Genomic DNA, 72089 nt, shown 5'->3' with positions numbered 1-72089 from the left:
CAACAATTAGGGTGTAAACTTCAGTTTACGGCCCAAGCACATGCTTGGACCGTAAACACCTATTCATGGGGAGTAAACTCATTTTAAGGTGTTAGTTTGCCTCTAAACACCTCCAACAAGCTTCCATGAGAGTATAGAACCTTATAATCCCTCAAGAAATGCACCAAATCTTACACAAATGGGACAAACTTGAGTTTACGGCCCAAGAACATTCTTGGACCGTAAACTCATCTCCTTAGACCTTAAACTCATCCAATGGGCCGTAAACTCCTAGTTTACTGCCGTAAACTCCATTAGATGGTCCATATGAGGGTTTAATCCATTCCTATACCCAAGATTTCATCCTAGCTAATTTTCCCAAGTGATATAAGGCCATTTAACACCATAGAACACCCTACCATGAGTTTACGGTCGTAAACTCATGGGGAGTGGGTCTTTAGGGCCGTAAACTCTCTTGGGAGTTTACTCTTGAAGAGTAAACTCCATTTCCAAGCCATATACGTCCTTAGATGTCACCCGGGTCAGTCCAAACACTTATTTTGAAGTGTTTTCGCGTCTTGGAGTGTATAATCTTATCTAATTAGTGATTTAAAGTCTAATTAGATACAATTATGTATCATTTCATATTACATAGGAACCCCACACGTTATCAAGCCCCGATCTGACACTTAGCATCCTAGACGACACGTTCCTCGATTGGTGAGTTCATACCCCTATGCCTTTTTCCGTGTTTTTCAATGTTTTCAGGGGGGGGAATACAAGCAAATTATAAATGTTTTCAAAACCTAAAACTGATGTATTCTATAAATATCTGGCTAACTTTTAGATATATTTACCTCTTATGTATTATGTTGAGCATAAAGGATGTTTTTATTGATTATAACTACATGGATTTCAGTAAAGGAAAAAAATCAAATCAATCAAATTATTATGGGAATAATTTGGGATCTTTAGTTCTTATTTAACAAGCACAGATTTATGTAAAGCTTTTAGATAAACTATGTCTGATTCAGTTTATCTCTATTTAATTTAGAGTATTTTGCCAGATAATTCCATTGTATTTAACTGTTTTCACTGTATTATGTTTCATAACGATTAGTATGTTTGATAACATCTGAAAACACCGTGAGTAATTTAATACTAGCTTGTGAGTTTCGTCATTACCCTTTAGGTTATCAGTAAATCCTCCCCGGAAGTGTAACCAGAGTCTCCAGGAGGGAGAGCGTGGAATTTGTGAATAGATCTATTCGGGACTGACAATCCCACACCTAAAATACTAGCTACAGTTAGGCGGGCACGCCTGGGGTGACAAATTCTGGAAATCGTCCGACGTCTGACGAACGTCAAGGAAATCTCGGTGTCGCATTAGCATGGTTACCCGACTCACAATACGTATTAATATAAGTTTATTCACGGATTTGATTTTATATCTATCTTCTAGCTATAGAATCTATATCTAGTACGGGATGGTAGTCCCATGTCTTTTAATCTATAGTTTTTATGTATTAAAACTATCTTATATCTAGTACGGGATGGTAATCCCATGGTTTTGAGTCTATATCTAGTACGGGATGGTAGTCCCATTTCTTTTAATCTATAGTTTTTGTGTATTAAAATTATCTTTATATCTAGTACGGGATGGTAATCCCATGATTTTGAATCTATATCTAGTACGGGATGGTAGACCCATGTCTTTTAAGAAGGTTTATAACTATCTTTATATCTAGTACGGGATGGTAATCCCATGACTTTGAATCTATATCTCACCCCTACCTCGGGCCTCGCCTGCTACAACGGCCCCGCCTGGCTTCGAGCCCCGCTCGGATATAGATATGTTTCACTTAGGCCACGCCTACCACAGGGCCTCGCCCGCTAACATATAATAGCACATAAACATTTCACAACACATAAGCTAAACACATACTAATGGATCCTGTCCAAAGGCCTCGCCTGTCATGGGCCTCGCCCTTGTCCTGCTACTGATGAGTCATGGAACCCCGTCCAAGCTCCTACTAATAGCGAGATACGGGCCCAACCCACACTCACTCTTTCCCTAACTTGGGCCTCGCCCCTGATCAGTTGCTAATGAGATGTGGAACACCATCCACACTCTGCTATTGGTGAGATACGAGACCTCGCCCACACTCACCTCCCTACCAGGCACATACAAGTATCACACAGACAACAAGTATAAACTATCACATAAGCCATTCCTTGGGTACCCGCCCGCTACCATTGGATCTCGTCCTGAATATCATACTAGCATACTGTGCCTAGGGCTAACCCCCGGGTCTTCTACTCATAACAACATGGGCCGACATTGTGGCCGTAGACCCATTCACACAAAAGGGAAACTCACCTGCACTGGCTAAACTCGCTGATGATCCCACTAGCTGCTGTTCGGCAACTCTATGAACTCCTGCTCCACTAGCTCCCCGAGCTACCAATATCACTGCAACACTTAGTTTAACTGACCCCCGAAAGACAACCAAGTCAACTCTGGTCAAAGTCAAAGTCCTGGTCAAAGTCAACCTCCCAGGTCAACCCTACTCGCCGAGTCTGCCTACCGACTCGCCGAGTTCATAAGCTCAGAGTCCTTCCACTCGCGACTCGACTCGCCGAGTCAGTCCATGACTCGCCGAGTCTTCCGATTTCCGAGTCCTGACCTGTCCAACTCACCGAGTCTCCACTCGACTCACTGATTCGAGTCTCAACTCGAAGGGTTTGGGGTTTCGCGACTTGACTCGCCGAGTCTAAGAACAGACTCGCCGAGTCCAAGTCAATCTTCAACAGACTCGCCGAGTTGTTCTTCCAACTCACCGAGTTCCTGCCCAACTTCATCCGACTCGACGAGTTGTTCATCCCACTCGTCGAGTTCCTCCTCATCTTCATGCTACTCGTCGAGTCCACTCAAAGGACTCGCCGAGTCCATTCAGATCTACATACATGCAGAGGACTTTTGAGTCATGCATGGACTCCAAACTGTAGATCTGCCCTTCCCAAGCCTGTTCCTCACGTAAAGTTGCAAACTTTATGTGTAGAGAAGGAGATCTAGGCTAAATACACCATAAACTAGGGTTTAAGGCAAAGAGGCTCCAAAATCAACTCAAGGGCTGATACTTTATGCTTCACAAGGCCAAAATATGCTTAGATCCGAAGTAGCAACTTCAGATCAGGCTTCTATCTCAAATAGATACCAATCATGGCCAAAAGCCCCAAAACTCACACATAGATCTAGGTGCAAAGGAGTCCAAGAACTAGTTTATTACCTCCAAATTTTCAAAAATATCTTCCCAATCCCATATCTATAGCCCCCTTCTTGCACCTTCAAGATCCTTCTTCATTCTCCATGCTTTAATGCACTCTTCAAGGCAATAATTGGCTCAACAATGGATATGGCGTCTAGGGTTTGGTATTCTGGGTTAGAGAGGCAGTAAAGGAACCCTAGGGAAGAGAATGGGGCGCTTAAATAGGCTCCAAGTCCCGAATTTAGGGTTTTCCTCGTACAGACCAGACTCGCCGAGTCTCCTTAGCCGACTCGCCGAGTCGGTCACTTACTCCTTGACCCGGATCCCGCTCGGACTCGCCGAGTTCCTCCTTGGACTCGCCGAGTCGTCTCTTAAACTTAGGGTTTCCTTTCCTTTCTTGGCCTTCCTGACCTTGGGTGTTACAACTCTCCCCCACTTAAAGTAAACTTCGTCCTCAAAGTTTTCTATGGCCAACCGCCTGCAATATGCTTCCAATACTCTACTAATCATTCCAACACCAGCTGCCTACCTTCGCTGGTCTTCCGCCCGGTCATTCTGACTAACGTCAATCCTTCTGGATAAAAATCCCGTGTCAACCCTGACCCTGAACAGTCTGAAAGCACAACTTACTCCACCGACAATCCTTTTGGTACTCTCCGAGTACTGCACTGAACCCATAGGGGTTCACCCTTCTTTCTTTGCGCGATTTCCTTGCCTTCCCAAGACGATGCTCCATAACCAACTATTTTCTCTGTCACTATGAAGATCCTATCTTCACCAAATCCATTACTCCCGCTACCTCCAGTACAGGTCATTATCGCCAGTATCCACTGGGCATTTCTCCCTACTATAATTTGGTGTCGAGCACTCCACGATCAACTAACTGAATCCCACCATGGATTGCTTACCTGCACTGCTACTGGCTGAAAATTCTGTTATTCCATATCCGCCCTCCAGATGAACTGAGACTACCCAGGTCCCTACCAACCCATCAATATCTGGATTACCGGCTCCCACCGGTAGTTAGTCCCAACACAACTCCTAGTCGCTCCCAGCGACTTTCGAAGAAACTTTGACCACCTATAACTGCTCAATCTATTCTGCCATTCAGGCACTTCAATCCTGGGATCCCCGATCCCCTATCTTGACACTAAGGTCCTTACCAGGTCCCACCTGTGCTACTAAAACTCACGGGTCTCGCCCACCTCTATCCTTCTAGTCCTACTTGTCTAACCACTCTCACTCGGGCCTCGCCCACGGGTCTCACCCGACCATACTACTGAGCAACCCTGCTCTCAGGTCTCACTTATACTGCTACTCTCATACGGGCCTTGCCCACGGGTCTCACCCAACTATATCCTGGAGCGGCCTCTCCCAAGGTCTCACCTCTCTAGGGCTATACAGGCAAACTCCCTATCATTCTCATCCACTACCCATTCTTGATCCCTGACAGATCACTAGGAGATAAGGGCCTCGCCCCAACTCCGCCAACGAAGCTACTATGGAATGTTACGGCTTACCCGTAGTCTCACATCACCTTCCACCATTGACGGCTAGTGAATACTACGGCTGCCCCGTAGTCTTACAACACTTCCCACCACTGACTGCTAGTGAATGCTACGACTGTCCCGTAGTCTTACAACACTTTCCACCACTGACTGCTAGTGAATGCTACGTCTGCCCCGTAGTCTTACAACACTTTACACCACTGACTGCTAGTCAATGCTACGGCTGCCCCGTAGTCTTACAACACTTTCCACCACTGACTGCTAGAACGAAAGCGCCCTATGCTATCAGTTCTCAAGATCCTCCTTTTGACGCACTCGAGTCCTACAGGCGATCCTCCAACCTGAATTCCCAACCACATACTAACCATCACCAATACACACACTAGCTGGGGGGGTTCTCAAACTCCCAACCCTGAACTCCTCGATCCATCGAATGCTGAACTACTTCTTTTCCTTCTCGGAGGTCGCACACTCATTCTGGGTCTACGTGCTCCTACCTTTACACACTCGGAGGATTCTCCCCCACTTCGATCCTGCTTACCCCTTGCTGCTCAATACTCAAAAGAAATCCCAATCCTTGCTACCATTCCATAATCAAGCTGCTGAGGACCCCAAGCTTACCGTAGCTAGAGATCTAACCAATCCATCTCTAAAACTACACCACTCCGAACTAACGAGACGTACCGAGTCTCTCCCAAGCATGCTACAGTTACTGCATCCTATGAAACCTTCCCCAATAGAGCATATCTCCTAACTACCATTCAAATATCCGAGGTATGCAGATGGCATATAATTCGATCACAATCAACCGCTCAAAAATAAAATACTCAAACCGATGATGACGCAAAACCATAACAATATAATCATGCACAAATAACAGAACTGAAAACGGAAATCGCATACCTACAACGTCCGGTGCTGATCGCGCCTCCAAGGTAGTCATCTGAAAAGCCATGCCTCCTACCGCATGCGCCTCTGCACGGCCCTGACGGCCGTCTCTGATCCTCAAAGTTGCAGGGGCAGGTGTCATCACCCGTCTTGCTGAAAACAAACTAGGGCATTGGGCCTTCTTGTGGCGCCGCTGATTGCAGTGAAAACATATCAAATCTGATCCCTGAGTGGTGGTAACAGTACAATCCTTGCTAAAATGACCAGTCCGTCAGCACTTGAAACAGCCAGACTCAACACCGCTACCACTCCTGCATGCGCCCCCGTGTGCCCTGTCACACTTCCCGCACCGGCTGCGGTCCTGATAATCCCTCGATCTCGAATCCGATCCCTTGGGCCATTTGCCCGAATCTGTGGCTACCTGAACCTCATCCGGCTTCCTCTTCCGAATCTACTCCAAATCAATTTCTCTCTCCCTGGCCTGAAAAATCATATCTTCCAGCGTCTTACAGCTGGATCTGCTCACGAACTCCCTGATGTCATCCCTCAACATCTCATGGTATCGGGCCTTCTTCATCTCCTCATCCGCGACATACTGCGGTACAAGAAGAGCCCTCTCCCTAAACTTGGCGGTGATCTCCGCCACAGTCTCAATGGTCTGCGTCAAATCCTGAAACTCCCGTGCCAACTGCTGCACCTCAATAATCGGTGAAAACTCAGCCCTGAACATGGCTGAGAAATCGCTCCATGTCATCGCGTCCAACGCGGCATCATCCCCCAAAGCGTGACCAACCTCTTCCCACTAATCATCGCTCTGTCCTTCAGAAGACAGGAAGCGCGTCTGACCTTGTCCCCCTCGGGACACCGGCTCGTACGGAATGCGTTGGCAACATCAGCCAACCATCTGCTGCTAGCGATGGGGTCCCTAGCCCCATGATAATCTGGTGCCCCGCAAGCCCTGAACTCTCGAAATGTCAAGGTATACGCTCCCATCAAATCCATCATCTCAGTACGGAAGGCTCCCAGCCTCTCATCCAAGATCTCTAGTATACCCTCCTTGACCATGCCAAAGATCACAGGAGTTTGGTCTAGCATATTGTGCGTAACCTCAGCTGATATCAACTCCCTCATTCTCTCCTCGAGCTGCTCGGCTCCTGAACCCGAGCCTGATCCCTCTCCGGCGCCTGATCCGCCCGCTGGTCTCTCTCTCAACGTCACCATGCTGAAAATATAATACATCCACTATCAGAATACACATCACTGCAACGAGACCAAACACACACCCTACCAGGTTCCTGGTTTTGTCTCATCCTTTCCCGAATCAAGTACGGATCCTCTGCTTTCAGTAGTACAGGCCCATACTACCTTCCACATCTATCCGTACTTTCCTCAGGAATTGCTTCGACTCCACCAGGTCCTTTATCCACTACTACCGCTCCCAGCACTATCTCATCCTAGGCTTACCCTAGGGAAACCTTTGACTCAACTCAAACTAGTCCTCAGCTGCTGAAGGTCTTCTGGTGATGCCAATTATCCATTACCTGGATACCATCACATGTGACGAGGCTCAGATAATCCTTCGAGTAAAAGACTCGTCCCTACAACGGTTGGACTCAAATGAGAGCTGCGAAATAGGGCCAAATTCAGCACTCTGAGATTATTCAACCCTGATCACATGTGATGTGACGTAGCCACCTAATGGCTAACTCCCATCACTCGGAATCCTATATTGCACAAAGAAAGCAGGATTCAGACAAGGGGAAAATCTAACCATAACATATACAAGCAATCATATCCACATAGCAAGAATCTGTACTAGCATGCAACACAAACTCATAAACTCAGGCATATCCTAAACAAGTTATCCCACTACTATCTAATCAGCACTATCATGCAGCTCAAAGCACATATAATAGGCACATAAGGCATCCTCCCTAGATCCTTAGTCCTAATCTAGCATGTTGTTCTATTAACTGATAATCATAACATAAACTTGTATGGGTATTTTGGGGTACTTACTTGAGCTCGGCTGATTGCATGCACCACACCATTTTTCTCTTTTCAAAGTTCTTTTCTTTCTGAATTCTTTTTGCTTTTCTAAAATTGTTTTCTTTCCCAAAACCCTCTTTTTACAAAACTGTCTTTTCATTTTGAAAACTTTTTATCCAACCTCTTAGTTTGAGTTCAGGCACACCCGAGAGTATGCCCGAATCCCTCAAACCAAGGCTCTGATACCAACTTGTAACGTCCCAAAATTCAAGCCTAAAAATTTCTTTTAATAAAACATTAGTTAAAGCAAAATTATCGATTCAAAACACAATCAGAGTATTAGTTTCCAAAACACATGTTCGTTATCAGAGTAAAACATTACCAGTCTGTCTAATCTATGGTTTGTGCCATGCGATCACCCCGAGCTCTTCCCTCTGCTACTGGAAGTACCTGAAACCAAAACTAAAAACCGTAAGCACGAAGCTTAGTGAGTTCCCCACCCTACCACATACCAAACATATCCACATACTGCACATATTGGGCCACGCCCGCTATCCTGGGCCTCGCCCCTACCTCGGGCCTCGCCCGCTACAACGACCTCGCTTGGCTTCGAGCCCCGCTTGGATACAGATCTGTTTCACTTAGGCCTCACCTGCCACAGGGTCTCGCCCGCTGACATATAATAGCACATAAACATTTCACAACACATAAGCTAAACACATACTAATGGATCATGTCCAAAGGCCTAGCTTGTCCTGGGCCTCGCTCTTGTCCTGCTACTGATGAGTCATGGAACCCTGTCTATGCTCCTACTAATAGTGAGATACGAGCCCAACCCACACTCACTCTTTCCCTAACATGGGCCTCACCCCTGATTAGCTGCTAATGAGATGTGGAACACCATCCACACTCTACTATTGGTGAGATACGGGACCTCGCCCACACTCACCTCCCTACCAGGCACATAAAAGTATCACACAGACAACAAGTATAAACTATCACATAAGCCATTCCTTGGGTACCCGCCCGCTATCATTGGACCTCGTCCTGAATATCATACTAGCATACTGTGCCTAGGGCTAACCCACGGGTCTTCTACTCATAACTACATGGGCCGACATTGTGGCCGTAGACCCATTCACACAAAAGGGAAACTCACCTGCCCTGGCTGAACTCGCTGATGATCCCACTAGCTGCTGTCCGGCAACTCTATGAACTCCTGCTCCACTAGCTCCCCAAGCTACTAATATCAATGCAACACTTAGTCTAACTGACCCCCGAAAGAGAATCAAGTCAACTCTAGTCAAAGTCAAAGTCCTGGTCAAAGTGAACCTCCCAGGTCAACCCTACTCGCCGAGTCTGCCTACCGACTCGCCGAGTTCATAAGCTTAGAGTCCTTCCACTCGCGACTCGACTCGCCGAGTCAGTCCATGACTCGCCGAGTCTACCGATTTCCGAGTCCTGACCTGTCCAACTCACCGAGTCTCCACTTGACTCACTGATTCGAGTCTCAACTCGAAGGGTTTGGGGTTTCACGACTTGACTCGCCGAGTCTAAGAACAGACTCGCCGAGTCCAAGGCAATCTTCAACATACTCGCCGAGTTGTTCTTCCAACTCGCCGAGTTCCTGCCCAACTTCATCCGACTCGACGAGTTGTTCATCCCACTCGTCGAGTTCCTCCTCATCTTCATGCTACTCGCCGAGTCCACTCAAAGGACTCGCCGAGTCCATTCAGATCTACATAAATCCAGAGGACTTTTGAGTCATGCATGGACTCCAAACTGTAGATCTACCCTTCCCATGCCTATTCCTCACATAAAGTTGCAAACTTCACATGTAGAGAAGGAGATCTAGGCTAAATACACCATAAACTAGGGTTTAAGGCAAAGAGGATCCAAAATCAACTCAAGGGCTGATACTTTATGCTTCACAAGGCCAAAATATGCTGAGATCCGAAGTAGCAACTACAGATCTGGCTTCTAACTCAAATGGATACCAATCATGGCCAAAAGCCCCAAAACTCACACATAGATCTAGGTGCAAAGGAGTCCAAGAACTAGTTTATTACCTCCAAATGTTCAGAAATATCTTCCCAATCCCATATCTATAGCCCCCTTCTTGCACCTTCAAGATCCTTCTTCCTTCTCCAAGCTTTAATGCACTCTTCAAGGCAATAATTGGCTCAACAATGGATATGGTGTCTAGGTTTTGGTATTCTGGGTTAGAGAGGCAGTAAAGGAACCCTAGGGAAGAGAATGAAGCGCTTAAATAGGCTTCATGTCCCGAATTTAGGGTTTTCCTCGTACAGACCAGACTCGCTGAGTCTCCTTGGCCAGCTCGCCGAGTCGGTCACTTACTCCTCGACCCGAATCCTGCTCGGACTCGCAGAGTTCCACCTTGGACTCGCCGAGTCGTCCCTTAAACTTAGGGTTTCCTTTCCTTTCTAGGCCTTCCTGATCTTGGGTGTTACATACATAGGAACCTCGCGCGTGTTCAAGCCTTAAACTGACACTTAGCATCCTAACCGGCACATTTCTAGTCTGGTGAGTTCATACCCCTACACCATTTTCCGTGTTTTTCATGTTTTCAGGGGAGGAATACAAGCAAAAGTACAAGGAAATTTGTACTCCAAACTTATTATTTCGTATGTTATAGTTACATGTTCAGTATGCTTTTAACACTGAAATCCGTATTAATCAACCGTTTAACTTGCAGAGTTAGTTTTCAAACTAATTGCGAGACTCATTATAAAATGTTATATTTTATATTTCACAAAGGATTTCATGTCATTCATAAAACATGATTTTCCGCTTTATTACTTGTAAATTCGTTATTCTTAAGATTGGAGACACATCCTCTGAAACACTCCACAGGGATACGCGAGTGGAGGACCGCCCCTGTAACTAGAATCTCTTATAAAGAGAGTGTGGCTTGAGTGTATAGATGTATACGGGGCTGACTACCCCGCACCTTGCTGCTAGCTACAGTGGGACCGGCAGGTCTATGGGTGACAAAAGTCATAAAATGATACTGGCCTTCTTCTTTCCATATCTAGTTTATCGTATGGCTATAGAACTCCCAACTTAGATAATGGAGATTTACTTTTAAGTAATAAAGAACTTAGTAAATTAATACCCTTAGGAAATTAGTTTATAACCTACTTATTAGTTTTATATACATGTTAAAACTAATGTACTTTTCAAGGATAACCAGGCTTTCACGATACTTCACTTAAACGCTACAAGTATGGTAGATACTTGTACACTTCATTCCGAATCGATAACCAACCACCAACTTTTAAGGAAAATAAGGGTTTTTCCTGGGATAACTTAACTTTTCTTAATCAGGCTATTTAACCGATGGATAACTAAACTACTCTTATAAGAAAATATAGGATTTTCTTGGATAGCAACTTTTTCATGAAACCAAAGGAAAACTTATTCTTTCACCAGAAACAAACCGCTTATGAACTCACCAGCTTTATGCTGATATTTTTAAAACTGCTTGTATTCTCAGGTTCTCGTTAGACAGGTATCCCGCATTCTTTTGGAGAAGACGGAGCGTTTAGAAGTCTCGTCTTTACTTTTGTTCGTACTAATGTATCTATAAAACATGTAATACTTTGCTTTCAAACAAATGTAAATATTCCTATGTAATGTAATGTTTTGTGTTTACTATGCTTACTATGTACATTGGTTGTGATACTTTACATGACGTCCTCCGCCGCGGAACGTTTCCGCCATCGGTTTCGGGGTGTGACAGATTGGTATCAGAGCCCTTGTTTATAGTGAACTAAGTATATCGAACCTTACATGGTATATAACTATAAACACTAAGGGGCCGAAGTGCTCTGAACTAAAAAGTATACTTTAAAAATATAAGTATTTTTACTCCAAGTATACAAGAATATCTAAACGCCAGAAACCGTTACCTCGAGTAGAACAAAACATAAGTAATTGGGTGTTGTACACTTCGGTTAAACCTGGGCAGTTATGTAGTCGTGTCTAGGATCAATATAGCCTGATCAACTATATTCATTCGAGACACAGCCAACATGTGCTTGGGAGTGACTGTGGTGTGCAGCAGGCCTAAAAACTTACCAAATATTCAAACAATGAGTCATCGTCGCAGCGAAACATAAAATACTATGGGAGTATTTTCTAGAGCCAACTTCGTTATAGAAATCCTCGTTCAAGTGTTTCTACTCATTCCCCTTAGCGATAAATTCCCTTGCTTTGGTAGCTTTTCTATATATTATCGCATAGTAGAACACTCTATCTGCCATAATAAGATATCTCTTGCTTCATATCTCTTGATTCTATCCAGAGGACTTACCATCCTCTCTTTCCTGATCATTTTAGATCAAGATGCCTCCAAGGAAAAGACCTAGCTCAAAGAACAACAATCCTCCGCCACCACATCCTTCTCAATTCGACCTTGTCATATTTCAGGCAGCTGTTACTGCCGCAGTGACGACTGCAATGTCACACTTGAACCCGTGCGGGTCTGGCGGACCAAGAAGTAACACACATCCCCAAGATCATGAAGGTGAGTGTAGTCAAAGTAAGAAGATATTTTGGAAAAAGCGAAAGGGTCAGAGTTCGCAAGGGCCCTCCAAGAAGCACAAAACTGTGGCAGTCCAAGCTGCTACTACTCCTGTCACTACTCCTACAGCTCAAGTACCTACCAATAGGTATGCTGGTAACCTCCCTCGGTGCGACAAGTGTAGTTACCACCATCGTATCCCTGGCCCATGCCGTGAGTTGATCTGCAACAGTTGTGGCAAAAAGGGCCACACTGCTCGAAACTGCAAAACACCAGCCCAACCAATCAATCCAGCTTCCGGAGCAGGTGTCGATCAGGCCTGCTACAGGTGCGGTGAAGTCGGGAATTTCAAGCGAAACTGCCCAAAAGCAACAACAATCAACAACACCGGGACAGTTCTAACTATAAAGCAGGAGGAGGCAGTCGCCGACCCCACCGTTGCCGCAGGTATGTTCCTTCTTGACAACTCTTATGCTTGTAATCCTTTTCGATTCTGGTGCTAAAAGAATATTTGTTAGCCATTCATTCAAACATCTTCTTAAACATAGTCCTCAATTATTAACCGAAACGTTTACCGTCGAGATGGCTAACGGTGAGAAAGAGAACGCTAACGATATATTCATAGGCTGTACCCTTACCGTTAACGATCATTCTTTTCCCAACGACCTTATGCCAGTTTCCATAAAGAGCTTTGATGTTATCATCGGCATGGATTGGTTGAGTCCCAATCATGCTGATATCCTTTGTTATGAAAAGGCCATCCGTCTCAATCTCCCCTCTGGCCAGACTGTTATGATCTACGACGATAAACTCAATTCTAACCTTCGCATCATTTCATGCATCAAAGCCCAAAAGCTTCTGCGAAAGGAGTGCCATGCATGCCTAGCCCATGTAATCAACGAGAAACAGGAAGTTAAAGACCTCGAGAGCATCCCCGAAGTCTGTAACTTTCCTAATGTCTTTCCCGAAGAGCTCCCTGGAATTCCACCAGAACGTCAAGTCGAGCTTCGCATTGACCTAATTCCCGGAGCAAATCTCGTGGCCAAATCTCCCTTTCGCTTAGCTCCAGCAGAAATGCAGGAGTTATCCAGTTAGCTCAATGAGCTACTTAGTAAAGGGTTCATCAGACCGAGTTCCTCACCATGAGGAGCCCCGATATTGTTTGTGAAGAAGAAAGATGGATCCTTTCGGATGTGTATAGACTACCGCGAGTTGAACAAATTGACTGTAAAAAACTGTTATTCTCTTCCTCAAATAGATGACCTCTTCGATCAACTTCAGGGAGCCAGTTACTTCTCAAAGATAGACCTTAGATCAGGGTACCATCAGCTACGAGTTCACGAGAATGATGTTTCCAAAACAGCATTCAGGACTCGATATGGTCACTACGAGTTCGTAGTGATGCCCTTCGGTCTAACCAACGCACCGACAGTGTTCATGGACCTGATGAACCGGGTGTGTCGCCCCTTTCTAGACAAGTTCGTCATCGTGTTCATTAACGACATACTTGTCTATTCCAGAAGCGAAGAAGATCACAAACAACACTTGAGGATAGTGTTGGAAACTCTTAGATCAGAAAAAGTTGTATGCGAAATTCTCCAAGTGCGAATTCTGGATTCGGAAGGTAGGTTTCCTTGGTTACGTGGTAAGTGAGGAGGGTATACATGTGGACCCATCTAAAATCAAGGCGATAGAGAATTGGTCGGCACCGAAGACACCCACATAAATCCGTCAATTCTTCGGTCTCGCCGGCTACTATCGCAAATTCATCCTGAATTTTTCTAGAATCGCCAAGCCCCTAACCACTCTGACGCAGAAAGGAGTACCCTTTTGTTGGAGTGAGAAGCAAGACACTGCTTTCCAAACGTTGAAACGATCCTTGTGCAGCGCACCTATCCTGTCCCTGCCCGAAGGGACAAAGGATTTCGTTATCTATTGCGATGCGTCAAATCAGGGCTTAGGTTGTGTGCTTATGTAGAGGTGAAAAGTTATTGCTTATGCCTCAAGGCAGCTAAAGGCACACGAAGTTAACTACACAACTCACGACCTGGAGTTAGGAGCAGTGGTCTTCGCACTGAAGATTTGGAGACATTATCTCTATGGAACCAAGTGCACGATCTTCACTGACCATAAGAACCTGGAACATATCTTCGATCAGAAAGACTTAAACATGAGACAACGGCGATGGGTGGAGGTGCTTAGTGATTATGAGTGTGAAATCCGCTACCATCCCAGCAAGGCCAATATGGTAGCAGATGCCCTTAGCCGAAAGGAGAGTTCAAGCCGCAAGGTAAAGACACTGACAATGAACATCCATTCCCACTTATCCGTACAAATCCGAGAACCCAATTAGAAGCCATAAAACTAGAGAACGTATTGAATGAAGCCTTGAGAGGGATGGATAAGAAACTTGAGATAAGAGGTGACGGAGTCTATTGTTTCATGGACCGAATCTGGACCCCAAAGTTCGGAGGTTTCAGGGAAGTTGTCATGAACGAAGCTCACAAGACCAGATACTCCGTTCACCCAGGTTCGGACAAGATGTGCTTGGATCTCAAGAAGCTATACTGGTGGCCAAACATGAAAGCTGAAATCGCTACCTTCGTGGGCAAGTGTCTGACTTGCGCCAAGGTAAAGGTCGAGTACCAGAAACCCTCGGGTCTGCTCCAGCAGCCCGAGATACCTGAGTGGAAATGAGAGATGATCACTATGGATTTCATCACAAAGTTACCCAAATCTCCGAGTGGGTACGATACCATTTGGGTAGTTGTCGACCGATTGAAAAAATCCGCTCACTTTCTCCCGATTAAGGAATCGTTCAAGATGGAAAGACTCACGCGAATCTACATCCAAGAGATAGTCCGACTGCACGGTGTACTTGTGTCCATTATCTCCGATCGAGATAGCAGGTTTACCTCAAGGTTTTGGCAGTCCCTTCAGAAAGCTCTTGGAACTAAGCTGGATATGAGTACAACTTATCATCCTCATACGGACGGACAGAGTGAGAGAACTATCCAAACCTTAGAAGACATGTTGAGATCATGTGTCATCGATTTCGGAAAGTCGTGGGACACTCATCTACTCTTGATCGAGTTCTCGTATAACAACAGCTACCACACCAGAATTAATGTTGCCCCATTCGAAGCCCTCTACGGTCGCAAGTGCATATCCCCTATGTGCTGGGCCGAGGTAGTGGACACGCAACTAGCTAAGAGTCGAGTCCCCGACAGTGCTCTCACTGGTTCTGAAATCATCCGCAAAACCACCAAGAAGATCATCCAGATCCGAGAACGACTGAAAGCTTCACGAGACACACAGAAGAGTTACGCCGATAAACGACGAGAACCCTTGGAATTCCAGGTTGGACATCGTGTCCTGTTAAAGGTCTCTCCCTGGAAAGGCATGATACGCTTTGGAAAGCGCGGAAAACTTAACCCGAGGTACATAGGACCTTTCGAGATCCTCGCTAGGATCGGTCCTGTAGCCTACAAACTCCGACTACCTCAAGAGCTTAGCAACATCCATCCTGTGTTCCACGTTTCTAACCTTAAGAAGTGTCTATCCGATGAAACCCTCGTGACCCCTCTTGATGAGATCGAGATCAACGAAAACCTGAGCTTCATAGAAGAACCAATTGAAATCATGGATAGAGAGATTAAACGTACGAAACAGAGTCGCATCCCGATAGTGAAGGTTCGCTGGAATGCCAAGCGGGGACCCGAATTCACTTGGGAGCGCGAAGACTCGATGAAACAGAAATATCCACATCTCTTTCCAATTCCATAAGTTGTATCTTAATTTTGAATTTCGGGACGAAATTCCCTCTAATGGGGGGATAATGTGACAATTCTAAATTTATTATGTCACTGTATCCCATTTCCGTTAATAAATTTTATTTTTATTAAAATTTTCCGTTAACTTTTGGATTAAGTTAATTAAATTGGGATTTTTATTTTGACTTCATAAGTGTCGGAACACATTAGAAACACCTTAAAACACCCTCAATATTCATTTGGAAAAGTTTTAGTTACAACTAAGTCGGGTTACGACAATTTAATCGGGTAAAATTGTAAACCCCCGTTTAACGTCGGTATTGGGTGGATTCCTACTTGGCCACAAACTCAAGCCTTATATAAAGGATGAGTGACTTCATTTGAGCTTTTTCTTACCTCCTCATAACTTTCTCTCTCTACTCTCTCTCTAAAACTCGAGTTTTGATCCAAAAACTCCCCTTCAAGCTCCAAAATCGTAAGTAATCTATCCTAACTTTTTGTTTAACTTGTTAAGCATGCAAATATAAGTTTAAATCATCCAAAACACTCAAGAACTTGTGTTTACGGTTTGGGAACACCTCCCAAAACCGTAAACTCCCTTAAAGGGGTTTTGAAGCCCCCAAATCCTTTCTAGTGCTTAGCTATGACTTAAGGACTTGCATATACGAGCTTAGAGCACCAAAATCATATTATTTGGGTAGCAAACATGATTTTACGGCCCAAGAACATTCTTGGACCGTAAACACACCTTCATAGACCATAAACACCTTTTAAAGTGTTAAATTGCCCCTTAAACACCTCCAAAAGCTTCCATGAGTGCCTAGAACCTTATATTCCTTCATGTGATGCACCAAACCATACACAAATGAGCAACACTTGAGTTTACGGTTTGGGAAGGTCTCCCAAAACCGTAAACACCTCCAAAGGGTGTTTAAGTGCCCTTAACACCTTGAATGGCTTATATTTGGGTCTAGAACTTTGTATGCTTAACCTACAACCACCAAAATACATGAATCATGGACAAACATGAGTTTACGGCTGTAAACTCATGTGTTTACAACCGTAAACTACCCAAGGGTCCTTCAAGAACCGTAAACCCCTTTTCCAAGGTCAATTCAAGTCCCGATCACTTCCTAAGCCCTTGATGCAACCTTAGAACCTTCCCTTGTGCATTGTAAGACCTTTAAACATCCAAGAACACACCACCCATGATTTTACGACCGTAAACTCATGGGGATATGGTCTTTTGGCCGTAAACACCCCTAAGGGTTCACACTTGAAGAGTAAACTCCTTATTTAGGCCCTACACATCCTTAGATGTAACCCATATCACTTCCAACACTTAAGATATAGTGTTTTCGCACCTCGGAGTGTATTTTCATACTTAATTAGTAGTTCAAAGTCTAATTATATACAATTATGTATCTCCTTATGTTACATAAGAACCTCGCGCGTGTTCAAGCCTTAAACTGACACTTAGCATCCTAACCGGCACATTTCTAGTCTGGTGAGTTCATACCCCTACACCATTTTCCGTGTTTTTCATGTTTTCAGGGGGGGAATACAAGCAAAAGTACAAGGAAACTTGTACTCCAAACTTATTATTTCGTATGTTATAGTTACATGTTCAGTATGCTCTAAACACTGAAATCCGTATTAATCAACCGTTTAACTTGCAGAGTTAGTTTTCAAACTAATTGCGAAACTCATTATAAAATGTTATATTTTATATTTCACAAAGGATTTCATGTCATTCATAAAACAGAATTTTCCGCATTATTACTTGTAAATTCATTATTCTGAAGATTGGAGACACGTCCTCTGAAACACTCCACAGAGATACGCGAGTGAAGGACCGCCCCTGTAACCAGAATCTCTTAGAAAGAGAGTGTGCCTTGAGTGTATAGATGTATACGGGGCTGACTACCCTGCACCTTGCTACTAGCTACAGTGGGACCAGCAGGTCTACGGGTGACAAAAGTCATAAAATGATACTAGCCTTCTTCTTTCCATATCTAGTTTATTGTATGGTTATAGAACTCGCAACTTAGATAATGGAGATTTACTTTTAAGTAATAAAGAACTTAGTAAATTAATACCCTTAGGAAATTAGTTTACAACCTACTTACTAGTTTTATATACATGTTAAAACTAATGTACTTTTCAAGGATAACCAGGCTTTCAGGATACTTCACTTAAACGCTACAAGTATGGTAGATACTTGTACACTTCATTCTGAATCGATAACCAAACATCAACTTTTAAGGAAAATAAGGGTTTTTCCTGGGATAACTTAACTTTTCTTAATCAAGCTGTTTAACCAATGGATAACTAAACTACTCTTATAAGAAAATATAGGATTTTCTTGGATAACAACTTTTTCATGAAACCAAAGGAAAGCTGATTCTTTCACCAGAAACAAACCGCTTATGAACTCACCAGCTTTATGCTAATATTTTTAAAACTGCTTGTATTCTCAGGTTCTCGTTAGACAGGTATCCCGCTTTCTTTTGGAGAGGACGGAGCGTTTAGAAGTCTTTTCTTTACTTTTGTTCATACTAATGTATCTATAAAACATGTAATACTTTGCTTTCAAACAAATGTAAATATTCTTATGTAATGTAATGTTTTGTGTTTACTATGCTTACTATGTACATTGGTTGTGATACTTTACATGACGTCCTCCGCCCCGGAACGTGTCCGCCATCGATTTCGGAGTGTGACAGTAAACACCCTTTTGATCTTGTTTTCTTGATGTTTTCTAGGTGTAAACTAGTTTATTCAAGTATAAAACAAGCTAAAACAAGAGTACTTACAATATAGAAGCTTGTAAGGGTGTTTAAGGCTCCAGAACACTAGTGTGTGTTCTTGGTGAAATGAAGAACACTTGAAGATCTATCAAATGAAGAGATTTCATGGATGAAATCATGTACAAACACTAGATATTGAAGTATATCAACTAATCAAGGAAAGAACCACTTACAAAGTTGAAGATCTAGTGAAGAATTCAGATGATACTTGAGAGAGAATGAGTTTCTAGGCTTGAAAGTGGTAAAAATGACTAAGTGTCATATTTATACCTTAGAGTTTGCTACCGTAAACTCCACTTTATGGTCGTAAACTCCAAACTCTTGGAGTTTTGAGACTTAAGTGTTGCACATTTAACTCTAGAGTATACTTCCTATAATTACCTTTAATGTATGTAAGATTAAAACACCCAAAATGACTCCAAAAGTGCTAAAAGTTAGCAGAAGTAAGTTTGACTTTGATTGAATGTAGGGTTTGTTATAAGATAGAAATTTCGAGTTGTCACAATACCTATTGGGTTTTATTCAAAAATCCAGTTTCTAAAACAACATTGACAATAAAAGCTTTATTTGCATATATAAAAGGATTAACACAATCATAGGAATAAAGAATAACAACCTTTGAAGTCTTTGATTCTTCAAGGGGAGGTTGGAAGTTGATGGAGGGATGACATGGGTGTGACAACCGTCAAAATTCGAGTCAGTTCTAGATTTGAATAAACTTAGTTGCACGTATAGGCACGACACATACTAGACATAGTAACTAGAAGCTAAGTTATAACCTACTAGAAACTTGGAAACAATTAGAATCAATGGATAGTGTGTATAGATTTCACATTGATAAGTGAATTCTATAACTACTTAACTGTAGAGACTATCCATATTCGGGTCACTCTTTGACTCGAACACCTTTTCACGAATCATATACACACATCATGCACATGACATAGAAGTAGAAATTAGGTCAAAGTCTCATAGAAACTTAAGTGAAAGTTGAAAACTAGGACTAGTATACTCGATTCCTCAATTTCGCTTGAATCTCGAAACCACTACTTAGAATGCCAATAAATCGATAAAAATAAATTACAAACATTATTTTTAACTAGAAAAGAGTTATGAAACTCTAACATAAATTGAAATCTCAAATAATTCAATTTATTTTGATATCCAAATATATATTAAATCTCAAGACCCTAAAAACCCTAAAATCTCAAATTTATAAACTTTAACACCTAAAAATCCATAAAATTGGTATGGACTTTATAATATCAATTTAAAGTAACTCAAATTAGTAAAATATAACCAAGGAGAAATAAAATTTAAGTCATTAGTATTTAACCTTATTTTCTAAGCAAAAAATCAAGGTTCTGTGAATGAAAATTAAGATAAGGTCCATATTTTATAAAAACTTGATATTTTTATAAAATAAAGTTATAATTTTATAAAATTTAAGAGAGGGAGACCCTCTCTCCATTCAAAATACGGATTCCACCTCCCAAGAAATCGCTTCCCAACAAACATTAATCATTCTTCTTCTCTCTCACACTCCATCTTCCATCATTCTCTCTCACACTCTCACACAAATTTTCTCTCTTCCTCCCACTATGAACCACAAAATTCTCCAGAAAACAAGTCCAAGAACACACTTCAAACACAAAATCTTCATCATGTAGTGGTGTTCATTAAGGTAGAACACGATTTCCTTTCATTTTCCTTCAAGTTTTTAAGGTTTTTCTTGCATTTCCTTCTTCTTCTACACCTTTCTATTAGAAAATATGTGTGCATGTTCAATCACTTCAGTTTTGATGATGATGGTGGTAGGATTTCACCCAAAAACAACATGCATGTTGTAAATGGTGAAATCCAAGGACCTAAACCTAAGTCAAAATCATGAAAATGCACTTTTCTACAAGTTTGGGTGGAAAATCACCACATGCACTCTAAGTTTCATTTCAAAAACGATTTTTGAACATTTCAAACTCATGAATGGTCTCCAAACAAACATGCATGTGATGATCTTCAATCTTAGATGCTAGACCATTAAAGTATGTTGTTAAAAGCTTTCAAATATGTTCATGAAAGATTTATTTCCAAATAAATATCTAAAACTCCTTGTCTGACCAAATCCGATTTTGCCCAGATTCCCATCAACAAAATAAGATGCTCTGTAAATTTCAAGAAAATAAGTCATTTTTCTCGAATTATTATAATTATTGCAACAAAATAGGGCAATAAATCATATAAAATACTTTATGAGGTCTATAAATCTTAGGTAAATTCGTGGATGACCCCTATGCTAAATAATGACTTCACATTAAATTTCATCAATTTTTGTTACTGTTTAACATGGTTTTGAATTTTCTTTATGTTTGGCTCCAATAAATCATAAAACCACTTTTGAGAAGGTTAAAGGGCTGCCTAGCAATTTTCTCAGCTTCATCCATATGTGAAAGACATAGAAAAATATTTTCAAAAATTTTCATAATGCATTCCTATTTTCCCCGATTTTTGTATTTATAATGGCCTAAAAACAAAAAAAATAGTTCTGTTCATCCAAAAATTATGAACATTTACCATAACACCTTGTAATACATTAGGAGACTACATAAAAGTTTTAATGATTTTTCTCTTCTGTATACTATTTTTCTCCTATTTTCTAAGATTAAATACACAAAATCGAATTTCATTATATAAAAACCACATTTGGTATTTTTCCCAGATTATTTACACAGTAAATGAACTTAATTTTTTTTTTGGTAATTTACTTTAACTGTTTAATAATTATTCTCCAATTAATGATTATTTAAGAGGATAAAACAAAGAAAAATAGAAAGACTAATTGAAAAATACCTTTTATATTTTTCACAGCTTCTACATGTATAATAAAAGTGTTACGAAAATTTTGGGAAATTTTGGAAACTGTTTCCTATTTATTTCAATTTTTATTAGAATAAATGCTCAAAAATCATAAAATTTGGTTAAACGGTTTAGAAATCAATTTTTATATTTTTCTCAAGTTAACAATGTTTAATAACAGTAATACAAAAAGTTTGGGTAATTTTGAAAACTGATTTCTATTTTTCATGAATTTGTATCTATTTAGAGAAATAAATATATGAAAAATGGTTATGCATATCCATAATCCATGAAAATTTATCTAGAAGTCTCTTAATACATATAGAACCAAAATCTGAAGTTTGGTAGTTTTTATTAACTGTTTAGTATTTTTCATGATTTTATGGTTATTCAAGAAACTAAAATGGTGAAAAATAGTTAGACAAATCAAAAGTTCAAGAAAATTTATCTTGAGGTCTTTGACTTCAATTAAAACTGAAATGCAAGGTTTGGGAAAGTTTAGAATTAAATTGATTTAGTTTTGAATATTTAATCATTGGAACACCTCTAAAATGTTAAATATTAACATTTCAATAATGGAAATTTTCCACTTAAATTGTTATATAAAAATTGATTCTTTGAAACTTAATTTCCACAGAAAAATGTTTGTAACTTATCAATATTAAATTTTGAAACAATATTGGCATAATTCTATTGTAGTAGTAAGTATATTGGTGTTAGATTTCGATTAGAGACTCAGTAGCGAATGCCATTATTGTAGGAATCGATAGTGGTACAAGTGGAACTTAGCTCAAGGCATCATTTGCATCATCTCAATGCATATTGTGAGTATTCACCACTCCCCTATTTTTGGTTTTTAAATGTTTTGGGGTGGAAAAGCATGTCCTAAACTATTTATATCCGTTGTATTTATTTAACTCGTATAAACTTGGTTGCTATATTTAGCATATTGTGAGTATTCACCAATCCCCTATTCTCGGTTTTTCAATGTTTTGGGGTGGAAAAGCATGTCCTAAAATTTTTATGTTCGTTGTATTTATTTGACTCGTATAAACTTGGTTGCTATATTTTTCATATTGTGAGTATTCACGCACTCCCCTATTTTCAGTTTTTATGTTTTGGGGTGGAAAAGCATGTTCAGAAAAACTATTATTTGCATGTTGTATTTAAATTGATTTGTATCAAACGTGATTGCTATTGTATTGCTATGTATGTCTATGCAACACGGAACATGAGAACTTATCGTACTAAGGCCCTTCCCTTATCTCTAACCATTAACTCTCTGAGCCAATGGTCATTATGGATAGCATTATTAGGAATTGACAACTCCTCACTCGCCCTATTGCTGGAGTGCATGATACCATATTCATCTATGGAACGATAAGCATAGATCTTGATAGGGCTTCAGTCATAGGTTTGGTTGAGACTCATTGTTTGCTCATACACATACAAACTCGTTTCTCGTTATAGCAATAAACTTGTTATCAATAATAGCAATCAACTTTGTTTCTCATTATAGCAATGAACTTTGTTTCTCATTACAACAACGAACTTTTATTACTGAAAACTTATATACACGTTTTAGCAATGAAATTGTTTGTTCCTTGTAGCGATGAAATTGATTGCTCATTTTAGCAATGAAACTTGTTTACTCGTTTGAGTAACGAACTTTATCTTCCATGAGAATATGCATGTTGCATCTTATTCGGGCAACATACTTTATCTCTCATGATGACAAAGAACTTTGTTTTTACAAACTTATTTACTCCTTTTAACAATATACTTTTATTATTGGAAACTTTTATCAAAACTTTGATTTCAATTCATGAACCAATATTATTTTGTTAAACTTGTGAGTACTCACCAACTATTTTTATAGTTGACGCTCGTTTTACATGCTTTTTCAGGAATCATCGAGTAAGTGGCACTTAGGGACACTTCACTTTTAGGAGCATTCGCATGTGTTGTATTTCAATTTACATTGTAATTTCTTTTAAAATTTGTTCAAACCCATTGTAAATTTGTAATGATTTTTAATACTATGGTTGGTGTTATCTTTTAACTTTTGCTATGAAACCCTTTATACTGCCACGCCTCGTGTTTCCGCTTTAGCGGGGAGTGACAATGGGCATGGAAGAGAGCTCATCTAGAAGTATCCACCAACAATTACCAAATTGACTTGGATACTAGTATTTATTCTTGCAAAATAATGGCCAAAATCCTTGACTTTTTTTCTTTAGATCCTACAAGTACTTTGGGCAACTACATTTCGAATGTCCTTTCTGTTCGCAGTAATGTAACGTCCCAAAATTCAAGACAAAAAATTTCTTTTAATAAAACATTTCTTTAAGCAAATTCATCATTCCAAAACATAAACAGAGTATTAATTTCCAAAATACATGTTCGTTATCAGAGTAAACATTCCCAGGCTGTCTAATCTATGGTGTGTGTGCCATGCGATCACCCCGAGCTCTTCCCTCCGCTACCGGAAGTACCTGAAACTGTTGGGTTGAAGATCTGTTTAATATTGCGTCATTGGGCTCGGCTATTAGTCCAATTATTTTGTACTCCGGTTTGGGCCTGTCCAACCGAGAGCCTGTTAAGTTTATTATATAAGTATATGCTTGCATGCATATTAGGTTAACGATCTAGAATACAAGATAGAGAATTACGATAGCTTTAATTTTCTTTATCGTTCCTATAAACCTTCTAACCCTCTACAGTTGATGTTCTTGATCGAGCTCTTCTGAGGGTTGTTTTATAATCATTCGACACGTTTGATTCATTCTTGAGTTACTTATTATTTTTGCGTTCTTGTTGTTTAAGTCTTTATTTACCTGTTTAAGATCTAATCGATCTTCAAGATTAAGTTTTAATCTCATCAATTGGTATCAGAGCAGGAGGCTGTGTAATCGATACACTTCTTTTCTGTGAAAAAGGTTTCAATTAGGGTTTTCCGCAATTACTGATATTTATTGAGCCGTCATCTCATTATTGACGTATCTTGATATTTATTGTTTTGCCCTAATCTGATTTATTACAAGTCTGATCTTTAAACAGGTTATTCGATCATTATGGAAGAGTCGCAATCGAATCCCATCAATTTTTCCAACAACATTGGATCAACCACGAAGATTCCCATCCTATACACCCATGATTATGAAGTCTGGGCGCATCACTTTGAAGACTATGTTATAGGATCTGAGGATAATGGATACCTCATCTGGGAAGCAATTATTAATGGACCCTTTTCTCACTCTGCAACGTCAAGGATTATTAAAACTCAAAAGGAGTATAATGATCTACTGAAGGATGTTAAAGATATTGCGCAAGATGAAAAGGATAAATTCCAGTGCAATATCAAGGCGTTAAGATTGATCAGATTCGCCCTTCAGTCCGACACTTTCAGGTTAGTAAGTTCATGCACGATGGCAAAGGAAGTTTGGGATAGACTTCGTGAACTGTACTCTACAGACGAGGATCTTGAACACTCTATCCAAACCTTGCTCTTATCTGAGTTTGGAGAATTCAGGCAAGGAGCCGAAGAAACTGTGACTCAAACGTTCGATCGCTTCAATCATCTTCTCAGCAAGATGATCAAACATGACATCGAAAGGAAGCATATCGAGTAGAAGGTTACGTTCTTAAACGGTCTAAGATCAGAGTGGAGAGCAGTGGTGTCTACAGTTAAAGCCCATGAGCAGTTTAAATCATATTCTTTGGCGAAACTGGTGGGTATTCTCAAGTCTCAGGAGTAAATTGTGCTGCAGTAAAAGAATGTTGTCTCAAGCCTAGGTTCGCTGGCCCTCCTGTCAAAAAGTAAAGCTGTGATGGAGGACGAAGACCTCAACTTGGAGGAGTATGACCTCACTGCTGAGGATTATGCTATGATGGTGTCTAACCCCAAGAGGTTCATTAAGAAGAGATTCCCCAGCAACAAAAACCGAAAACTGGCAGGGGAGTTATAGTTCAGAAAAGGTTAAAGATGAACCGAAGGTTGATGAGTCTAAGAAGGAACCGAAGGCAGAGGGTGATTCTAGAGTAAGTTGTTACTACTGTGGAGGGAAAAACCACTATCCTAAGGATTGTGTCCTCAAAAAGATGGCTGAAAAGGATGAGGAAGCTTTGCTGCAGAAAAAGCTTGATGAGATGAGGAAGAAGAAATCTACCGTTAACCCTTCTATGAATGCTCTAATTGTGCAGGGTTCGGTTGTTGATGACGAGTTCGGTGGCGTGGAAGTTTGGTCAACCGTCTCTGAAGACGATGAAGTGAGGAAGCCTTCTCATGGAAAGGCTTGTGTGGCAAAAGAGGAGAGCAGTGGAGGAAGGTGCTTGATGGTGTCCGAAGTATCTCAGATGAGGGGATACAACACTGATGGTAGAAGCAATGAACCGAAGGAGCAGCAGGATATGTGCTTTACAGCCAAACCGCTCAACGTGCAGTTCAACGAACTCGATGAACTGATCAAGAAGGTACAATCGGTTTTTGTTTCATTTAAAGTACCACAATGCTCATATGAAAAAGAACTAAAAAGTTTTAATTCTCGAATCTCTCATCTAGATAGTAGTTTAACTCAAACTCGAGTCACCAATTCTAACCTAACTGATCAATTAAGCAGGGTGTCTTCGAAGAGTGAGGAACGACGCATGTGGATCGAGCTGAAGGAGTCAGAATTAGTTAAAATAAAAGATGAAAACATTTATTTACAAAGAGACAATTTAAAGTTGTTAAAACAGCAAAATGTTTTTTGTTTGATTGCAAAACGTCTTTACACTAATATTACTCAGCTCCACTTGGATTGTGAAATAGGACAAAAGATTCACCGCATGATTTTGCCCTTCCTTGAGTTTAAAGAGGATGGAATTGATGCTGAAGCTTATAATTGTGAGAGTGTGATATCATCTGATGACGTCAATCCGACCTATATGTATGGACTGGACAAAATAGAATCTTTCATTAAATCCAAGGACCATAAGGATATGCTTAAAAACCTTTTGGATGAAAATGATAGACTTAAACTAAGAACCGAAACCATACAAAAATTTGACTCTTTAAACGCCAACTTGAGCTCAGAAAACAAAATTGATGTTGAAAATGCATCTGAGCTTAATGAGGATGACAATATGAGTGAAATTTCTGTAAAGGACACGGTTGACTGCTCAGAATTTGTGAAAAGCGAACCTGAAAACCACAAGAATCTAATTTCAAGAAATTCAGTGGAATTCGCTTGATTGTCCCAACAAAAGTCCCCGATCTTAGCAGAGAAAGCGGTTGTGTATCAAAAGGTTAGGACCACTCCAAATCAAGTGTACAAGGTCACAGGAGTAACCGAACATCAGACTGCTGAACTCACAACAATTGTAAACGAAGACAATGCTGATGGCTGCGATGAGTTCTTCTGGTCAGCTCCAATTGATAATGCTGATGAAACGGTAGGGTTATCTGAAAGGACCTCATGGAAAAGTAAAGGACGATACGTACCAGAACCCTTGAACAAGCCAGATAATTTCGATGTGCCAAGTACCAGTGGTACGAAAGACATTCCTCAAGAAAATGGAAGTTCGGCAAAAGAAGATATTCCCTCTAGTTCCTCAGTTCAAAGTGAAACTTCCACAGTTCAAAGTGAACCAGCCACAAAGAAACCGAAAATGAAAGCTAATATCCATCATCAACCGAAGCAGATGAGGAATCAGAAACGTCAAAGGAACCAGAGATACAGGAAGAATCTCTCTGAAAGGAAACAATTCTGGCAATCCCAGAATACATATTTCTCACATCAAGACAAGAACCTGAAGTATGAGAAAAATCCTGTTAAAATGCACGAGAGCCACACCAACCGAAAACAAAGGTTCGGTTCTGAGAATGACTCCAACCGAAAGCAAAGGTTCGGTTCAGAGAACGAAACCAACCGAAAGCAAAGGTTTGGTTCCGAAATCAAAAGAGATCAAAACTCTAAGGTCAGTCCCACCAATGATCAAAAGCAAAAGGGTCACCTAGAGTCTCCAGCCAAGAAGTCATCTCAATCAAAGCCCTCTCCTTCTCACTCATCTAATTCTTCTAATTCTTCCAATTCATCTCCATCTCACTCAAAAGTTCATTCTGTTCATTCTCAAAAATCTCATCCGTCAGCTGAACAAAAAGGCAAACAGAAGGTTCCTGCATCCAAACCAGAATCTAAACCGAACGCACCTAATCCTAATAAAATCAAATTTTTTACCATAAAAAAGAAAGATGAAACAACTCTAATAAAACGAACATATCTTGTTGACATCTCTCTTACTATTCCTGTACCTGTAAAAGGCTCACGTGGACCCAAGAAACTTTGGGTTCCTAAATCTGCTTAATTTTTGCAGGTTATAAGTGACGAGCAGTTTGACGAAGAATGGTACATCGATAGTGGCTGCTCGCGTCACATGACAGGGAGGAAAGAAGAACTCAGGGAATACAGGTCTCTTACAAATGGTGGCAACGTCAAGTTTGGAAATAACTCCTTCGGCACCATAAAGGGATACAGAATGATTACCAATGGTGATTTCACTATAAGGAAGGTGGCATACGTGGAAGGACTACAACACAACCTCATCAGTGTATCTCAGCTTGTTGGAGGTACAGGTCTCAAAGTCTCATTCGACGATGAAGGTTCTGAAATTATTGAGAAGAAGACAAAGAAAGTTATTCTCAAATCAGAGCGTAAGGGTGAAATGTTTCCTCTAAACCTCAAACACATCAAAGGAAACCCAACTATCTGCTTGTTATCAAAAGCACAATCTGACGAAAGCTGGTTGTGGCACCGAAGACTCTCTCATCTCAACTTTAAAGATATCAACAAACTTGTCACTGGAGGTCATGTTCGAGGTCTTCCATTGCTCAAGTTCGACAGAGATCATTTGTGTGCTGCATGCGAAATGGGGAAGCAGAGTCGTCAAAGTCATCCATCTATAATTAACACGAAAGTTGTTGAACCACTCGAATTACTTCACATTGATTTATGTGGTCCATCATCTATCGAAAGCATCGGTGGTAGCAAGTATATTCTTGTTATTGTTGATGACTTTTCGCGGTTTACATGGGTGTTCTTTTTAAACCTCAAATCTGAAGCGACTCATAAGCTGAAATTGTTCATCAAGCAGATTGAAGTACAACTCAAGAAGGTCGTTCGCAACATCAGGAGCGACAATGGTCTGGAATTCAAAAACAGAGAATTTAAAGAATTTCTGGCAGAAAAGGGAATAAGTCACAGTTTCTCAGCTCCCTACACACCTCAACAGAACGGAATTGTCGAAAGACGAAACCGATCTCTGTGTGAAGCTGCTCGAACAATGCTAAGTTTCGCTTCCTTACCTCTTTATTTTTGGGCTGATGCTATTTCTGCTGCTTGTTTTACACAGAATAGGTCATATCTCAACAAACGATTCACGCTCACACCTTATGAGATTCTCAACAACAGAAAGCCCAATGTGAAATTTTTCCATGTGTTCGGTTCAAGGTGTTTCATTTTTAACTCTAAAGAACACCGCAACAAGTTTGATGTCAAAGCCGACGAGGGAATCTTTCTGGGCTACTCTCTCACTTCCAAAGCATACAGAGTTCTAAACAAGCGTTCGAGAAAAATCGAAGAAACTTATTACGTGACTTTCGACGATAGCTATGTCAAAAAGCTACAGGCCAAAGACGACACAGCTGGGGAAATCTTTCCTCAAATTGGCCAAGTCACAGCCTCGATCGCTAATCTATTCGAAAAGTTTATGGAGCTATTTGACGAACCAGAGAAAGCTACTCTCTCAGAAGCAGGCGCAGCAGACAACAAGGTAGACCATATGAAGCAAATTGTCGAAGAAGCTGCCAGGAGAATGAACGAAGGAGGATCGAATTCTGACGAACCTCCATCAAACGATGCTTCAGTCGAGGGGGAGGATCAACCGTTATCAACTCAGCCGACCTCACATATTGAGGGGGAGCCAAGCTCTCCAACTGCTACCGAAAGTACTTCTCCAACCGAAAGTGCTTCACCATCTGAAGGTGCATCAACGCCTGAATATCCAGCACCACAAGAAACCTCTGAACCTCAAGTCTCTCAAAGTATTCCTGAAAGCTCATCCATCGAGGGGGAGCAAGCTGATATGTCATTCGACTACGAAAGCCAATCCGAGCCAGAAGAAATGATCAATGCTGAACTGGACCCATCCTTTGATCCAAACTACCCTCCGCTTACCAAATGGACCAGAGATCACCCTATCTCTCAAGTTGTTGGTGATGTCTCTGAAAAGGTTCTAACCCGATCACAATTCAAGGAAAAACAGACATCCTTATTTTCCAAAGTTGAATTTTGCATGTATAACTCATTCGTATCAAAAGTTCAACCAAAGACAGTTAACACTGCTCTTGATCACTCCGATTGGGTTCAAGCGATGCAAGACGAACTGAACGAATTTGAAAGGAACAAAGTCTGGCGCCTCATTCCAACTCCTCCAGATGCCTCGATTGTCGGTCTCAAATGGGTCTTTTGGAATAAAATGGACAAGGAAGGGAACGTTATAAGGAACAAAGCTCGTCTGGTCGTAAAAGGATATTGTCAGGAGGAAGGGATTGATTATGAAGAGACTTTCGCTCCTGTAGCTAGGCTGGAATCTGTAAGAATATTTATTGCTTATGCTGCCCACAAAAACTTTGAAGTTTTCCAAATGGACGTCAAGTGTGCAGTTCTTAATGGAGAACTCGAAGAAACAGTGTATGTGGAGCAACCTCCTGGGTTCGTGAACGAAAAATATCCAAATCATTGCTACATTCTGGATAAAGCGGTGTATGGACTCAAACAAGCTCCGAGAGCCTCGTATGAAACGCTTACTAAATTCTTAAAGATGTCTAAATTCAAACAAGGTTCGGTTGACCCAACCTTCTTTCGCAAAAAGGAAGGTAACCACCTTATGATCGTTCAAATTTACGTCGATGATATCATCTTTGGCTCAACGAATCCCAGCCTAACAGCTGAATTCAGAAAGCTGATGGAGACTAAATTTGAAATGAGCTCAATGGGTCCTATTAACTTTTTCCTTGGTTTAAATATTAGACAGGGACCCGAAGGCATCTTTATCAATCAGGAAGCTTACACGAAGACTCTCCTAGCAAAGTTTGGTATGATGGGAGACTCCAAAGTCAAAGTCCCTATGGAATTCGGCACCAAGCTCACTCCATCCCTAGACAAACCGGCTGTTGATATCACGCTCTATCGTCAAATGATAGGCTCACTGATGTATCTTACTGCTAGCAGGCCTGACATCATGTTTTCTGTGTGTTACTGTGCAAGATTTCAGGAAAACCCACGCGAACCTCACATGCTTGCCGTGAAGAACATCCTACGATATCTCAAGCGAACCGCTTCCTTAGGTCTATGGTATCCTTCCAACTCAGGCTTCTTCGTTCAAGCCTACTCAGATGCAGACCTTGGAGGATGTGGACTCGGCAGAAAAAGCACCACTGGCGGCTGTCAATTCCTTGACGGGAAGTTGGTTAGCTGGCAATCAAAGAAACAAACGTGCGTGTCGTTGTCTACTACCGAAGCTGAATACATAGCCGCTGCATCCTGCACCTCTCAAGTGATTTGGATCCAGAGTCAACTTCGAGACTATGGACTCAATATGAAGAAGATCCCACTATATTGTGACTCTGAAAGTGCAATTAGGATCTGTCATAACCCAGTGCAACACTCTAAAACCAAACACATAGCACTGAGGTATCACTTCATCAAAGATCATATGGAAGATGGAAACGTAGAAGTACACTTTGTTCGAACCACTGATCAACTGGCTGACGTCTTTACCAAAGCTCTTCCTGAAGCATCATTCAACAGAATTTTACAAGGGCTAGGTATGATGGAATCAGAGTCAGTACCTCAAACTACCTCTCAACCTCAAACGTAAGAAGCGAAATTGACCGAACGTACAGGTTCAGTTAAATTATCTGACTCGCTCATCACTACAAAGGTAGATTTCTTGGTTGTAAATTTCTTGTACAAAGTTGTATATCTTATTGTCAAAAGTATTTTCTTATTGCAAACCTAAATTCTTCGGTTTCTCAAAATTTTCCAAAACCGAAACCTACCGAAGGTTCGGGTTCGGTTTTTCAAAATTTTCTTAAACCGAAACAAACCGAACGCTCGGGTTCGGTTTTTCAAAATTTTCTTAAACCGAAACCAACTGAACGCTCGGGTTCGGTTTTTCAAAATTTTCTTAAACCGAAACCAACCGAACGCTCGGGTTCGGTTTTTCAAACTTTTCTCAACCGAAACCAACCGAACGTTCGGGTTCGGTTACCAAATTTTTCCAAAGTTTTTTTTTACTCTTTCTAAGTTTTTTTTTTCTTGCTTAATTCTTTTTATTATTTCTTTATTTTCTTTTAATTTTTTTTTCATATATCAAAGCTCCAAAAATATTTTTTTTTCATTTTCTTTATGTGTTTGTTCGTCTATGGGGATAAAAATTGTTGGATTAGTTAAGTGTCCCTACAAGCATGCTGCTGTATGTGTCCCAAGCCTCATAAGATTTTGAATAATAGCCTTAATGACCTGGTATAAACAAACCTTGTCTTCCCAATTAGGCTACAACCTTTATTCTAATCGTGAGCTACCTCACTCTCTTCTCACATGAGATAAGAGTTTTCTGCTTGGTCCTTCTTTTTGCAGCTGAGGTACTTTATTTTCTTACACCATCTCCATTACATTTCTCCATTACATTCGTTTCATCAACGTAACCCTTGAGACTCTCAGAAATTACCACTGAGGTTTATGGCTACACAACAACTATGTTTATGATCTTAGTTTCGTGTCACTACGAGCTGAGTGAAACCCAAAATTCAACACCAAATCTGAATTGACGGTGAACAATTAATTTGCTCAAGTTTTCACCAAAGAATTGACGGATGTACCTTCATGAAATCTCAAATTTTATTCTGTGTGATTCCTATGAAATTGTTAAACACCATAACATTTCTTCCCTTGGGATCCAGTTTTTAATTTTTTTCGAGATTTTATATTTTCCAAGCCAATTTAAAATTAATTCCTACCTACTTGTTCAACAGACTACACCGGTCTCACAAGTACTTTGATCACTTTCTTTCTTATTTCAAGATTAGAATTGTTGCATCAAAGCGAAAGCCACCCTTAAGTAGCCTAATTAAAAGAAGCCTTTCAACATTTATTAATAAGTGTTTGATCGTAATTCAACGGGAATCCACATTACCACTTTAAGGTCTCTCTTGACCTTGAAGGAAGAGATTCGTGCCCGGGATCATTTGTTTCGTGTCATTATTGACATCACATTTATTCCTACAAAGAGTTGCTTTATTTCTTTTCTTTTTACACTCTTAGCACGAAAATCCTTGATTTTCCAAAAATCTGGTACTAATAATTTCAGGCTGTTTTATTGCATTGGTGGTTAATTATTAAGACGTGATCAACAATAATCCACGTGGGAAATTTATTCAAAAGATGCTATTCAACAGATAAGATGAAAGGGTTGCTGACTCAGGCGGGAAATAAACGGATTGAATTTCAAACGGCGGTAAAAAGGGACGCGTGTGAATTTTAAACGCCCATTATTTTACTGACATAATGGACGCGTGTGCGAATTTCAAGCGGTTCCTCTCTGGCGCGTGAGGATTTGAAACGGTTTGTTCTGAAACGGCGCTTGTTGGGCGGCGTGTTCCTAGGAATCTGACACACTCTCTCCTACGTGATCATCGCATGCCTTAACTGTCACGCATCTGACATTCCGGGAAACCTTTTCGTATTTCCATAGAAGATTTGAACATATTTTTCTCTCTCCTTACAATCACTATAAAAGGCAGTCTCCACTCCCATTTACCTCTTTACTGCATCCGGATTTCCAAGAGAGCAAAAATTTCCCTAAAGCTTTCCTGTTCATCTTCTTCTTCCTACCTTCAACAATGACAGAATCATCATCCGTCCATGCCACCTCACACATCCTTCCCATTCGTCCTCAACAGTGTCTGGTGATTGACCTAACACCTCAGGCGTATGATTCTTACATGTTTCCGATCATCGAGTGCCTGAAGTACTCACAAATCGCTCCTGCACTTTCTAGGGTTGAGTCTGTGCCCATGGAGCTCCTATTGCAGGTGTATGCGACTGCACATTACGATAAAGCAGTCGACAGGGTGTTCTTCGAGGTGTCTGATCACAAGACCTCGATTTCAAGGCAACGATTTGGTACACTGCTAGGGTTTGCTGTTGACCCTTCAAGAATCAATCCGGAGACGATTCCGGTTGGCCATCTTTACAACATGTTTTACAATATGGGGTACACGGAGGTGCTCACCTCCGTCGCGAAGTTTAAAAAATCCTGCTTGCCACCATAGTGGAACGGCATGTTCACAGTCCTCTTCAAGGGCTTATCTGAACGGAGCTCAGGATCCGATGGTTCTAGTCGACTGTTCTTGTCGATTATGTATGGCGTCTACAACGGAGTCAATCTTGACTATGGGTTTGTTCTCTGGCAAAAACTCATCCAGGGCCTCTATTCTTCTTCATGACATTCTGAGGTGTCGTATGCCCGGTTCTGGACTCTCATCACAAAGTGGGCAATGGATAAGTTCGACGTCCCCACTGCTGCTGGTGCATCGATGTCTTCGATTGGTACTTTTCATACCACGAAGATCATCGTCTCCGATGCATCCAAGTTTTCTTTCATTGGCTCTATTCCGGAGACAATGTACGGCGATATTCCATCTGACAGCAGGATCATCAGGACTATTAAGGAGTTCAAACAGTCAGGACCGAGGAAACTCACACAGGAAATGCTCAAGTCCATCCATGATGCTGACAAACCTGTTAATAGGGGTAAAAAGGCGGATAAAGGGAAGCAAGTGACCAAAGCTGCTAAAGGTCCTTCTCCCAGGAAGAGGAAACCAACCAAAGCTGCCACATCCCCGCAGCCGAAGAGACGGAAGACTCAACCGAGGCGAAAGCTTGTCATCCCTTCTTCTTCGAGTGACTCAGAAGGCGAGAGTTCGGATTCGGACGGCTCTCAACGAGGCGAAACCCCTCCAAGAGGCAACACCCCACCCCGATCTCCTACCCCAGACATGGAAATCCATAATTCACCCATTCCTTCACCCACTCAAACAATCCCTACTTCCATTCCCACCATAACCCCCACTACCACCATTCCTCCAACCTCTTTCCCTATACCACCACCCATTTTCACTGATACAACTACAACAACAACCACAAAGGTTCCAACCAACGTATCTGATACGGGGGTTCATACCGATGCAACCGAACCACCACCTGTAACCGAACCCATACCCACAACCAAAACCCAACAACCACCCGAACCTACCCCACTCCATACTCAACCACCACCCGAAACTACCCCCACCAACACTCAACCTCAACATACTCATACCACCACACCCCCAGCTTCACCACCACCACCATCTCCCGGTCATGCCTCTGACGGAGATAACTCTTTTCTTGGAGGTGAGAATATGACCTTCGATTCGGTCTACTTTAGTCCGTTTCAAGTTCAAAGCGACGAAGAGGACGATGCTCCAGTAACAAAGAAGCATCTTAAGGAGCTCAACGAGAAGGTTGACTTGCTTCTTGCTTCATCCTCCAATACTCAGTCCTCTCTCTCTGAAGCCACTCTTCAGAAGATTGTTGATGCCTTCGCCAGGGCTCAACATGATTCTGTCGCCTCTGCCACTGCAGCAATCGACGCCTCCACAAAAGCATGTGAGGCTGCGACCGCAAAAGTCGATAAACTATTCTCTGAAGCCTCTTCCCTGTTAAAGTCCTTACAGGAGAGTGCTGCTGCAACCAAGACAATGTTGGAACCAATCGTTCAACAATTGGCCACGTTCGTCTCAATGGAGTTGACATCGTTCGCTACCCTTCGCCAATCCATCAGCGACGACAACTCGGCCCTACGTGCCTCCATTGACGAGCGCCTCGCTAAACTTCAAGAGGATCTCGCTGCTGAAAACTCGTTAATGGACGTTCTTGCTAATAAAACCACCACCCTCAAGGTCAAGAGCGCTCAGCTTTCAAACTCTCAGCAACAGATTGAAGCTCTTCAATCCGAAAGGGAGGTTATCAAAACATGTGTTTCGGATGTACACTCTGCCCTATCCAACATCCTAGAAGCACACGATCCAATTCTTAATCATTCGGTGAGGCGAACCCTTGCTGAAAAACTTGCTCCTGCCCTGGACCTCCTCAGCAAAATAGAAGGGCTACCTAGTTTCGTGTCCACTCCGAAACAAGGGGGAGAAGTGAAGTTCGGATCGAACCCACCTCCTTCCTCAAAAGCTGCTCACACAACCGAACCACCTCCGACTGGTCAAACTTCGGGTTCGGGTGTGAAGGATAAAGGAAAGAACATAGCTGAGGAAGAAGATGAAGATGATAAAGAAACCATTGCTGACTTGCTTAAACGCAAAAATAGTCGCAATGTTGAAAGTGATAATATTCGTGTGGCGCGAGAAGCTCAAGAAGTCGAACGCAAGAAGAAAGAAGCCCACGATCTCCTTGAGAGCAGGAAGACTCTGTTCCCTGCCTGGACTCGGAGAGAGAATGCTAAAGGAGGCCATAGATACTCCTAGCATCCTATGCATCGAACCGGTGATCTCCTTCGACTGCTATAATTCTGTCGATTCGCAGTTCGATATGCCCTTGACTCGAAAGGCGTTTATCTTCCACGCCTTCTCCAGCATTTTTGAAGTCCCTCATCCTGATCCTGAGGTTGATAGGGAGTTAATTGATTTCTATCTGAAGGCTGCTCGACCACAGTATCAGACATGGAGCGCTCAGAAGATCGTTAATGTTCGGGTCTTGAAGCCATATTCCGAGGGGAGATTCATCAATGTTCGGTTCAGGGTGATTCGAGGGTCTGCTAGAACCGAACATCTTATATCCTTAGCAGATCTACCGAATCTAAATCCTCATGATTGGATCATTTTGCATAACATCCTCTTGACGAATGAAGCTGAATATGGTCCGATTATAGACCATCTCAAAAGGATGTTAGTATGTTATATCATGGAGGTAGCCTTAATGGATCAGGAGGTAGCCACTGTCTTCAAGAAGAAGCCGAAGATAGCTCCTGTGGGATCGGCCAGTGATCTCAATCAAACGAAGATGGGCAAGATCGACCCGAAGCGTAATTCGGTCATGTTCACTAGAGCAGAAGGACAGAAATGTCTCTTTGCTTTAGCGGATAAACATCTTTACACCAATGCTTGTCTAGAGCATGTGTTGTCGATCATCCATCGGTGTAAAGAGAATGCAGCGGATGATGTCAAATACTTCAACGATATGATCCAATGGTACATCAGATTTAGGCAGACGATACTTGCTCTCATCTCGCGTCTGTTTAATACTGTAAAGAAGAAGGTACCTGCCGCCGCTGCTGGCCCAAGTAACAAGTGAAGATCTCGCTCCAATTGACGCAAAGGGGGAGATTGTTGGGTTGAAGATTTGTTTAATATTGCGTCATTGGGCTCGGCTATTAGTCCAATTATTTTGTACTCCGGTTTGGGCCTGTCCAACCGAGAGCCTGTTAGGTTTATTATATAAGTATATGCTTGCATGCATATTAGGTTAACGATCTAGAATACAAGATAGAGAATTACGATAACTTTAATTTTCTTTATCGTTCCTATAAACCTTCTAACCCTCTACAGTTGATGTTCTTGATCGAGCTCTTCTGAGGGTTGTTTTATAATCATTCGACACGTTTGATTCATTCTTGAGTTACTTATTATTTTTGCGTTCTTGCTGTTTAAGTCTTTATTTACCTGTTTAAGATCTAATCGATCTTCAAGATTAAGTTTTAATCTCATCAGAAACCAAAACTGAAAACCGTAAGCACGAAGCTTAGTGAGTTCCCCACCCTACCACATACCATACAATCACATATCATACACACTGCCGGGCAATTCTGGGGTGCCCGACCTACCCGGTACGGCCATTCTGGGGTGCCGACCTACCCGGGTCAAGTCGTTCTGCGGTGCTGACTACCCATGTCAAGCCATTCTGAGGTGCTGACTACCCTTGTCAAGCCGTTCTGGGGTGCTGACTACCCATGTCAAGCCATTCTGGGGTGCTGACTACCCATCGGTCCTAACAACCGATCCTCGGGGACTATTTCACCCCTACTTCTACTATCACATATATCATAACATAACATATTATCAGACATATCTGGGGTGTCCGATCTACCCTTCGGTCCTAACGACCGAACTTGGGGACTATTCCCCTCCTACTACCACTATCACATATAACATAACTTGCCAGCATATAAACATATCATCACATACTGTCAGACGTTTCTGGGGCGTCTGACTACCCTCCGGTCCTAACAACCGAACTCTACTGATGCGACATGGAACCCCATCCATGCTCCTACTGCTAGTGAGATACGGGCCCAGCCCACACTCACTCTTTCCCTAACTTGGGCCTCGCCCCTTATCTGTTGCTAATGAGATGTGGAACACCATCCACACTCTGCAATTGGTGAGACACAGGACCTCACCCACACTCACCTCCCTACCAGGCACATACAAGTATCACGCAGACAATAAGTATAAACTATTGTAACACCGCAAATTTCAAAATAATTTTTCACAATTTATAAAAACATATCTCATTAACTTTCCATAAAAACATCAAGTTTAAATCTCAATTCACATTATACAAAATCCCAAGATCAATGTATATCAAAAATCCCATGCGTATGTACAGATCAAGCCGGCGCCTTCCCACGGTCATCGCTAGTACCTGAAACAACAACACTAACACTGTAAGCACAAAGCTTAGTGAGTTCCCCAAAATACCACATAAACACACATATATAAATATATATTAGCCACTCGAGGCTATAACTCTGTGGGTCCGTGCACCCAAGCTCTGTGAACCCTCAGGTTCTAACTCTGGGAACCTTCCGGTTCCAACTCTATAAACATGCACAGCATAAATCACATAGACATCATGCAGTACAACACATAGCATACACATAACATACACATACTCTGACACATAACTCTGATTACCTACTCAAGGTAAAGTATAGTGAGAAGACTCACCTTGCGTATCTCGATGACTCACAATCCTGGAATCCCTCGTGCTCGATCCTCCGAGCTATAATCCTCCTTAACATCATATGTCTTTAATTAACACTCTTTACACTAAGGTTGACTACCCCTAAGAAGTCAACACTGGTCAACGGTCAACGGTCAACTTTGACCGGACTCGACGAGTGCACTATGGCGACTCGGCGAGTGTAGACGTTTTCACCAACCTCTCCGGAATTCCCTTTTGACACGTCGAGTACTCCCCCTGACTCGACGAGTTCCACCTGGAAGAATCGCGGGGCCACCCCGACTCAACTCGCTGAGTCTCAAGAACAACTCGGCGAGTCCCAGCTCGACTCAGTCCACCTGACCACCCTCTCTAACTCGTCCTGACTCACTGAGTCAACCTATGACTCGACTGGACCACTCACTGGTCGATCTAAGGGCAATCTTCAAGCTACTCGCCGAGTCTGCTCATCGAACTCGGTGAGTCCATGCCATGCAATCACTCAAACTCGCTTCTAAGGTCAGATCTGCTCCAACAATTCATAGATCTGGCCTTCCTAGACTGATTCATCACGTAAAGCCCTTATCTTGGTGTTCACAACACACCCCATGGCTCATAAATAGCATTTCGACCCAAGGCATAAGGATTCCAATCCAAAACCTCCATTGATTCACAGAAAGCTTGGACAAAGGGACACTCTGGACCTCCAATGGTCCAGATCTATGGTCTAAATCGCTTAAGGGGCCAAGGGGGCTCTAGATCTAGCCACAAAAGGGTTCAATAAACCCTAAATCAAATAAACATCAACATAGAAGAGGATAGCTCGAAGATATTACCACAATAGTGATGCTCTGGACTCCAAACTCTCAGAAAATGGCTCCCCTTGCTTTCCCCTTAGCTGATCCTCCCTTTCCCTTGCAAGATGACACCTCCAAGATCAATAATGGCCTCCTACATTGCTCCAAACGCTCACACTCGATTAGGGTTTCACTCAAGGGACTGGTGAGCACAAATGACGGCCATAAGGCCCTTTAAATAGGTCCCAAACCCGAGAAATTAGGGTTTCATTAAACAGCGCAGACTCGCCGAGTCCATACCCTGGACTCGCCGAGTCCAGGCGCGAACCCGCGACCAGAACCGCGATCCTACTCGGCGAGTCTGAGCTCCAACTCGCCGAGTCCCCTCTCAAAACACCAAAAACATAAACATAAAAGATACTTGGAAATCCGGGCTGTTACAACTATCACTTAAACCACTCCTTGGGCACCCGCCCTCTATCATTGGACCTCGTCCCGAATATCATACTAGCATACTGTGCCTAGGGCTAACCCCTGGGACTTCTACTCATAACTACATGGGCCGACATTGTGGCCGTAGACCCATTCATACAAGGGAAACTCACCTGCACTGGCTGAACTGGCTGATGAACCCACTAGCTGCGACCCGACAACTCTCTGAACTCCTGCTCCACTCGCTCCCCGAGCTACCAATGTCAAAGCAACACTGAGTCTAACTGACCCCCCGAAAGACTACCAAGTCAACTCTGGTCAAAGTCAAAGTCCTGGTCAAAGCCAACCTCCCAGGTCAACCCTACTCACCGAGTCACCCTATTGACTCGCCGAGTTCATATGTTCAGAGTCCTTCTATTCGCGACTCGACTCGCCGAGTCAGTCCATGACTCGCCGAGTCCAACGATTTCCGAGTCCTGACCTGTCTAACTCGTTGAGTCTCCACCCGACTCACTGATTCGAGTCTCAACTCGAAGGGTTTGGGGTTCTGCGACCTGACTCGCCGAGTCCAAGAACAGACTCGCCGAGTCCAGGACAACCTTCAACAGACTCGCCGAGTTGTTCTTCCAACTCGCCGAGTTCCTGCCCAACTTCATCTGACTCGACGAGCTGTTCATCCCACTCGTCGAGTTCCTCCAAATCTTCATGCTACTCGCCGAGTCCACTCAAAGGACTCGCCGAGTCTATTCATATCTCCTTACATGCAGAGGACTTTTGAGTCATGCATGGACTCCAAACTGTAGATCTACCCTTCCCAAGCCCATTCCTCACATAAAGTTGCAAACTTTACGTATAAAGAAGGAGATCTAGGCAAAATACACCACAAACTAGGGTTTAAGGCAAAGAGGCTCCATAATCAACTCAAGGGCTGCTACTTTATGCTTCTCAAGACCATAATATGCTTAGATGTGAAGTAGCAACTTCAGATCTGGCTTCTAACTCAAAATAATAACATTATGGCTAAAAAGCCCCAACAACCACACATAAATCTAGGTGCAAAAAGGGGTCCAGGAACTAGTTTATTACCTCCAAATGCTCATAATGAACTCACAATCCCAGATCTATAGTCCCTTCTTGCTCCTCCAAGTTCCTTCTTCCTTCTCCAAGCTTTAATGCACCTTCCAAGGCAACAAATGGCTCAAATAGAGGATATGGCGGCTAGGGTTTAATGTTCTGGGTGAAAGAGGCAGTAAAGGAACCCTAGGGGAGAGAATGAGGCGCTTAAATAGGCTCCAAGTCCCGAATTTAGGGTTTTCCTCGCACAGACCAGACTCGCCGAGTCCACTTGGCTGACTCGCCGAATTGGTCACTTACACCTCGACCCGGATCCCGCTTGGACTCGCCGAGTTCCTCCTTGGACTCGCCGAGCCGTCCCCTAAACTTAGGGTTTCCTTTCCTTTCTTGGCCTTTCTGACTTTGGGTGTTACAACTCTCCCCCACTTAAACTAAATTTCGTCCTCGAAGTTCGCTATGGCCAACCGCCTGCGATCTGCTTCCCATACTCTACAAATTATCCAAACACCAGATGCCTACCTTCGCTGGTCTTCCACCTGGTCATTCTGACTAACATAATCCTCGTGGATAGAACCTCGGGTCAAACCTGACCCTAAACAACTTAGAAACACAACTTACTCAACTGACAATCCTTCTGGTACTCTCCGAGTACTGCACTTGGACTCATAGGGGTTGACCCCTTCTTTCCTTACGCGATTCCCTTGCCTCCTAAGGCGATGCTCCATATCCAACTATTTCTTCTGTCACTGTGAAGGCCCTATCCTTCACCAACTCCATCACCCCCGCTAATCCCAATACGGTTCATCACCGTCAGTAACCACTGACACTCCTCTCTGCCAAAACTTGGTGCCGAGCACCCCTCGATTCAACTAACTGAATCCCACCATACACTGCTTACCCGCAGTACTACTGACTGAAAATTCCGCTATTCCTTGTTTGCCTTCTGGATGAACTGAGACCACCCTGGTCCCTACCAACCTCTCAATGCCTGGATTACCGGCTCCCACCGGTAGCTAGTCCCAATACCACCACTAGTCGCTCCCAGCGACTTCCGAAGAAACTTCGACCACCTATAACTGCTCAATCTATTCTGCTATTCAGGCACTACAAACCTGGGATCCTCGATCCCCTAACTTGACACTAAGGTCCCTACCAGGTCCCACCTGTGCTGCTAAAACTCACGGGCCTCGCCCACGGGTCCCACCCGCCTCTATCCTTCTAGTCCCACTAGTCTAATCACTCTCGCTCGGGCCTCGCCCACGGGTCTCACCCAACCATACTACTGAGCAACCTTGCTCCCAGGTCTCATCTACACTGCTAATCTCATACAGGCCTCGCCCACGGGTCTCACCCAACTATATCCTGGAGCGGCCTCTCCCAAGGTCTCACCTCTCTAGGGCCATACAGGCAACTCCCTATCATTCTTATCCACTACCCATTCCTGATCCCTATCTGATAACTAGGAAATAAGGGCCTCGCCCCAACTCCGCTAACGAAGCTACTACGGAATGCTACGGCTTACCCATAGTCTTACATCACCATCCATTGCTGATTGCTAGTGAATGCTACGGCTGCCCCGTAGTCTTACAACACTTCCACCACTGACTGCTAGTGATTGCTACGGCTGCTCCGTAGTCTTACATCACTTTCTACCACTGACTGCTAGTGAATGCTACGGCTGCCCCGTAGTCTTACATCACTTCCTACCACTGACTGCTAATACAAAGGCCCCCATGTGCCATTAGCTCTCAAGATCCTCATTCCGACTCCCTTGAGTCCTACGGGCGATCCACAACCTGAATTCCCAACCACACACTAACCATTACCATCACACGCACTAGCTGATGGGGAGTTTCTCAAACTCCCAACCCTGAAATCCTCAATCCATCAAACGCTGAACTACTTCCTTTCCTTCTCGGAGGTCGCGCACTCATTCTGGGTCTGCGTGCTCCTACCTTTGCACACTCGGAGGATTCTCCCCCACTTCGATCCTGCTTACCCCTTGTTACTCAATACTCAGAAGTAAATCCCAATCCTTGCTACCATACCATAATCAATCTGCTGAGGAACCCAAGCTTACCATAGCTAGGGATCTAACCAATCCATCTCTAACACTATACAACTCCGATCTAGCGAGACATACCAAGTCTCTCCCAAGCATGCTACAGTTACTGCATCCTATGTAACCTTCTCCAATAGGGCACATCCCCTCACTACCATTCGAATATCCAAGGTATGCAGATGGCATATAACTCGATCACAATCAACCGCTCAAAAATAAAATACTCATACCGATAATGATGCAGAACCATAACAATATAATCATGCACAAATAAAAGAACTGAAAACAGAAATCGCATACCTGCAACATCTGGTGCTGATCGCGCCTCTAAGGTAGTCATCTGAAGAGCTCTGCCTCCTACCGCAGGCGCCTCTGCACGGCCCTGACGGCCGTCTGTGATCCTCAAAGTTGCAGGGGCAGGTGCCATCACCCGCCCTGCTGAAAACAAACTAGGGCACTGGGCCTTCTTGTGGCCCCGCTGATGGCAATGAAAACATAACGAGTCAGATCCCTGCGCGGTGGTAACAGTAAAATCCCTGCTGAAATGACCAGTCCGACCGCACTTGAAACAGCCAGACTCACCACCGCTACCACTCCTGCACGCGCCCCCTTGCGCCCTGCCACACGTCCCACACCGGCTGCGGTCCTGATAATCTCTCGATCTCGAATCCGATCCCTTAGGCCTTTTGCCCGAACCTGCAGCTACCTGAACCTCATCCGACTTCCTCTTCCGGATCTGCTCCAAATCAATTTCCCTCTCTCTAGCCCGAGAAATCATATCTTCCAGCGTCTTACAGCTGGATCTGCTCACGAACTCCCTGATGTCATCCCTCAACATCTCATTATACCAGGCCTTCTTCATCTCCTCATCCGCGACATACTGTCGTACAAGAAGATCCCTTTCCCTGAGCTTGGCGGTGATCTCCGCCACAGTCTTAGTGGTTTGCGTCAAATCCTGAAACTCCCGTGCCAACTGCTGCACCTCAATAATCGTCGAAAACTCCGCCCTGAACCTGGCCGAGAAATCGCTCCAAGTCATCGCGTCCAACGCGGCATCATCACCCAAAGCATGACCAATCTCCTCCCACTAATCCCTCTCTCTGTCCTTTAGAAGACAGGAAGCGAGTCTGACCTTGTCCCCCTCAGGGCACCGGCTCGTACGGAATGCGTTGGCAACATCAGCCAACCATCTGCTGCTAGTGATGGGGTCCCTAGCCCCATGATAATCTGGTGCCCCGCAAGCCCTGAACTCCCAAAATGTCAAGGTAAGCGCTCCCATCAAAGGCATCATCTCAATACGGAAGGCTCCCAAACTCTCATCCAAAATCTCCAATATACCCTCCTTGACCGTGCCAAAGATCACAGGAGTCTGATTCAAAATACTACGCGTAACCTCGGCGGATATTAACTCCCTCATTCGCTACTCGAGCTGCTCGGCCCCTGAACCCGAGCCTGATCCCTCTCCGGCGCCTGATCCGCCTGCTGGTCTCTCTCGCAACGTCACCATGCTGAAAATATACCACAACCCCTATCAGAATACTGATCACTGATGCGAGACCAAAACACACCCTACCAGGTTCCCGGTCTTGTCTCGACCTTTCCCGAATCGAGTACGGATTCTCTGCTTTCAGTAGTACGGGCCCATAATACCTTCCACATCTATCCGTACTTTCCTCAGGAATTGCTTCGACTCCACCAGGTCCCTTATCCACTACTACTGCACCCAGCACTATCTCATCCTAGGCTTACCCTAGGGAAACCTCTGACTCAACTCAACCAGTCCTCAGCTGCTGAAGGTCTCCTTGTGATGCCAATTAGCCATTACCTGGATACCATCACATGTGACGAGGCTCAGATAATCCTTCGAGTAAAAGACTCGTCCCTACAACGGTTAGACTCAAACGAGAGCTGCGCAATAGGGCCAAATCCAGCACTCTGAGATTATTCAACCCTGATCACATGTGACGTGACGTATTCACCTAATGGCTAACTCCCATCACTCAGAATCCCACAATGCACAAAGCAAGCAACATTTAGACAAGGGAAAATCTAACCACAACATACTCAAGCAATCATGTCCACATAGCAAGAAACCGAACTAGCGTGCAACACAAACTCATAGACTCACACAAACTCATAAACTCAGGCATAACCTAAACAGGCTATCCTACTACTGTCTAATCAGCACTATCATGCAGCTCAAAGCACATATAATAGGCACATAAGGCATCCTCCCTAGATCCTTAGCCCTTATCTAGCATGCTGTTCTACTAACTGATAATCATAACATAAACTTGTATGGGTATTTTGGGGTACTTACTTGAGCTCGGTTGATTGCATGCACCACACCCTTTTTCTCTTTTCAAAGTTCTTTCCTTTCTGAATTATTTTTGCTTTTCTAAAACTGTTTTCTTTCCCAAAACTCTCTTTTTACAAATCTGTCTTTTCATTTTGAAAACTTCTATACCAATTCCTCAGTTTGAGTTCAGACACACCCGAGAGCATTTCCGAATCCCTCAAACCAAGGCTCTGATACCAACTTGTAACGTCCCAAAATTCAAGACTAAAAATTTCTTTTAATAAAACATTTCTTTAAGCAAATTCATCATTCCAAAACATAAACAGAGTATTAATTTCCAAAATACATGTTCGTTATCAGAGTAAACATTCCCAGGCTGTCTAATCTATGGTGTGTGTGCCATGCGATCACCCCGAGCTCTTCCCTCCGCTACCGGAAGTACCTGAAACCAAAACTGAAAACTGTAAGCACGAAGCTTAGTGAGTTCCCCACCCTACCACATACCATACAATCACATATCATACACACACTGTCGGGCAATTCTGGGGTGCCCGACCTACCCGGTACGGCCATTCTGGGGTGCCGACCTACCCGGGTCAAGCCGTTCTGCGGTGCTGACTACCCATGTCAAGCCATTCTGGGGTGCTGACTACCCTTGTCAAGCCGTTCTGGGGTGCTGACTACCCATGTCAAGCCATTCTGGGGTGCTGACTACCCATCGGTCCTAACAAACGATCCTCGGGGACTATTTCACCCCTACTGCTACTATCACATATATCATAACATAACATATTATCAGACATATCTGGGGTGTCCGATCTACCCTTCGGTCCTAACGACCAAACTTGGGGACTATTCCCCTCCTACTACCACTATCACATATAACATAACTTGCCAGCATATAAACATATCATCACATACTGTCAGACGTTTCTGGGGCGTCTGACTACCCTCCGGTCCTAACAACCGAACTCTACTGATGAGACATGGAACCCCATCCATGCTCCTACTGCTAGTGAGATACGGGCCCAGCCCACACTCACTCTTTCCCTAACTTGGGCCTCGCCCCTTATCTGCTGCTAATGAGATGTGGAACAACATCCACACTCTGCAATTGGTGAGACACAGGACCTCGCCCACACTCACCTCCCTACCAGGCACATACAAGTATCACGCAGACAATAAGTATAAACTATCACATAAACCACTCCTTGGGCACCCGCCCTCTATCATTGGACCTCGTCCCGAATATCATACTAGCATACTGTGCCTAGGGCTAACCCCTGAGACTTCTACTCATAACTACATGGGCCGGCATTGTGGCCGTAGACCCATTCATACAAGGGAAACTCACCTGCACTGGCTGAACTGGCTGATGAACCCACTAGCTGCGACCCGACAACTCTCTGAACTCCTGCTCCACTCGCTCCCCGAGCTACCAATGTCAAAGCAACACTGAGTCTAATTGACCCCCGAAAGACTACCAAGTCAACTCTGGTCAAAGTCAAAGTCCTGGTCAAAGCCAACCTCCCAGGTCAACCCTACTCGCCGAGTCACCCTATTGACTCGCCGAGTTCATATGTTCAGAGTCCTTCTATTCGCGACTCGACTCGCCGAGTCAGTCCATGACTCGCCGAGTCCAACGATTTCCGAGTCCTGACCTGTCCAACTTGTTGAGTCTCCACCCGACTCACTGATTCGAGTCTCAACTCGAAGGGTTTGGGGTTCCGCGACCTGACTCGCCGAGTCCAGGACAACCTTTAGCAGACTCGCCGAGTTGTTCTTCCAACTCGCCGAGTTCCTGCCCAACTTCATCTGACTCGACGAGCTGTTCATCCCACTCGTCGAGTTCCTCCAAATCTTCATGCTACTCGCCGAGTCTACTCAAAGGACTCGCCGAGTCTATTCATATCTCCTTACATGCAGAGGACTTTTGAGTCATGCATGGACTCCAAACTGTAGATCTACCCTTCCCAAGCCCATTCCTCACATAAAGTTGCAAACTTTACGTATAAAGAAGGAGATCTAGGCAAAATACACCACAAACTAGGGTTTAAGGCAAGGAGGCTCCATAATCAACTCAAGGGCTGCTACTTTATGCTTCTCAAGACCATAATATGCTTAGATGTGAAGTAGCAACTTCAGATCTGGCTTCTAACTCAAAATAATAACATTATGGCTAAAAAGCCCCAACAACCACACATAAATCTAGGTGCAAAAAGGGGTCCAGGAACTAGTTTATTACCTCCAAATTCTCATAATGAACTCACAATCCCAGATCTATAGTCCCTTCTTGCTCCTCCAAGTTCCTTCTTCCTTCTCCAAGCTTTAATGCACCTTCCAAGGCAACAAATGGCTCAAATAGAGGATATGGCGGATAGGGTTTAATGTTCTGGGTGAAAGAGGCAGTAAAGGAACCCTAGGGGAGAGAATGAGGCGCTTAAATAGGCTCCAAGTCCCGAATTTAGGGTTTTCCTTGCACAGACCAGACTCGCCGAGTCCACTTGGCCGACTCGCTGAGTTGGTCACTTACACCTCGACCGGATCCCGCTTGGACTCGCCGAGTTCCTCCTTGGACTCGCCGAGCCGTCCCCTAAACTTAGGGTTTCCTTTCCTTTCTTGGCCTTTCTAACTTTGGGTGTTACAAGTAAAAACAAATGGCCTCATTGGGGTAGGTGGTGGTAGGAGCTATGTCAGATTCGACTCTTCTCTTAAGACCATGGTTGGACTATTCAATCTTGGTCTTTCCTTTTCCCTTTTAGCAATGCTATTTCCAATGGCCAAGACATGAGTAGTGGGAGTAGAGCTACGAGTTTTTAGCAAGCTCGCTTTGGCAATTTTCAACATGCCATGTAGAGACATTAGGGTCTTATCCAGATTGCTGATAACGTAGTTCATACTGAACTAATAGTATGAACTAGAAAGCAAGTTGTGTCAACGGCCAACTCCTTTGGGAACTCAAAACTTAGATTCTCGAGTCTGTCTATGTATAACTTCATCTTTTGAAAGTGCATACATACAAATGCTCCCTCTTGATGTTTACACGACATGAGGGACTTAACAATCTCAAATTGTTCTTGCCTAGCTTGCTTTTGGAATGTTTCATTAAGTTGGTAGTTTATGTCATATGCACCAACATGAAGCAAACCCCAATCCGAGGTGATGAAACTGATCTTAAAGAAGAAAGGAATGTACATTCTGTTAGAAAACGGGATATAGATAAACTTGGATAAGTGAGAGTTGTGAAACACTTTCAGATTAAAGCATTTCGAGGGTACACTCAAAATCTCTAATCGGATGAAACTCACTGTTTTTCTAGAATGGAAAATGAAGAAGATGTTATGAAATATGTACCCAAAATGAATCCGAAATTGATCATATAACAGAAACTAATTTCCTGTCCTAAAACTGCCATATGGTAGTTACAGGAAAACAACTTCCTGTCCAAAAACGGTCATATTACCCGTCAAAAACTAACATAAAACCGGGTCTATAAATGGATCACAAAACTGGATGTTTTTACAAAAAATACGGATTTCTGAGACATTTTTTATATAGTAAGATAACTTATATAACCCTAGCCAGGGGCAGAGCCCCCTTGGACCCTGCTAGGGGCTGCCGCCCCTTGGACCCCGCTCCCAGGGGCGTTGCCCTCAGACCCCTGAACTCCCCTGTTAGTTCAGGGGCTTCGCCCTTAAATAGCACTATACTTTCAACAATGACAAAATCAAACAAATGTGCACTCCACACCATACTAATTTGTTCGATAATTGTCAAAGTGGCATTGATCAACAAATTAACCCTATTACACTTAATAAATTAGTGATATAAAATCACCAACACATTCCTCCATGAGGGAATCCAAGTGTGATGACACTTTTGACCCTTCGATGCCGAGGATATGGAAGCCACCTATGATTTATGGTTGATTTCCTTATATTGTTCACCTATGATGAAGCATAGATGATAAAACAAAGATGTTTCTCTATGTATATGGGAAATACAATAGCTGAAGGGCAGAAGGAAAAGATGATGACAAACGGAGGATGAGATATAATGTTGATGGTGTCGATGATGATGCTCACATGATATATATGAGAGGTGCGGACAATCAAATTGAGATCTAGATGAGGTGAAGTGATGATAAGATTTTATTAGTTTTGTAATTTAATTACTCATGTAAAATAAGAGATAAAAATAATAAAAAATAATATAAGAGAAAAATAGTCAACGGTAAATAAGTAAAATCGATTTAATAGACTAAGGACCGATATAAGTTTTAAAAATTATGAAGATACATGATGTCGTTTTATAAAGATAAGAACGAATTTATTAAATCAGAGGGGCCGTTTCTGTAGTAAACTAACTCTTAACATAACAAAATATTTTGACTAAAAGCATAATAATTTGTTTTAGAGGGTGGATGGAGATTGGAAGTAAGGATAGAGATAATGGGCTATGCCAAGGACATTTTTACAACCATATTCTTCTCATCTTTGCTTTTACAGATGCTTTACAACTCTCTCTCTCTCTCTCTCTCTCTCTCTCTCTCTCTCTCTCTCTCTCTCTCCATTCCTTCGATCATTTTCTTCCGGCATTCATTGATTACTCACTCGAGATCTTAGAGTAAAACCCCCTTCAAATAATTACTCACGTTCCTTGGTTTTTAGCTCATAATTATACCAACCCCAGTTCATTAATTAGGGTTTAACCCTCTTTTCTCATCAGGCTTCTTTTTTCTTGGTTTTGAATAAGTAGACTTTTAAGAATCTTTCTTTCGGTTGATTCCTCCATCTGGGTTTATAGTAGTTAGTAGAACATGATAACATAATCCATATTCCCCCTTTCGAATTTTGGTCTATTCCTTGATTCTCTTTGTATGTGAACCTTTTCGCTCTGAACACCTACTGTATTCTTATAAAATTCGGAGGAATTTAGGGTTCGGATAAGATAGAATCATCACCCGTATTTTGAGTTTAGAGATTGGTGGTGAAATCTTGCTCTTCCAAGTTTGAACTTTTTTTTTTCCTTTCATGTTGGATCCTTTGATTGGACAGTTTATAAAGATTTGATAGAAGGTTTTTCCTTTTTATTGTTCTCCAATATTTTAGTTTAGTTTATGTATATATTCTTCTCAAACCAGCTGTTATAAGTGGAACCCTGTTCATATTTATACATATACTGTTTGGGAACTTAACTTTTTCTCTTTGAGTTACTTCTGTGGATGAGTTTTATCCATCTAATTGGATTTGGCTTAAAAGTGGGACACCTTCTTTTGATGCTATGCTGCTCGTTTCTATCAGTGATCTCGGTGAATCGTTTCACTAATTGTATAGAGATGAAGCCTAAAAGTGGTGTGAAGATTTGGATGAAATTTCTTGAGATCTTTTCAGGGAACGCTTGCAAGATCCATCATCACTACTATCAATATATTGGTTCAAGGGAAGTTAGAAAAGCATGGTTGAGGAAGCTCTTGATCTTATGGTTTGTATTTGGTACAATTCTTTCGTTGTGGCTCTTTTGGTATCTGAGATCTCAAGCTATGGAAAAGAGGAAAGAAACATTAGCGAATATGTGCGATGAAAGAGCTAGAATGCTTCAAGATCAGTTCAATGTCAGCATGAATCATGTTCAAGCTATGTCGATTTTGATCTCAACTTTTCACCATGGTAAAAACCCTTCAGCAATTGATCAGGTACCTTTATTATTCGTTACTCCATATACATATACATATACATATTATTAGGCATACGCATAATAAGTGAAAAATTCTCATTTTTATTGCTTAATTCTCCCGTAATCCCATCTTTTACTGGAATTAGGGTTTTGTAATTAGACAGTTTTAATCAAACACCATATGTATGATTACACAACAGGATACGTTTGCAAGGTACACGGAAAGAACTGCTTTTGAGAGGCCACTTACAAGTGGGGTGGCGTATGCAGTTAGAGTGCTTCATTCAGAAAGAGAAGAATTTGAGAAGCAACACGGATGGAGCATAAAAAAGATGACCCCAGTTAATAAAGACGAGTATAACCCTGAAGAATTGGAGCCATCACCCATTCAACAAGAATATGCCCCTGTTATCTTTGCACAAGATACTGTTGCTCATGTCATTTCTCTTGATATGATGTCTGGCAAGGTATATATATATATATATATATATATATATATATATATATATATATATATATATATATATACATGTCATCATGAAAACAAAAAAAAAAAATTGTACAGTATAATTAATGTTTTTGTTTTATTTTATTTACAGGAAGATCGTGAAAATGTTTTGCGTGCAAGGGCATTAGGAAAAGGTGTCCTCACAGCCCCTTTGGATCTTATAAAGTCAAACCGACTTGGAGTTATTTTGACTTTTGCGGTTTATAAACGTGATCTTCCCTCTAACGCGACACCAGAGGAAAGAATCGAAGCAACTGATGGGTAATTTTTATCAAATTTATGACAAAAATTTCATGAGATCTCGACTGAATCTTGTTTATTAAAAAACAGGTATCTTGGTGGAGTTTTTGATATCGAATCATTGGTGGAGAAGTTACTTCAACAACTTGCAAGCAAGCAAACAATTTATGTGAATGTTTTTGATACGACTAATATATCGAATCCTATTAGTATGTATGGCACCAATGTTTTAGACACTGGTTTGCAACATGTTAGTCCTCTCAACTTTGGTGACCCCTCAAGAAAGCATGAGATGCGTTGCAGGTGATTTATCACATTAAAACTCAACAAAATAGAATTTTGAAAGCATAAATTATGAAATTACACTTATGTAATGGGTTAGGATTCTTATAGTATAATGTGCATTTAGAAAGTAAATAGAATTAACATAAAGTGTGATCCGAGAAATTGATGTTTTCTTTTTGGTCATACAGATTCAAACAAAAACCACCATGGCAAATCTTGGCAATATCAACTGCTTTTGGAATCATTGTGATCACATTACTTGTTGGACATATCTTTCATGCAACTTTAAATAGAATAGCCAAAGTTGAAGATGATTATCACGAGATGTCAGAGCTCAAAATACGCGCTGAGGCTGCTGACGTGGCAAAATCACAGGTATTTTCATTCAGCCGTTTTTTTTTTCTTCGAATTTTTACTCATGTGATTAACAAAGGTTTTAAATTTCATTCTTGTAGTTTCTCGCTACTGTTTCCCATGAGATTAGAACTCCAATGAACGGTGTTCTTGGTAAGTTTAAGTTATATATTTCACAAAAAACAAATTCTGTATAAGGAAAAGAAGCCCATAAATTTAAGTAAATGGTTTTTCTTGTTTGGAAATTAGGGATGTTGGATATGCTGATGGATACTGTTCTTGATGTAACACAACAAGATTATGTTAGAACAGCTCAAGCAAGTGGAAAAGCTCTTGTTTCACTCATAAATGCGGTTCTTGATCAAGCCAAAATTGAATCTGGTAAACTGGAGCTTGAGGCTGTCTGCTTCGATCTTCGAGCTATATTGGATGATGTTTTGTCATTGTTTTCAGGCAAGTCTCAAGAAAAGGGAATCGAGGTCAGCATTTTTTATATTTTATATTTTCTTCCACATATTTTAATTGGTTAATCTCATAAAAGACCTTGTATTTAGTGTTCTTTTCCGGATTAAACCTCAAGTTTATTTTTTTTCCTGAAAAAGACATTTTTTCATTTGTTCCGAAAAACCCTCAACCTCGTCTTATTTTCCCAGCAGCCCCTCAACTTTCAGACTATTTCTGAAAAGGCCCTCAACTTTTTATTTTTTCCTGAAAACCCACACATTTTACAAGTTTTTTTCGGAAAAAAAATGACTAAAAGGGTTGGATAAAAAAAATGAAAAAATGCAAGGTCTTTTTCAAGAAAAAAACAAAAGTTCATGTTTAATCCGGAAAAGACACCAAATATAAGGTCTTTCATGAGATTAACCCTATTTTAATCGTTTAAAACAATATTTGACTCATTTTCTATTTTGGGCTACTCGTAGTTGGCGGTTTACATATCCGATAAGGTTCCGGAAACTTTGATCGGTGATCCAGGGCGATTTCGTCAAATCATCACAAATCTCATGGGGAATTCTATTAAGGTAGGATGCATTTTGTTAAAGAGAAAATCACAACAATGACCAAAGTGGGGGACAAATTACCACAACAAAATTAGTTTTTGCTGCAAAATTGCTTTTTGAATAATGAATGGTCCCCGCCACAAACAACAAAAATTCTATGAAAAAATCAATGTATAAAAATTGAAAAAAAAATATTTTTGTTATAATCTATATTAATTTTGATTTATGAGATGAGTAATTGTGGTTTTAATATGCAGTTCACGGAGAAAGGGCACATCTTTGTAACAGTGCATCGTGTTGAAGAAGTAATGGAGTCGATAGGAGTAGAAACCGAACCATCAAAAAAAGACACATTGAGTGGACTGCCTGTAGCCGATAGAAACCGAAGCTGGGAGGGGTTCGGACCCGCAATGGGAATATCCGATTCCATTACTTTGATCGTATCAGTCGAGGACACCGGCATCGGAATCCCAACCGAAGCCCAACCTCGGATCTTTACTCCATTTATGCAAGTGGGCCCCTCCATTTCCCGTATACATGGAGGAACCGGAATCGGGTTAAGCATCAGCAAGTGTTTAGTCAACTTAATGAACGGTGAGATCGGGTTCCATAGCATCCCGAAGATCGGGTCCACTTTCACCTTCACCGCTGTTTTCGGGTTCGATAGCATCCCAAAAGTCAACGGCCAGTCAAAATCAGAGTTTCATGGCATGAAAGCGATCATTGTCGACCCGAGACCGGTACGGGCGGAGGTATCAAGATATCACATCCAACGGTTAGGAATGAAAGTAGAAATCATCCCGAGTTTGATCAACAACTCGGTGTCCACAAACACAAGTAAAGTAATTTTTTTAATCGAAGAGGATGTTTTGGATCAAGATTCAAGAACAATAACTTTAAACCACAAGATTCCGGCGAAGATGTTTCTGTTGACGAATTCAATCGGTGGGTCCCGGAAAACCGGGCTCCCGGTGATCACGAAGCCGTTGCGGGTGAGCATGTTGGCGGCGGCGTTACAGCGGGCGATGGGCGGCGGAAGCAGTGTGAGAAACGGGGAGGTCCCGAAAGTGTCTTTGTCAAAGCTGTTGGTTGGCCGGAAAATATTGGTGGTGGATGATAATAATGTCAACCTGCGGGTGGCGGCAGGGGCGTTGAAGAAGTATGGGGCGGAGGTGGTGTGTGCTGATAGCGGGAGGAAGGCTATCTCGCTGCTAGAACCGCCTCATTCCTTTGATGCTTGTTTCATGGATATTCAAATGCCGGAAATGGATGGGTAATATAATATATATTGCAATGTACTTTTTTTTTTGTTTATTTGTTTATTACTATAGATTTATTGTTACTTATAGCATTCTATTTTGGTTGCAGGTTTGAAGCAACAAGAATGATTCGGGAGGTGGAATACAACATGAATAATCGTATGCAAAACGGGAATATATCCAAGTGGCATGTCCCGATTTTGGCTATGACTGCTGATGTGATTCAAGCTACACATGAACAATGCATTATCTCTGGAATGGATGGCTATGTTTCTAAGCCATTTGAAGCCAATCAACTTTATCAAGAAGTTTCTAGATTTTTCCTATAGTTGGATGAACCTCAACCCCACACACAAATTTAACGTGCGCCTGTTTTTTGAGGTGTTTTGGAAACGGGGTTCAAATTCTTCACGAAGGTAAGTTTCGTAATCATCATCAATATTTGATCTTGTTATATTTCAGTTTTCCATGATTTACATCTAAACATGATGGTTTGTAGATTGAATTTTATTGAATTTTGTATTTCAGGAAACTAGATGTGGTGACGATATAGTGTGTACATATGGAAGTCATTTATTGGTGGAGATTTGTATGTTTTGTAGAGCAAGTTAGATACAGAAACCAATTCATTTTCCTCCACGTTGTTTTGATCTATTTGGTGGTTGACTTTGTGTGGTCAACTCATGGACTCCTGTTGTTGTAGAGTTTGAATTAGTCATATGGCATCCCCACAAGAGAGGGTGAAGGAAGGAAGGAAGAAAGGAAGGAATGTATTGTGGTATATATTTGTTGTAAGTTGAAAATAAATACGGTTACATGTATTTAGTAGTAATATATACGTATGGAGTACAAGTTTCAGGTTGAAGGTGGTTTTAGGACGCCAAAAGTTTATTTGATACACTTTGGTAAATTTGTGTAAATAAATATGCGAGCGAATTCGGTTGTCTTTTTGAATTTGGAATAGTATGTAATGTTTTTTGTGGTCATTGTATGTAAATAAATTCCCTCATTGATGATGATGGCATCATATAGTCGGATGATTTGTCACTTCGCCACGTGCTTAATTCTACCATCAAAGTGAATAACGACTCGCATATAATTGATTTAGAGAAAACTATTTATGTTGCCATTAGTTACACAACCCCACACCAAAACCAAAAGCAAATTAAACCACATGTTTATATACACAACCTCAATCGTAACACTAGAAATTAGTTAGACCAATTCACCATCGATTATACATATACTGATTCAACTCCTCGGATCACGTATTCATTACATCATTTTGAGAAGTCGACCCTCCTTGGCTCTCTAAACCTTCGCGTTCAGCCTGTAACATTGACGAACAATACCAATAAGAAATGAGTACAAAACTAGTCCTGTGTTGGTTGAATATATATATATATATATATATATATATATATATATATATATATATATATATATATATATATATATATATCCTCCTTAATAAATGAATTTTTTTTTTGCCACATGTCAATCTCTCATGAGTTGACATTTGTCATTTTGTGGTATTTTTAAAATAAATATTATCCACTTGTCAATTTTTGGTTTGTTTCAATTTTTAAAATTAAAATCATATACTTATATATGTAAAGTATTAAATATCATATATATGATATTAAATCGTAATAAATACATTTATTTCTTTCTTATTTTAAAGTTTACATTAAAAAATATTAAAAAAATATTTTTTGTTTACACTTTAATGTTTAATATTTTTTTAAATAAACCCGTGTAATACACGAGGCTCCCACCTAGTATATATATATATATATATATATATATATATATATATATATATATATATATATATATATATATATATAGAGAGAGAGAGAGAGAGAGAGAGAGAGAGAGAGAGAGAGAGAGAGAGAGAGAGAGAGAGGGGCCCACCTTTGCTTGGCGGTATTTAAGAAGCATGCGGCGATATTGCTGACGGGCCTGTTGAGAGTCCACCATGGAAAGCACCCTAGAAACCGCTTCATCGATAGAAACATCCACTTTCTCTTTCCTAAACGCCTTCACAATATCTTCGTCTTCAGTTTCATCGCCCCCTTGTTTAAATCCACGTAACCCCACTCCTTTGCGGCGCCACCTCAGCACAACTTTCTCAACAACCCCAACCGCCCAACAGAAAACCATATAGTTTTTCCTCACCTGATGACCCCGCACATGAGCCTAGACACACACACAAACACAAAAAACTTGTAAAATGATAAATGTGAAATAAAAATAAAAGTATATGATACATAACATAATAATGCAAATGCACCTGTATTTTGACAACTTTTTGGCGAAGTGCAAGGAAATCCTTACGCCCTTTCCAGCCACGGTATTTCTTCTGAATGGATAACGCGGCGTTATAGTCATTTCCATTTTTGAGAAAAGTCGAAAGGGTTTCAATGTGACTTGGAAGTATTCCATACTCATCTTCTTCTTCGAGTTGGAATGATTCCTTTTGCTGTCTTTTTCTGAAGGAATGTGCCCTGAAAGCGGACTGTATACATGCAGCAGCTTGTGTTGCATTTCTAACAGCAGCTAATGTGTCGGTAAGTGAAAGATCTTCGTTTGAGATATTATTTGGATTTAGTGATGTTGTTTGTGGTTGGATATTATGAGATATTTGAGTTTGTAGGGATGGGTGGGTGGTTAGTGAGACCTCTGAGAGGTAACCCGCAAGTCCTTTGTGTCCAGATGTTGCGGCTATTGAAGCCGGGGTTTTACCCTTTGGGTCTTCATGACTGGGATCCGTTACTGCTCCGGTAAAAGCACCCGAAGCTACCAGTTCAGCCACCATTTTTTCCCTATTGAAATTCAACTCACAACAGATTATTTTTTGAATGGTCCCCCATCCCACTACAATGTCTCATTTGCAAAATTCTAACAAATATTAATAATTTTGCAAAATAATAGGATTTTTTTTTTCAAATTGAATTAATCTCGCAAAAGGGGTGGTTATTTTGTAACAATTCCCCAAAGACGCCTCCCATGTTGGTCAGTTAGTAATTTAAACCAATTTTTAGCGACAGAAACATCACCATATTTGGGTTTTCATGAGATTTTCTAATAATTTACGCCTCCCATGTTGGTCAGTTAGTAATTTACAAATGATATAAAAATTCCAACCAAACAAGAATTATGAAATATAACGACTTATTTCATTTCATTTATCATTTATATAAAGATAAGGATAAGGGCAAAACATACCTTCCAAATCGAGCAGCCCAGTGAAGCGCTGTCCAGCCATTAATATCACGAAAGTTGACACCAACTCCAGAGTTAAGAATCGGGGTCAAGGCCCATCCAAAGCCCAATCCAGAAACCATATGTATAATCCCTTGTTCTCTTTTAGACAACAATCCACAAGAAGAAGAAGAAGAAGAAAGCCATTGTTTTAACTTCTCTTTTAGAAGTTCTTCAAGAAGACAATCAATTGCATCATATGACGCCAAACTTCCATCTAAAACACCCTCTATCAGTTGAGACCACGACTCTTCTACTTCTTCACCACCTTCTTTCTCAGATAATAACATTTGAACAAATCTCACAAGTAATAATAATTCTTCTGAACTTCTCCAACATTTTTTGCCTCCTCTATGTTTTTCAAGGTATTCGAATTCACGGGTTTCACTGATTGATTCTCGATTGCCAGATGTAATACAAACAGTAACTTTTCCAGGTGGCAAAGGAGGAGCATAGCAACAAAGGACTCCCTCTTGCATAATCTCAATTGGGACTTCAGTCTCACCAAACATACAGTACCATTTGTTTTTGTATGTATCACTATCACATGTGAATTTCCCAATGATGAGCACCTGTGTATTATAATTAATTAAAAAAAAAAATACTATTATGGAAAGAGATATTTGATATTCATTGCATCATGGAACGAGATTAATCAAAAAATATTACCTTTGTTGACTCAGAGGCAGATCCCGATTCAGGTGCTATATCACGAATATTAAATTTCTGCTCTTGTGAAATGCTTAAGCCTAAATTTGATTCCAGGGGCATTTCCGTCTGTCCTTGGTCAAAAAATGTTGAGTAAAAATCTGGGTATCTGTCGGATAAATTTCTATCAGGGGTATATGCAGGAAATTTGAAATCTTCAATTTCTTGTGGTAGAGATGCTGCAGATGAGAATCGAGTTGTTACATATTCAAAGCTCGATGCCTATATAAAAATAAAAACATAATGGATAAAATACTAGACTTACGGTTATTATTTGCACCTTTCTCTTCAACTGGATTCCCACCATATTCTATGACATCATCCCAAATTAAAGTTTGTTGATTATTTGTAATAGAAACATCACCATAATCCTGGTCGTCAATTGAAAATCCTGAATCATTTGAAATCTCATTCTCGCTGTAATATAAACTCAGATCTTTCAAATTCTCTTCACCCAAACTCAACTGTTCTTCTATTCTTCTCAACGCCACATCAATTTCAAAGTTGTCAGTTCCTTCTATCAGACTCAAGGGACTTGTCCCATTTGACATGGTAACCACATCTGAACTGACTTCTACAGAACTTGGACTAGAGGTGCTTTGACTAAAACCACCACCAGATCGACTTAATGGAGTTGCATATGAATCAGGACTCTGAATAAGTGAAGAAGATCCTGTAGACAATGTTGAAATTGATCCACCACTATTCCCAGTCTGCAAATTATATGTCTGTAAGTATAACATGTATATTATGTATTTATTGGTCAGTAGAAAGACTTTACCATGGTTATATCTCTGTAATGAACAAGTACAATGTGGTCCATTAACCTGTAACCATAAGATCAATCTTATAATTTTCTGTTAAAAGTTAAAACTAAGTCTAAGTTGGTATAAGGGAAAGACACTCACGGATCCAACATCCAATAACTACGCCTTTGGAAGCTTGGATTATGCTCACCATGTGCATAATAGCAATTTAGAGCTTCAACATTTCCAACCTATACAAAAAAATTGAATCAGAAATGATTATAAGCATGCATGAGAAGGAAAAGAAATGAATAGAAAAAACCTTTAGACGTTCATGGGCTTCCCCAACAGTTCTTCCATCCTTTTTTCTCCTCCAATTATGACCATCTTTACGGAAAAACCTAAGCACCCTCTTGTTAAAGAGAAACAAGGAGCCACCTGTACAAGCATTGCCATTGCCATTCAATCGAATTATATATAAAACTCACATATCACTTGCACAAAAGTAAAAATAAAGAGCATTAATTACTGGGTGGCTTTTCAGGGGGCGCATGGGTAAGCTGCTTTTCCTCAAAATTCTGCAGTATGAAGAGCACCTCCCCTGGCTTTAACCACCGGATATGTGCTTCTCCAACAAGATCCCTGATGTTATACCCTGGGAATTGTATCAAAAAAGCAAGATGTAGAACCTCAAAAAGTCAGGAAAACTGCTTCCTATTCATACATCCCAAAGACTGATTGGTACATCCTAGCATCAACAACTCTACGATAAATACATTAACAAATTATGTGTTCTAAATTCTAATTGCGTGTGATTAAGGTGATTAAGGATGTGATACCATTTAATGCGTTCAACAGTGGATAAACTAAATCAATTACATTCACATAATTTTCAACGACTCAGCGTACGAATGTAAGCTCCATTCATGAAGCTTATTCATACAAGCAGCATTCAACAAGTTACGCAGATGAAAATCCTTTTAACTAAATTGGGGAAATCAAAATCTCACCTGACGTCATCATTCCTATACACTTCGAAGGACAGAAAAGAAGAGAGTCAGAGATTCTAATTCGTCAAGTAAATACCAAGCTTCGGAGTAAGTTGGTGTAACACTAGACAACTGCAGAGAGTACACCGGAAAGAGATCTGATGACGACGGAGGACCTAAGATCGCTGCTTCCGACAGAGTATTAAAGTTGAAAACGTCAGATAACGACCACGATTGACACTGGCACAAAAGCACAAACAAATACACAAATACACATAGTATTTGTTGATTAGAATCCAGAAGAGGTGGTTGGTGGTGGTACGACGGAGGCACGAAAGCCCGGCGAAATGACCAGGTAGCAACGCCGGAACGGAGTTACGGTTTCATCATTTAAAATAGTAATTTTTTGTTGAATTTTATAAGTAAATTCATTTTTTTTGGTCGACATACATGAAGTCAAGTCGACTACTAATTAACTATTTTCCTTTAGAAAATATAAACAAAGAATTTAAATGCAACTGTTTAACTTTTTTGTCCTGAAATAATAACAAATAATATAAATTAGTGCACGGGTCACATTATATATATATATATATATATATATATATATATATATATATAGAGAGAGAGAGAGAGAGTGTTATGTTTCAATGAGAATATTTTTCCCATGAGAACATTTGAGAACAATTTTAACCCACTACTTTAAATCTTACTATAAACAAATAAAAACTACCTATTCCAACACCACCCCACCAGTATACATTAGTACATCTTTTTAATTTCACCGGACCACCATTAAGAGCACCGGATAGCCGCCGTAATTGCTATATCTCTGCCGTCGGCCATCTAACCGTCGGACCACTGCTAAAAGCGTCGTTTCTCCGCTCTTTAGGAATCTGCTTCATCTCCTCGTCTCATCTAAACCATCTATCATACCTAGTTTCTTCAGATTTGGATATGAAGTTGAATGCACCAGATCTGGTTTGCGGTCTCCACGATACAGATCAAGAATCTGGAGAAATGTCCACCGGAATGAAATGTTGTCGCGCCGGAGGTAAAACTGGGGAGATGACTGCGTGATTTCGATTTTGGGAGTTGAATAGCAAGTGGTGGTATGATAAACAATCTGATCTTCCGAAGGTACTATCACTACACACACACTCTCTCTCTCATTAGCACATTCTAGTTTGATTTGTACTATGATCAGGAAAACAATGGATCTGATCGAATTATGAGTTAGATTCATGATATTGTGAAATCTAACATCGTTCCATTTATAAACATGAATCGTTTCTTCTTTATACTAGTTGTTGGTGTCAATGATAAATGAAAATAGGAAGCTCTAGGGGTTGGATTGGAGTCTATTAGAGAGTTGTTGGTCACTGTAGGATTTCATGCACATAAGGTGTTTGTCATATTGTCTGAAAGAACCTAATAAGTGTAAAAGTGGCATTTTATGTGAAAATCCTTAACTTTGAACCCTCATTAAGCCAAACATTAAGTTCCTTAGGTTAAATTGAATTTCACATCTCAATATCCTAATGAGTAACCAACAATCATGATAAAAGTGATAAACTTAAGGCTTAACCATTAAGTACTTAATAGAACACCAAAAGTGATTTAAATGCTATTATGATCAATTTTCCCAAATCTGTCCTCCAACTTCTAAAATTCGTGCAAGTCAATAGGAACACCTAAAAATCATGAGACTTATTTTTCTGGAAATATTATTGTGTCTAGTTTCTTCAAACTTTGATTCACATTTCGAAATTTCACATCCTCGAGGGGTAAAATTGGCAATCTTCTCAGTTTGATCCATGCTGTCACATATTTCATGCATTCTCTTCCAAAATCATAATAAATTCATCAGAACTCCAAATGCCAAAATTCCAAAGCCTATAGTTAGATATGGATGTATAGTTTCCCACATATAAAGGGTTTGATAAAGTTCTTAGTAGATTGGTACAGTTAATTCCAATAGTGTTGAGTGGTCCAGAATGTGACAACTTAAAGTTACTAACTTGTACATTTAATATAAAATCAACCAAAAATCATTAGAACGAGATCTTTATATTTCTGAAAAGATAAAAGAGGGATCTTTACCAACATTATTTTATCGAAATTTAAGAATGGGTTGAAAGGTAAGAAAACAGATCCCAAAAGAGCATTACAATCAAAAAGAAAATAAGAAAATATATACATAAGTTTTGTAAGAGTAATACAACAAAGCACAAGCTAAATAATGTTATGATTGTTGTATAGGTTCTCAGAAAGGAAAGGATCCATCTTGCTCATGCTAGCTGATTTTCAAGTTCAAGGAGGTGAGTTACACTAACTCTCCTATTATGTAGGCATTACTTGTTTTATGATATTGTTTATGTTTACCCTAATCCGGTAGAGTGAAAACAACGAAAGGAAAAATGTAGTTAGTTTTTTAGTGTGAAATTCAGAAAAGATTCATTTCCGTGTTCTCGATTCGTTAATTGTTCTCGTGTATGAAATCACATGCGATTATTGTTGGATTAGTGTCTAAGTCCATAACTATTTTGGTATGTACTTGACCCGATGGTGCATGGTCCTTTTGGGTTGCCTTCACCAAAGCAACTTGATAGGATGAATTATGGAGAGAAAGGATTAAATATGATTTATTAATATATTATGAGAATAATATATTAAAGGAGAAATCATATTGTTTAATTAATATTAGTCAAGAATTAATTGGTAATTAGTTTTTGTGACTAAAAGAGATTAATTAAACTTAAGGGACTAGAATTGTAATTATAAGATAACTGCAATTTGGGCCATGGATTGCCTTGTATTAAGGAGTAGACGAATTCTATGGGGAAACCCACAAGGAAATCGTCCAAAGCCTTAAGGAAAGGGATCCATGGGTTGCTTAGGGCTTAAGCATCCAAATTAGGGTTTCCTTGTTAAGATAACCCTAATAACCTCCTATATATAGATCCCTTATGACCCAAAAACGTGGCTAAGACTTCTTCTAGGGTTTCACACGTTTTAGGGCAGCCTCCTTCACCTATCCTCTTCATCCTCTTGCTCTTGGTGTTTGTGAACCATTAGAGGAGTGACATTTGTGACTCTAAGCTTTCTAAAGTCAATACAAGGAGGAATTGGGATTGTTATTGCTATATAACAATCAAGGTATGATCTAAACCCTAATTATATATTATATTGGTTATCATATTCTAGATCTAGGGTTTATAGTCTTGGATAACTTGCATGTACAATAGAGAAACCTAGATCCAAGCATTAGGGTTTGTATGAGCACATAGGATGTTCTTAGGACCAAAACCCATCAGTGGCATCAGAGCCTAGATTGGTTTCTATTGTATTGATGCCTTGTATGTTGAAAAAATTAGTTTTTTGTGGTTCTGCTTGCTGAACTCGCCGAGTCTCTAGATGAACTTGCCGAGTTCATGCTGACTCGACGAGTCCATGCCTGACTCGACGAGTCGGCTGGTCAGAAGGAGGGAAAACCGGGATTTCTTGCTGTTTTTGCTTAAGGATAGTTGCCTTATCATATTAGATCAATATAAATCCGATTTTTTGATATATATATGAATATATTCTTGATCTAATTGAAGATAATTATCAATTAATAAAATATTTGTTTCCTTATGTGATAATTGATTAATTATTTTGATTAAATTGGTAAATTGTTTTGCAAGAAATCATTAAATAAATCAAATATGGATAATTATATGATTAAATGTTAATTTAGATTATTTGTTATTTGATCCTTGTGTTATGAAAAGTTTCACATTTTCCCCTTTAGGTTTTATAGTTTAAATTTGACCTCAAAAGTTTTGTTGTTTTTGAAATTTAAATAGTTGAAACCCTAATGTTTTGAAAAAGGTTTCAAAACTTTCCCTCAAGTTTTGGAATTTAAATTTAGATTAATTGTTTAATTTTGATGTATATTTAAATTCTAAACCCTAATGTTTTGAAATGTTTCAAAACTTGCCCTCAAGTTTTGGAATTTAAAAGTTGATTAAAGGTTTAATTTAGGAATGTTAAATTCTAAAACCCTAGTATTGTTTTGAAAAAGATTCAAATCACACCCTTATGGTTTTATTAATTAATTAAGGTGTATAATTAAAAGAGGCTTAATAAATCCATAAAGTTTTGGTTTACAATTTAATTGAATTAAAAGTATAATTGTTAAATTTGACTACCTAATATTTTAAAAGTGTAAAATACACCCTATAATATATATAACATTAAAAGTCTAACATTATATATATGTATGAGTAAAGGTCAGTCTTACCGTTAGTAGGCCTCATTCACGAAGCTATTCTATAAGGGGTGTTTAAGGAAATTGCCTATAAAATGGCGATTGAATGGGTATCCACTCTTACCCACCACACTCTTGACTAGTGGAGGGTCGTTAGCCGAACGAGTAGGATAGGACGAAAACCTTCCATTATAAGTATAATAAATTACTAAAGTAACTAAATGTTTTTCAAATTCCCAATCTTAGTTACTTAGGCAAAAAGTGAATTGATGCAATTCCATGAAATTACACTTTGTGCCCTTGCGAAGACGTAGTGGAGCGTGTGTGGTTTACCGGCACACTAAATGGTTCTAAGCAAAGGTAGCAAAGGGTGACTCAATGTTTGTCATAGTTCGGTGGAGCGTGTGTGGTTTACTGGCACATCGAATAGGTGACTGTAACATGTGGGGGCACCATGTAGTTTGCATGGTTCTTCACACCCGCTTTGTGATCCTCGCCATCCCAGTCACAAACAAGAGGGGCATATCGAGATTTAAACATGCCATTGAAATGTTCAATGAATCTCATAGGATCTAGGAGTCTTCATAAATTTAAAACTTAATTTTTTTTTTCGTTTTTCATGGTGGAAATTAGTGAATCGTCATTCACTTACCTTCAAATGTTCTGCAATTTGGGTTACGACATCCCTCTCCCGAGTTGTAGGATATTGTGTTGGGTCCTAGCCTTAGTATCTCATTTGGGTGATTTACTAAGGACTCAATCAATCAACTAACTTAAATTCATTTTCTCCTGTTTTGTAGATGTCAAAGTTCGACAACTATGGTCTTCCCAAATCCCGTGGAACAAACATTCCACATGAAGATGGTATTCCACGATTCGATCGAGGAACAAGAAATCATGCTTCACTTCCTCCACCTCCTCCAATTGTTCTCCATAACCCACAAGTTCGAAGGCTTGAAAAGTTCAAACTCACTCAAGCCCTTTTGGCAAGTAAACATAAAGAAGGAAAGTCAGTGTGTGCACACGTCCTAGGGATGAAGTCACACATTGATAGGTTAAGAATGTTGGGATCCGTTGTCTGTGAGGAAATGGCTGTTGATTGGGTTCTTCAGTCACTTCCTAACTCATATAGTGAGTTTGTAAGAGAGTACTATATGATGAACCGCGACGTGACCCTTATAGATCTCACCTATATGCTTATTGCTGCTGAATCAGCAATGGTTTGGCGCAATAGAAAAGCAAAGTTGATTGGTGAATCTGCCTTCAAGACCTCTATGGATATAGACAATGGCAACAAAAGACATGTTATGATCGAAAAGTTTGATCATTAGAGAAAGGCAATGTCTGAAGTAATTCCATGTCATGTTCCACAAGAGTCAATTTGCTTTTATTGCCAAGAGAAAGGGCATTGGAGACGAAGCTGCCCCATTTACCTAAGAGATCTAAGAGATGGGAGAGTCGAAACGTATAGCTCTAATATAGGTGAAATCCATTAACTAACTCTTTTAAGCTTCTATTCTAGATTCTTAATACATAATGTGATAAGATTACAATTGATGTTTTGTAGGATCGAAGAAAAGAAAGGAAGCTTAAGGGAAGAAGTGAGCAGAATCTAACCGTGAAGGAATGGATTTCAATTGCATTTCTCAAAGATTAGATTCTTGAGCTACTACTTAGAGTTAGAATTAGATTGCTAAGAAAGATGTATTAGCATAGTTTTTCAATGAATTGCATTGTAAGGACAAATTTTTTCCGCAATAAAATAAATTTTGATTTTATATTATTTATTTATCCTTGCAATGGCATGCATGAAAATTGATGTTTGAAGGTTTCTAATATTAGCAATAATGGATTTGATTCTTAATTATGTTGTTTGTGGAAATGTTGAGAATTTACCAAATAGGGAGAGTTTCTCATCGCCCAAGTTTCAATTGGACAGAAACTTGGAATCATGCAACTTGGTTGCACGATGAATGAGAAATTTCATATTTGGAAATTAGACTAATTCATTAACAAAGTGTCAAGTGAAGGACTAGGAGATCGAATACACAAAGTTGCATGTTGATCAAGTCCACCATAAGAGTAACAAAGATATTCGTCATGATTTACTAAAGGTTTAGTAAATATGATTATACTTATAAGATTAAGTGTAATTCTGAATTGATTAAAAAAGGTTTAAATCAATAGCAGAACGAATAAAAAGAATCAAGTAGGCAGAAAGATAAAAGTTTCTCCATTCTAAGAAGAAAGGAGAGTACCTTTTATGCTCTATGATAGGTCTTAATGATTAAGAACCATATCTCAATTAATCCTCTAAGAGAGTCTTAGTACAATTGCATGTCTAAGAAGAGGATTCAAGAATTGAAGAAATGGTTAAATCAAGAAGTCAATCATACTTCGTTCCAAAACAAGTCTTAGAGTTAAGATTGTGACATTGAGTGAAAAATATTAAGAAGGTTTATAACATTCATCAAATGTGGAAAGTTGTGATGTCTTGGATAAGACAAAGACCAACTAAGACCAATTTATGAAGTGTTTTGATAAAAACTACACTAACTCTTGAATATTTGGTTGTCAAGAAATGTTTATTGACAAGAGAATCTTATATGTCAAGGAGTCAGTGGGAGTCTTAATGCTCTTGAAAGGTTTCAAGAACAAATCAAAATAGACCTTATCGATCATCACTAGCACACGAGTTGAGGTTTACAACTTATCGTGTTGACACTATTTTGTTTCTGTGCCATTCCAATTGAGTTAATTATGCATGTGAGTCCTATGAGTTCTCATTTGAACGCATAAAAGGCAAGACACCTTAATCAATGATAGGTACATTGATAGGAAAGGGTGAGATGCTTAACTACTTGGAAGACATGGTGGGCAGCTGTGCTACCATAAGGCAAGAAATCGAGATTAAGAAAGTTCGATTCATATGAGTTTGAATTTGTCGTAAACTTTGGTTTTGACAAATTCACATGGATAGGAACAAATACACCGTTTAAATCTAAGTGTCATAAGATTTCCTCCTTCATGAAAATGATTGTGAGGAAATACTTTCACTAAGAAAGATTTTAAGAAGACAGTGATTGTAAAATTGCATTCTTGAATTCGATTATGGTTACGGTATCCCTTTCCATAATTTGAATTGTGAGGTTTGGCAATTGTTTAGACACACATATGAACTATCTAAGGCAAAGGTGTATGAGTTCAAGAAGCCTTGATAAAAGATTATCAAAGCACTAAGTATTAGAAACATGAACTTAAGAAATTCAATAAGCATTGTTTTTCTGAAAGTTAAGCTGTTTCTGAATAAATGTCAAAGCTAGTGGGAGCATAAGTTTTATGTTTATAATAATCATCATAGTGGGAGCATAAATGTTATGATTGTATGATTATTAAGGAAAGTATTGCAAGTTGGCAATATTAATTATAGAAAACAAGAGTCATTCTTTGCAAAGTCGTAAGGATGGAATAACTATTTTGCTATAATTAAGGGAGATAATATTATGCTTCATTTCAAATCTAAAGGCTTAGGTTGTGGAATGTTAATAAATTTAGTCAAAGGTATATAGTGTGTTCTTAAAATTTCGATTATGATTACGACATTCCTCTTCACAATTCGAATTTTGAGAACATAGCAAATAAAATATTATGGTAGAAGATTGATGAAGTATCAAATCTTTATGCATCGTGTCCCATACGCTTCGGGTATAGGATTGATTGCAAATGCTATAATATTTGACCATTCTAAAATTTTCCAAATGTCTAGTGCATTTAGAGGGAAAAAGGACGAGAATCGGTTTTGACTAAGATAATTAAACAATTATCAAAGGACAATCCAAAGTTCGCCGAGGATTGATCGTTGGAAGTATAGTATTGGATGGACCATATCGACATTATTATGAACAGATAAGATTCTATTAAGAATGAGTTGTCATATGGAAAATATGGAAACGTGTCCATATTGGGAATTGAATATTGAAAATCTATGACTAGATTGGAAACTTTTATGCAATAGGATGTTTAAAGGAATGTACTTTGAGTGAGAGACATCATATCTAAGGAATTGTATTGTAACAATCTCCGATAGAGGTTTTTGTAATATCATTGGCAATAGTCTTTGTGACTTTGGTGTAGTGACATTACGAAAGGATCATTGTATAAAATGTTAGAATCTAATATATTTTATAAGTGGCAAGAATTTGATATTCTTTTACTTATGGAAAGGAATTAGGAGTTGTGAAATGAGAATGATTGGAAATGTGTTCAATTTGATCTATTTCACAAAGTAAGAACCATAGGTAAACATTGTGTGCATGCTAAGAGCATGGGACAAGTGTAATAATTCAAGTAAGAAGTTGATTACCCGAAACGACAAATAATGAGTAATCGATATGGTGATAAATAAAAGGTGTTTTATTTATGCTCAAAGGGTTGAGGCCATATGGGATTAGTATTATTCTTGTGTTTCACTTTGCATGTTTTGACTTCCTGAATAATTTAAATTGGTTAAGAACAGTCAAATTATTCGAACGTGCCATAGTTGTTCATATGTTGGAAGTAGATATGAAAGAAGACTGTCGTGAATTGGTGTGTAGATTGTCTAAAGAGCATTAGACATAAGCAAATGTTTGCTGCAACGTTCATGAGTGCTTATGAATATGATTTGAGCATTGGATTAAACCCACGCTCACTTGGATCACTCCATGAATTGTATCATGAGTGATTGGTGAGACGATAACATCTTATATTCTTGAAATTGAGATGTGTGAGTTGTATCTTGCAAATCGGTTGCACATTGATAATATGTAAACGCACTAGTAACTTGGTGTTATAAAACATATTGTTGTGTGTGATTCGGTGAGTGAGTGCAAGCAAGCATTAAATCAAAGTTTATCCGTTCCTTTTATCCAAAGAAGGATAAAAGCGATATCTTTGGGCCCCTCGATGATTTAGTGATGACAAACGTAAATGATCGGCCGGGCTAGGGCTAATTTGATTTGTTCAATTAGTTAGTCGTCATAAATCGAAAGTTGAGAAATAGTACAAAGAGAATGATTTGAAATCATGTCTCATACGATATCTAGAATGGAGGAATATATGATCCCTTATCTAAAGGACACGCGTATCTGATAGGATCAGAGTTGACAACGACTTTGGAAAGCTATGATTGCAGATCAGGATCTGAAGTCATACACATAATAGTTATTAGACTTATCCAAGTGGGAGACTGTTGGATTAGTGTCTAAGTCCATAACTATTTTGGTATGTACTTGACCCGATGGTGCATGGTCCTTTGGGTTGCCTTCACCAAAGCAACTTGATAGGATGAATTATGGAGAGAAAGGATTAAATATAATTTATTAATATATTATGAGAATAATATATTAAAGGAGAAATCATATTGTTTAATTAATATTAGTCAAGAATTAATTGGTAATTAGTTTTTGTGACTAAAAGAGATTAATTAAACTTAAGGGACTAGAATTGTAATTATAAGATAAATGCAATTTGGGCCATGGATTGCCTTGTATTAAGGAGTAGACGAATTCTATGGGGAAACCCATAAGGAAATCGTCCAAGGCCTTAAGGAAAGGGATCCATGGGCTGCTTAGGGCTTAAGCATCCAAATTAGGGTTTCCTTGTTAAGATAACCCTAATAGCCTCCTATATATAGATCCCTTATGACCCAAAAATGTGGCTAAGACTTCTTCTAGGGTTTCACACGTTTTAGGGCAGCCTCCTTCACCTCTCCTCTTCATCCTCTTGCTCTTGGTGTTTGTGAACCATTAGAGGAGTGACATTTGTGACTCTAAGCTTTCTAAAGTCAATACAAGGAGGAATTGGGATTGTTATTGCTATATAACAATCAAGGTATGATCTAAAACCTAATTATATGTTATATTGGTTATCATATTCTAGATCTAGGGTTTATAGTCTTGGATAACTTGCATGTACAATAGAGAAACCTAGATCCAAGCATTAGGGTTTGTATGAGCACATAGGATGTTCTTAGGACCAAAACCCATCAATTATATGATCTTATCACATATGACTTATATGCACAAGATTCATTTTTGTGTTTTCGATTCAATAGTTGTTCTTTGTCCATATTAATCATATGTGATTAAATATATAAAATGACATATGATTAAATACATGATAACAACTATTGAATTGAGAACGCGAATTTGAATCTTATTCACATAAATCATATGTGATTAGATACGTATAATCACATGTGATTAAATACACAAGAACAGTTATTGAATCGAGAACACAAAAATGAATATTGTCCACATAAATCATATACGATTAGATATATATAATAACATGTGATTATGTGTATCTAATCACATATGATTTATGTGGCTAAGATTCATTTTCGCATTCTTGATTGAATAATTATCTTTTTTCCACTTTAATCATATGTGATTAATTACATTTAATCAGATGTGACTATATGTTTCTAATACAATATGATTTTATTTGGAAAAAATGAATCTTGTCTATATAAATTATATGTGATTAGATACATACAATCACACGTGATTATATACATGATAAAAAATATTGAACAAAGAACACAAATACAAATCATTATCCAAAATAATCATATGTGATTATATGAATCTAATCACATATGATTTATGTGGACACAATTCATTTTTGCTTTGCCGATTCAATAGTTGTTCTCATGTATTTTATTACATGTGGTTATATGTTTAATCACATTTGATTAAGTACATGAGCACAACTATTGAACCGAGAAGGAAAAAATGAATCTTGTCCACCTCAAATCATATGTGATTATATATATAATCACATGTGATTAAATACACAAAAGCAATTATTCAATCGAAACCGCAAAAATAAATATTGTCTACATAAATCATATTTGATTAAATACATATAATCACATGATTAAATACATATAATCACATGTGGTTATATGTATCCAATTATATATATATATATATATATATGTGTGTGTGTGTGTGTGTATGTGTGTATAAGATTCATTATCACATTCTCGATTCAATAATTGTTCTTTATCAACTATAATCATATGTGATTAAATACATCTAATCACATGTGATTATATGTATCTAATCACATATGATGTATATGAACAAAAAATAATGATGTCTATATAAATTATATGTGATTATATACATATGTCCAATCATATATATATATATATATATATATATATATAAGATTCATTATCACATTCTCGATTCAATAATTGTTCTTTATCAACTGTAATCATATGTGATTAAATACATCTAATCACATGTGATTATATGTATCTAATCACATATGATGTATATGGACAAAAAATAATGATGTCTATATAAATCATATATGATTAGATACATATAATCACATAAGATTATATACACGAGAACAACTATTGAATCGAGAA

At 40.2% G+C, this 72089-nt stretch overlaps 2 protein-coding genes across 3 annotated transcripts; one reads left to right on the top strand and one right to left on the bottom strand.

Moving 5' to 3' along the window:
• Positions 1-49847: 49847 nt before the first annotated feature.
• On the top strand, positions 49848-55717 carry LOC111911890 (histidine kinase 3). The gene is made up of 11 exons (XM_023907638.3): positions 49848-51070; positions 51252-51518; positions 51651-51820; positions 51890-52102; positions 52273-52459; positions 52540-52591; positions 52688-52917; positions 53365-53463; positions 53700-54715; positions 54811-55117; positions 55230-55717. The coding sequence occupies exons 1-10, from the start codon at positions 50600-50602 to the stop codon at positions 55028-55030; spliced, it is 2925 nt and encodes a 974-aa protein (XP_023763406.1). The 5' UTR covers positions 49848-50599; the 3' UTR covers positions 55031-55117; positions 55230-55717.
• A 62-nt stretch (positions 55718-55779) lies between these two features.
• LOC111911888 (calmodulin-binding transcription activator 4) lies at positions 55780-60872 on the bottom strand. 2 transcript variants are annotated; one of them, XM_052766997.1, is made up of 11 exons: positions 60433-60872; positions 59952-60077; positions 59745-59860; positions 59585-59673; positions 59458-59503; positions 58957-59389; positions 58638-58855; positions 57933-58540; positions 56998-57529; positions 56619-56903; positions 55780-56031 (listed from the first exon to the last, which is right to left on the bottom strand). In XM_052766997.1, the coding sequence occupies exons 1-11, from the start codon at positions 60443-60445 to the stop codon at positions 55966-55968; spliced, it is 2532 nt and encodes an 843-aa protein (XP_052622957.1). In that variant the 5' UTR covers positions 60446-60872; the 3' UTR covers positions 55780-55965. The 2 variants fall into 2 exon arrangements, with proteins under 2 accessions (XP_052622957.1, XP_052622956.1); XM_052766996.1 differs by having other exon boundaries at positions 58942-59389; positions 60433-60870.
• Positions 60873-72089: the final 11217 nt, after the last annotated feature.

This window comes from Lactuca sativa, chromosome 8 (assembly GCF_002870075.4).
Source record: "Lactuca sativa cultivar Salinas chromosome 8, Lsat_Salinas_v11, whole genome shotgun sequence".
Taxonomy (NCBI): domain Eukaryota; kingdom Viridiplantae; phylum Streptophyta; class Magnoliopsida; order Asterales; family Asteraceae; genus Lactuca; species Lactuca sativa.
Note: the sequence above shows the minus strand (reverse complement) of the source record. Positions and strands in the feature narration are given on the sequence as shown.

What these genes read in the sequence shown, in the direction of transcription:
- LOC111911890 (XM_023907638.3), top strand. Translation starts at nt 50,600, where the DNA reads ATGAGTTTTATCCATCTAATTGGATTTGGCTTAAAAGTGGGACACCTT. An exon ending in AGAATCGAAGCAACTGATGG is followed by an intron (nt 51,821 to 51,889) that starts GTAATTTTTATC and finishes ATTAAAAAACAG; the next exon opens with GTATCTTGGTGGAGTTTTTG. An exon ending in TCCAATGAACGGTGTTCTTG is followed by an intron (nt 52,592 to 52,687) that starts GTAAGTTTAAGT and finishes TTTGGAAATTAG; the next exon opens with GGATGTTGGATATGCTGATG.
- LOC111911888 (XM_052766996.1), bottom strand. An exon ending in GCCCCCTGAAAAGCCACCCA is followed by an intron (nt 59,861 to 59,951) that starts GTAATTAATGCT and finishes ATGCTTGTACAG; the next exon opens with GTGGCTCCTTGTTTCTCTTT. An exon ending in AGTTATTGGATGTTGGATCC is followed by an intron (nt 59,504 to 59,584) that starts GTGAGTGTCTTT and finishes TTATGGTTACAG; the next exon opens with GTTAATGGACCACATTGTAC.